Source organism: Lactuca sativa, chromosome 9, assembly GCF_002870075.4.
Source record: "Lactuca sativa cultivar Salinas chromosome 9, Lsat_Salinas_v11, whole genome shotgun sequence".
NCBI classification, from domain to species: Eukaryota; Viridiplantae; Streptophyta; class Magnoliopsida; order Asterales; family Asteraceae; genus Lactuca; species Lactuca sativa.
Window position 1 is genome coordinate 216,445,161 of NC_056631.2, and position 72,089 is coordinate 216,517,249.

General features: G+C 38.4%; 4 protein-coding genes and 1 pseudogene across 4 annotated transcripts; 3 read left to right on the top strand and 2 right to left on the bottom strand.

Annotated features, from left to right (window-relative positions):
• Positions 1 to 7,454: 7,454 nt before the first annotated feature.
• On the top strand, positions 7,455 to 9,216 carry LOC111919258 (kinetochore protein NDC80 homolog; annotated as a pseudogene).
• A 13,719-nt stretch (positions 9,217 to 22,935) lies between these two features.
• On the top strand, positions 22,936 to 23,874 carry LOC111919257 (protein SHORT HYPOCOTYL IN WHITE LIGHT 1). The gene is made up of 2 exons (XM_042898504.1): positions 22,936 to 23,428; positions 23,812 to 23,874. Exons 1-2 carry the CDS (start codon positions 23,189 to 23,191, stop codon positions 23,872 to 23,874), a joined length of 303 nt encoding a protein of 100 aa, XP_042754438.1. The 5' UTR covers positions 22,936 to 23,188.
• Positions 23,875 to 25,115: 1,241 nt separating this feature from the next.
• Positions 25,116 to 27,552, bottom strand: LOC111919248 (GPI mannosyltransferase 1). Its single transcript, XM_023914860.3, has 6 exons — positions 27,370 to 27,552; positions 27,064 to 27,274; positions 26,681 to 26,963; positions 26,392 to 26,574; positions 25,790 to 26,307; positions 25,116 to 25,706 (listed from the first exon to the last, which is right to left on the bottom strand). The coding sequence occupies exons 2-6, from the start codon at positions 27,064 to 27,066 to the stop codon at positions 25,416 to 25,418; spliced, it is 1,278 nt and encodes a 425-aa protein (XP_023770628.1). The 5' UTR covers positions 27,067 to 27,274; positions 27,370 to 27,552; the 3' UTR covers positions 25,116 to 25,415.
• A 115-nt stretch (positions 27,553 to 27,667) lies between these two features.
• Positions 27,668 to 29,333, top strand: LOC111919249 (probable plastid-lipid-associated protein 4, chloroplastic). Its single transcript, XM_023914861.3, has 6 exons — positions 27,668 to 28,049; positions 28,222 to 28,335; positions 28,441 to 28,539; positions 28,608 to 28,682; positions 28,824 to 28,891; positions 29,046 to 29,333. Exons 1-6 carry the CDS (start codon positions 27,714 to 27,716, stop codon positions 29,116 to 29,118), a joined length of 765 nt encoding a protein of 254 aa, XP_023770629.1. The 5' UTR covers positions 27,668 to 27,713; the 3' UTR covers positions 29,119 to 29,333.
• Positions 29,334 to 29,485: 152 nt separating this feature from the next.
• On the bottom strand, positions 29,486 to 31,651 carry LOC111919251 (probable plastid-lipid-associated protein 4, chloroplastic). The gene is made up of 6 exons (XM_023914862.2): positions 31,229 to 31,651; positions 30,540 to 30,653; positions 30,241 to 30,336; positions 30,056 to 30,130; positions 29,866 to 29,933; positions 29,486 to 29,759 (listed from the first exon to the last, which is right to left on the bottom strand). The coding sequence occupies exons 1-6, from the start codon at positions 31,520 to 31,522 to the stop codon at positions 29,687 to 29,689; spliced, it is 720 nt and encodes a 239-aa protein (XP_023770630.1). The 5' UTR covers positions 31,523 to 31,651; the 3' UTR covers positions 29,486 to 29,686.
• Positions 31,652 to 72,089: the final 40,438 nt, after the last annotated feature.

Below are 72,089 nucleotides of genomic sequence, written 5' to 3' on the forward strand. Positions count from 1 at the left end.
CTCAGGACTTGCTTCGGGGCTCGGGAATGATACCGGGGTTTCGGGATAATTCTTGCACGAAAAACGATGCAAAAACGCGAGAGAAAGGGAAGAAATGAGCAAAGAACTCGGCTGCCCTCGACATCCTTTTATAGGGGGCTGGAACTTCGATTTACGATGGGCGTAATATGAAATTACGTTGGGCGTAATGAGGATAGGATCGCTGACTCCCCCCCTTCGGATAATATCGGTTATTTTATATTTAAGTTAAATATCGAAAATATTTAATAAACTTCAAAAATTCATATCTTTCTCATACGAACTCCGTTTTCAACGTTATTTATATCCCCGCGTAGGTGAGACTACGCTCTACAACTTTCGTTTAGACTCCATCGGCTAATTTTGACTTTATTTTTATTATTTATTTTTAGTAGGCCGGGACAGGAAAACTCCGTTATAAATTCATAACTTCTTCATCCGACGTCCGTTTTCGCCTATCTTTTTATCGTTTTACTACTATTAACGAGATCTTCGATTCTCGTTTAGATTGTTTCGGCTAAAAACCGCTCGGTCTCAAATCGAGTAATCGGGCTGCATACTGCTAAGTCAAAACTTAGAAAAATCATAACTTCCTCATACGAAGTCAGATTTGGGCGTTCTTTTTATGCACACTCTCAGTTTAACGAACTCTACGACTTTCGTTTAGATCACTAAGGCTAAATATCGCTCTAACGTAAATTTCACTTTTTACGTCATTCAGCGTTGCCGGTTCTATTGTGAAACTTCGACAAGCCATAACTTCTTCGTTATAACTCGGATTTCGGCATTCTTTATATCTTCAGAATCCTTGTTTCGACCACTACATCTTTATGCAAAGATATCGGGTTTATCTCACACTTTAAATTTGACGCTTATTTTTTTCTTAATTCATTAAAGCATAATAATTAAGAAAATAAACATATAATTCACATAATACTCAAATATTTCATCATTAATACTTCACAAAGAGTTACAAGGGTTAACCTAGACTATTACATCAATGATAATGTCTAGCCTGGAAACGCGGTCGTTACAATTCTCTCCCCCTTATGATGATTCCGTCCCCGGAATCACACATCAACAAACAAATGCGGATAGCGACTCAACATGAAACTAAATCCGATAACGTTAACAATGAGTCCTAATACCCCAAAAAGAATAATTATGCATTTTATTTTTCTGTATTTTATTCATTACACAAACAAAGATCATCAATAGCCTCAAATACCTCATCACATATCAAATTATTTCAATTGTTTAAAACCAAAGAAAATATTAAGCTAATATTGGGAATGGAATTTGGTGAGGAGAGATTTCAAATTATAACCAAAAAATATGCAAGAAGATCAAAGAAGATTGGCGTGCTAAAGATTGTAAATGAAGTATCAAAGCAACAAAAAGATAAAATTGAATAACTTTTTCAAGTTTGTAAGTTTGTGGACGAGCATGCTTAACTAGAGTTGTAAACTAACTGAACATTTGGTAAACCATTCATGAACGGTTCGGCAGAAAGTTCGTTTGTGTTCGTTTATTTGATAAATGAACGAACATGAACACAAGTTTTTATACATTTAATTAAACGAACGAAAATGAACAATGGTCTCGTACTCTCGTTCGCTCATTTATGTTCGTTGATGTTTATTTATGTTTATATATGTTCAATTGTTTTTTATTACATTACTATATTATATGTGCGTTTATGTTCATATATGTTCAATTGTCTTTTGTTTATCTTCGTTCATTTATGTTCGTTAAGCATGCTCACAAAAATAAACGAACGAACATAAATAATGTAATTTGTTAAACGAACGAACATGAACAAGAAAAATCGTTCATTTATTTGTTCATGTTCATTCATTTGTTCGGCTAACTTAAACGAACGAACATGAACAATCCCTTATTTTTGTTCTTTCGAGTCGTTTACTACCCTACACTTAACGCACAATTGTGTCCCATCATCCACATGCCAACAAAAAAGTTTTATGCCACTTCATAAATGATATATTGGTTGATAGTACAAAAAAATATTGCATATAAAGCAAGTCACCCGAACTTTGAATGACCACTACAATGTTTATATTCTTGGGGAAACGGATGAAAAAAAATTCAGTCATAAAAAAGTATGCAAAAACTAACCTAAAAGTTGAATCAAATGATTTCTATTTCTAGATTACATATTCATGTGGAGTCACTATTAAAAGGGATCAAAACCATCTAAGGATAAATTCTATAAAAATGTTTAAGTTGATGGAAGAAAAACCTAATGGTAATCTCATCATGCCCCAAACATTGTCATGTTGTTTCGTGTCCTTGTAGGGTTAAAACTTAAATGTGTTGAGATAGTTTGACCATAACCCAACTCATTTAATTATCATATCATGTCGTGTGAACCCATTTATTTTCGTGTAGGGTTGGCAAGTGTAGGGTTTAAACCTTGTAAATATGTTGTGTCGTGCTAGATAGAAATACTAAATAGGTTGAAAGAGTAAGGTGGTGTCTGTTTTTTTACAAAAGAAACATCTTCAAAACTCTTACTGTTGCATGGCGCAGCACATGCACAACACTTTTTGTCCCGCAACAGTTTGTTTTTCGGAAGTCTTCGGGGCGTAAAACCTCTGTCCGTGTGCTTCTTGGGGAAGCACTTGTTATCAATGTTCTAAAAGGCGCGTCATGGCGTGAGGTGTGGCTTCGCCGTTACGAAAAACTTCATAACGTTGCTGTTAGGCGTGGCGCATGGCAAGACGTGATATGGCGCACCATGGCGTGTTATGGCGCGTATTTTTTCGTTTGAGACACAGTTTTTTGCTCTTTGTTATGTCTTTTCAAATCGGAGATATAGGTATTGTGGTTTTTGTTAACTTTTTATTATTAGTTATTGATCTAACACTTCTAAAAAGTAGTTATATTTAATATAAATTTATATTTATGTGGTAATATAATTTTAAATTAATACAAAGTCGCCGTCTTACATCACGCCTTGAAAAACGTCATGGCTCGTCATGGCTCGTTAAGCTTGAGGCTTGACCTTGCCGTCACGCCACGCCTCACGCCATTTAGAACCTTGCTTGTTATACCTCTTCCCACCTAAACCTAAAAAGAACCCAACCCCCCAAAAAAAATGGCCGCATGGAGCACAAAAATATAATTCATAAACAAAAAACTACCTCAAAATATAACCTACCCGTCTTATCTAATTTAAACAAAAATATGCATTGTCTTGTATAAAAATCATTTTTTTTTTAATTATTGTCAATTGTCAAACATGCGCTTAAGGTTTAAGATAAAAAAAAACATAACTTCTTATTATATTAATAATATTAAATTAGGCATTACACATTTTTTGGTTTTTATAATGTAAATATTATAATTCATAGCGTCCATTAGTTACAGTTTATCATAACTAGAGTTATTCAAAATCGAATATACATAAAAAAAAAATGCAAAATGGAAACCCGATATTTTGGCAGGATATTATATACCAAAATTTATATATTATATTAACTTTTATATAAGCCAAAATATTGGCAAGATATCATATTTAAATCAATTTTTCGCTTGTTTCCTCATCTCAATAAAATTAATTAATATTTAATTGTCACTCTAAAAAAGTAAAAAAATAAAAATTAATATTTAATTAAATCGAACATAAAATGGATTTGCGAAATATATTGAGTTTGAAAATATATATATATATATATATATATATATATATATATATATATATATATATATATATATATATATATATATATATATATATATATAAGTCATTTAATATTATTGAGAAAATCTACTCATTACAAACAAATAAAACTTCTGAATTGGAATATTTTTAGTAACCCTAACAATATGTTTTTTCTAAAAACTATTTTCGGTTTATTAAATTGGTTTATTTTAAATCTTTAATGTGTAACATCCCGAAATTCAGGTTCAACCATTTAACCCTTCTTCTTTTCCAAGTAGTCATGTTAGGTCCCTTTATGAAAATGCTAAGCTTGTGAGTACGCTGGGCGTACTAAGGAGTACGTTGCGCGTACTCACGCGCTTATTTTATACGCGGATTCATCTGGGTACGCTGGGCGTACCTAAGGTTACGTCAGGCGTAACCGGCCCAGATGCAAAACCCTAATATGACTTGAGGGCTATAAAAGGAATGAGATGACCATGTCTCTCAACCACCACCTCACAGAAAGAAACCCTAAGAGAGTACTCTCTTCGTCCTTAGCTTGTGTGTGAGTGTTCTAAGCTTCAAAGTGCCATTTCAAGGTGGTGAAAGAGAAGAGGAGGCCATTGTAGGAGCTAGAAGTTGGTGGACAAGAGTAGATCTAAGGTCTACAAAGGTTGGAGCTTCTTCCTGAGGTATAAAGTTCAGAACTTGCCTTGTTATTTGTGTTGTGTGCTTCTTGGACCAAATTCTAGGGTTTTTGGTCCCAAGATGGAGACTTTATGAGCAAATAGTCTCTATTGGCCTAGATCTATCATATTTTAGGACTATATGAGTTTTATGTTCATAAAAATGCAATCTTGGACATATATGTTGAGCCATGCATGAGATCTAGACTTTTGGAGGAGAAAGGAAAGGTGTTAGAAGGTGTGGGAACCTTTATAGCCATGCAAAGGCTTAAAGGTTTCGACTTTATGGATTAAGAGGTATTAGAATGGCCAGATCTGGAATGTGAGATTATGTCTTAACTGTTTAAGACCTAAAATGAAGAAAGTAGGAAACTGGGATTTACGTTGGGCGTAATCCCAGTACGCGCCACGTAAGGGGTCACGTTCGCCGATTCTGGAGTGCAAGGGTATGCCCCGCGTACTGCTTGCTGTTGACTTTTGTTGACTTTTAGGGTTTTGGTCAACATGTGGACTTTTGAGTTAGGGAGGGGTAAAATGGTCTTTTACCCTTCTGTGGGATTGTGGAAAGGGATGTAGTATAGCCTTGAGAGCCGTTAATGATTTGAAATGATTACTTGTTGTGATTAGGCGAGGCTAGGTTGTTGTTTCGGGATTCAGAGATATAGCCTTGTGTGCTTCTTGGACCAAATTCTAGGGTTTTTGGTCGCAAGATGGAGACTTTATGAGCAACTAGTCTCCATTGGCCTAGATCTATCATATTTCAGGACTATATGAGTTGTATGTTCATAAAAATGCAATCTTGGACGTATATGTTGGGCCATGCATGGGATCTAGACTTTTGGAGGAGAAAGGAAAGGTGTTAGAAGGTGTGGGAACCTTTATAGCCATGCAAAGGCTTAAAGGTTTCGACTTTATGGATTAAGAGGTATTAGAATGGCCAGATCTGGAATGTGAGATTATGTCTTAACTGGTTAAGACCTAAAATGAAGAAAGTAGGAAACTGGGATTTACGTTGGGCGTAATCCCAGTACGCGCCACGTAGGGGGTCGCGTTCCCCGATTCTGGAGTGCAAGGGTACGCCCCGCGTACTGCTTGCTTTTGACTTTTAGGGTTTTGGTCAACATGTGGACTTTTGAGTCAGGGAGGGGTAAAATGGTCTTTTACCCTTCTGTGGAATTGTGGAAAGGGATGTAGTATAGCCTTGAGAGCCGTTAATGATTTGAAATTATTACTTGTTGTGATTAGGCGAGGCTAGGTCGTTGTTTTGGGATTCAGAGATATCGAGCACATGAGATACTAGACATCATACGAGGTGAGTCTTCTCACTATACTGTACCTGGAAGGGTACCTATGTGTGACCGGAAGGTCTGGTATGCTATGAGATATATGCATTATATGCTATGAGTTGCCTGTTTTGTATGCGCTATGTATGTGATATGTATGATATGCTTGATATGGGCCGCAAGGCATTATGATATGGGCCGAAAGGCATTATGATGTGGACCGGAAGGTCAGGGAGTTATGGACTGGAAGGTCAACACGGGTAGGACCGGAAGGTTTACCGGGTTGGGACGGAAGTCCCCTGAGACACATGGACCGGAAGGTCGTGTGGAGTATGGCCTGGAAAGGCGTATGTGTGTAAGTGGTATATTGGGGAACTCACTAAGCTTCTTGCTTACAGTGTTTATGTGTAATGTGTTTCAGGTACTAGTGAGGACCGTGGGAAGGCGCCGGCATGACTCGTATACACACACACACAGGCGGATTGGATATGTTTGATCTTGGGATTTGATATGTTTTGTATTATGACCATGTTACATTGGATTTTATGGTTTGTCTTAAGTGAAATTATGTTTTAAAGAAATGAAAATTTGTTTTGAAAATTTACGTTGTTACATAATGTCTGCAACAGCCTGCAGATGTTAACAAAAACAAACACGCTTCTAATTACAGTCTGCAGCCGTTTGGTCCACCTCTTCTACTGCAGAGGGTTGCAGAGGTGATCCGCAAACTTTATGAATTTTTGCTTCAAAATAACAAACAACACCTAAGATTAGGTAACAGTGGAAAAGGAAAAGTGAAAAACATGAAGAAGTAGTAGTTTGGGAGGAGAAGGGGGGAATGAGAGTGTGAAGTATAGAATATTAACAAAAAGGTGAAAACTAAAAATAAATATCAAGTGGGGCGGCTAATTAGCGGCTTCCACATTACAAAATGACTAAACTCAAAGTTTTCTTTTATTTTTTGTTTTGGGCATGTTTAGTTACCTAAAATATTAAAAGAATTTGAATATAAATATACATATCATTTTCATGTTGAAAGTTTGGACCCTAACATTACTCATTCAATTAAATTAATCGAGTTGCAATCTCCAACCCATACCTGTTCATTTGCGTGTCGAGTTCGTGTTATCTTTCGTGTCGTGTCGAGAATTGTTACCCCTACCCAAATGTTTCCATTTAGACATGTCGCATACTACCGTGGCTTCAAAAGCCTAGAAAACCTATTACTACCAGTTATAATGATCACTTAAAAAACTATTACCTTTTAACACTCCTCATTTAGTTCAATGTTCTTTTTCAAGTTCTTAAGATCAATATCTTATTTAAAATTGTTTTTCATTTTGCAAGATCATGATTAGAAGATCCTACAAAACTAGTTTCCAAATTTGCTCACAAGGTATTGTTTGTGTGGTACCCATGATAACTTATGCATTTTGATTAAGACATCGGTGGTGGAATTAACTTTAACTTTTGATGCATTAACCATAAATATTGTTGTTGCAAACGGGAAAAAAACATCTTTTGTAGAAATGGTGATGCTAAAGCATTAGATCACAATGAAATTACATGATTGTAACGATACGCTACTTAATTTGAAATAAGTATAATGAAATGATGATGTTGTATAAAGACTTCTTGCAATGTGCGATGTTGGATTTCAAGTTCAATGGATGAATTTTTGAGGTCCGGATATATAATAAAGACCAAACATGTGAGATCCAAATCGGGTTAAGATTTTAAAATCCTAATCAAGGTTACTAGCTTTTTTTTTTTTTTTTCTCTCATATCTACATCATTTTTACTAAGAACAATACAATATCTTAACAACCAATATACCTTTTAAAAAAAAACTTTATATGGTTTGTTACCATATATATGTTATTATCTTAATGATATTTACACAGAATCGTGGCAATTTATACCTTGCCGGTATCAACCTCAGCTACGGGTTACTAATTCAAAAATCTCTAGGGCGGGAAAAAAAACAATTAGTTATCAAATGAGAGGCCCCACCGGACGCCACCCTTCAACGGAGGGCTTTGTACCCGACCACCGCCTCTCGACTCCAACACCTGTAGATCCGTTGAAGTTCAATGTCGGCGGCGGAGGAACCCGCCGAGATTCTGAGGGTGTTTTCTCTGGTAGCCGTCCCTCTTCTTGCTACTCTGGCGTTAATCACCGCCGTTCAGCCTCCGCCGTCGTCATTAAAACCCGATCCAACCAAAGCCACGCTATCTCCGCCATCAATTCCTACCTCTCCGAACATTCCTTCCCGATCTCCTTCAAACTTAAATCCCTCCCAACCAGCAAAGACATCAACGACACCCTAAAATTCGTTCTCACGCGTCTCGATTATCTGCCTAGTAATAAGATGGAGGATGATTTGCTTATGGTTTTGAAATACTTGAATTGCCCGATTAAGATTAGCAAGTCGGCCTTAAAATCCCCTGGAACTGATCACGTGTTTCCTACTGTTTTAGCGATTCTTCATTGGCTTTTACAGATTGCAATGTACAACGAGCACCTTGTAAATTCCACTCAATCACAGTCAATTTCTGGAGACAGTCTGTTCTATTATACTCTGAATACTTACATGGATTGCTTAAGGGGATACGATGATGAAAATATCATGGAGAAGTGACAACAGGTAATAATGTCACTTTTCTTCGTTTAATCAAATACCTAAAAGTTCGTTACTTATGCTAATTTGGGTTCCTAAAACGTTGATAACAGGAGAAAAGCTTTCTGGAGGAGAATATAAAGATGAAATTAGAAGATGTGAAGGATTTGGAGGCAAAGCTAGAGTCAATAAAGTCTGGGCCATCACTGAGGGAATCAAAGGAGGAGGAACAGAGGATGCTGGAAAAGGATATTAAGAAGTTCAATGAATTAATCCAACAGTTGCAGACACATGTTGTGGCTATGGAGAAGCTAATGGAAGAAAAAGAGAAGGAATTGGGAATTAAAACAGAGGATAGGATTAGGATGTGTGAGGAGAATGAAGAGTTGAAGAAGAAAGTGGAAGAACAGGGTATGAATATGAGAGAAGCAGAGAGGTTGAAGAGAGAGTTACAATCAGTGGAAAGAGATATTGGAAAGGCTGAGATTGAAAGGAACAAATGGGAGGAAAAGTATTGGGATCTTGATGCTGCCATGGGGACAAACCTAAAGGAGCTCGAAGCACTTCAGATTGAATGCAACCAGACTATACAGAGGTACACTTTTTTTGACATACGAATGATCTTTATCAATTATCACAACCTTATTGATATTTTTGGTTTCTTTTAGGTTGAAACTAGGAAATGACTTCCAGTATGATCTGAATGCAAAAGGGTTAACACCTGTTGAGGTTCTTGGGATGGATTATAAGTCAACACTGAAACCTGCACTAAAGTCTGCTAGTGATGATGTAAAGAAAAGTTCAATGGAAAATCTTGAAAGTTTGATATCTCTTCAGCAATTATCCCGTGACATTAATGCAAAGATTGATGCAAAAAGAAATCGTATTCTTGTACTTAAATCACAAATTGAGGAAGTAAGTCCCAACTATTGTTTTTTATAAGTCTTTTTGCAAACATTTAGGAATGTTTGATTGTGGAGAATAACAATGGACTTTACTCTTGCTACCAATATGGGCAATGTACTTTACTTGTTACATATTGCTATCATTAAGGAAATGTAAGTACATTGCTATTATGAGTGTAGAGTTATAAGTACATTGCTATTATTGATCAGGTGGAAACTCGAATAAGTTTGATAAAGAAAGAAACACAAGATTACACCTCACAATGTGCTATGGAAGCTCGGAAATTGGTAGAGAAGTTTAAAGCCAAGTCTTATAAAGTGGATGTTGTTGAAAAAGAAGCTCGTGAACTTGTTGAGGTAGTTTCTCAATTTATTTTTTATTTTTTATGTTAGTTATTTGAAACAATGATGAGGAATGGATATTAACAATAATGTGTGTTATGCATTTGTGAAGAGTTCAAAAGTGAAGTTAAAGGAAACAATGATGCGAAATGAAGAAGAAGTTGAAATGTGTGGTGATGAGTTATTGGCATTGGTTGATTCAGTGTCCAAGTGTAAAGAATTTATGGTTTCAAAAATATCAAAAATGAAAAATGAGGTTACAGAAACAGGTGTTGATGTAGCACAAGTTCACAAGGCATCATTGAAAACTTGTTTATGATGTTGAAATGTTTTGTTTTTTGGTTTGGTAGTTGTTGATTGAAATCCTACCTTTCGTTTATATTAACTTTAACATATGATCCGGTTAGAGTTTATTTATTGTAAATTGAGAATATTAAACATAATTTTTAGAAATAATTTAACATATGATTCGGTTAGGGATTTTTTATATACAGTTATTATGGTTATTGCATTTGTATGTAATTATTAGAGTAAACTACAGTTTACTGTGGTTTGCCCAAATCATGAGTTTTGGTCCTAGTATTGTGATTTGGTCATGGATGGTCCTTACTTGCATTGTTCGGTAACAACATTGGTCCTTGGACTTAACAAGCTAACCGAATGGTTGTTAAATCTCTTAAAAATAAAAATATTGCCTTATACCACATAAGCAAAAAAATGTTATACATCGACTATTTTTGTAAAAATTGTAATTATACATAAGACACTTTGGCCTAAAAATCTCCACAACAACGCAAAAACAGCCAGCGTAGCTTGATCCTTCCTCGATGAAAGTTGGCTTTGTTGTACGCCCAACATAAGGATTGGTACGCTCAGCGTACTCGTTGAGAGTTGACTTTTGTTGACTTTGACCCTTAGTCAAGATTTAGGGTTTTAGACCATGAGAATGGTAAAATGGTCCTTTTGCCCTTAGAAGGTTTATCCGTAGGATTTGGACTCGCGAGTGAGTTTTGGACCTTAACTATTAATTAGCGTAATTATTTTGTTGACTAGGTAGAGTCTAGATCCGGCAGTTCGGGTGTTAGATTTATGTGTCGTCAGTATCAAGTGAGTCTCTTCACTTATTCTTACTTGTGTGGTAGAATAGTTGTATTTATGATGACCAGTTGAGTCTAGTTGTTATGCTAGTTATATGAGATTAAGGATGCTGATAGCCAACTAGAGTTGCTGATAACCCACAGGACGTGCTGTTAGCTCATTGGGACTGCTGATAGTCCCTAGGGTTGCTGATAAGCCATAGTTGTTTATTTTATGTTGTGTTGTATGTGGTATCTTAGAGAACTCACTAAGCTTCGTACTTACAATTGTTGATTTATATGCGGCGGGTACTTCCGAGGGCCACGGGAAGGCGAAGGTTTGATTGTACACACACGATGGGAGATTTACTACTGGGAAATGTTTATGAAATCTGATATTTGTGATACCGGTTGTTTTGGGATAATTATGTAATTGATAACTTGGTTGTGAAACTTTGATTTTGGTAAGTTAGAAATGAAAATTTTGGTCTAAAATTTGAGGTGTTACATTTGGCCTTCTGAAGAGTACGTTGGGCGTACAGGTGTACGCGCGGCATAATGAGGGTGGCGTGCTTTAGCAATTTGTAATTTGTGCTTCGAGGGTGAGTGCACGGTACGTACCATTCTGGTACGCAGGGTGTACTCCCCAGAATGTCATTTTGGGCCTTTTAAGGTTTAGGCATTGTTGGGCCATTGGACTTCTGACTTTGGGTCATGGATAGTTTGTGGGCTTTCTTGGTATTGGTCTCATGATGGTTTTTGGGCCCAATTAAGAAGTTGGGCCATTTTGGGCTTTAGGTTGCCATTTAGGGATTTGGGCTTTTTTGTAAATGTGTTGGATCTTGGTTTTGGGCCAAGTAAGAAAAGGGTCAAATGGTCTTTTACCCTTTAGGAAATTAGATTATGGAACGGGCCTCAGATTTTGGGTTATCGGGTTAATTATTAATTAAGGTGGTATTTTTTGTCGGTTGGTGTGAGGTTATCCGGTTTAACAACCGAGTGGTTATTTGATTATCAGCAGATTGAGGTGAGTCTCCTCACCGTACTCGTGGTTGAAGGTACCAATGTCGGCCCACTATAATATGTTATGCTAGTTGTCTTTGTGACTATTGCATGGTATATTGGGCTAGGCCCATGGATCAGGAAGGGCTAGGCCCATTGTATGTTATGTATGGTGTTAACTATCTTTGTGACTTTTGCATTTGTATGATCGGGCAAGGCCCATTATGGTGGATTGGGCCTAATGTGAGGGCTAGACCCAATGGTATGTATGGTATGTGGTATTTTAGGAAACTCACTAAACTTTGTAGTTACAGTTTTTATGGTTATGGTTTCAGGTACTTCCGGTTTGAAAGAGAAGGGAACGACATGATCGCAACGCATCCACCCATGTTTTCGCATTGTAATGATTTTGAGATTGTACTTTGATGACTATTTTATTATGAAATACTTTTAAATATATGAATAAAAGATAATTCGTGTTTTGATTGTATTAAAAATGAAATTTTTACCTCTTAATTTTTGGGACGTTATAACATGTGTACAATCCTGTTGAAATCTTCTGACAAACAACCTGCAAAACATTTTATCCATAACTATAAGCATAAAGTTCAGTGAGTTCCCCAGTATACCACATATTCCACCATACATACAATACATACAAAGCAAGGTCCTTGACTCTAGCGCCGAACAACCAAATATCCTATCCACACACATATATATATATATATATATATATATATATATATATATATATATATATATATATATATATATCATATATGCCAATACATATCATGTGAATATTGTAGCCCTACCACAGTCTTATAATCACTTTCATTGTTATAGCCTCCATTGTAGTCTTTCTTGACATGGTTCCTGCCATGGTCTTTCATACGGTTTCCATAGTTCCCTCCATGGTCTTTCCCTGCAATGCCAAGGGCCAAATCTTGGTCTTACATACAAGTTTCATGGGCCAGATTCTGGTATTCCATACAATACATAAAGTCATAAGTAGCCAAGGATCAGATAGAAAGTCAAATAGATGGTCCACCCGAAAGCAATAAATCAAACAAGAACCGTGCAATAAAGCTTTAGATGAAGAGTTCTCGGGTTATCTAACTTAACCATCTACAACCAATACTAACATTACCAACCACCACCATCTCCGCCACCACCCCACCACCATGTACATATATAAATACCCAGTTCCGCTATACTTATTCATATATGAATATATGTATTCATATATGAATATGACTTGCTCTGTCGGCCCGGTATGCTGGAACGCTTAAGCGGCATATTCGAAATGAGTGGCCCCGATTCATTCTTTCATTCTTAACTTTTTTTTTACTGAATTGAACCCTCAGATATATATATATATATATATATATATATATATATATATATATATATATATATATATATGATTCTAGTATTTGATTCTTTTTTTTTTAAGTTTTTGTAAATGATAAAAACCAATAAGGAAAAAACAGTCTTTTTGAGAAAACATATTCCATATGCTAGACCTGATATCATTTCCTCATTATTCTCCAAAAACAAAACATGTATCCACTCATCTCCTTTGACCATCTATGATGAACATCACCACATCCACCACCGTCGGTGGCGGCCTCCGACCATCGACGATTAAAACTTTTCCCGTCGCCAGAATTTTAGATCTGGAACTACTGATGCGATGACTTTTCCGCTATTTTGGTGAACCACCACCGTTGTTTCTTCTTCTACTATCAAAAATCGAAATCAGACACCACTAAATTACCTTCCTTGTTTCATGTTTCAGATATGCTCCAACAAGCACTAACATAACCGCTAGATTCACTTAGATTTGTTCAGATGTGGTTTGGATCTATTTAAATATGGCTTATCTCTTCAGATGTGGTCCAGATCTAGTCTACCACCAACCTCCGACGACTTTCCACCAGCTCCATCACCAACCTCTAATGCATCAGATCTGTTCAGATGTGGTTTGGATCTATTTAAATTTACCTATTCATAAGCAATTTTAAGTAAAAATGATTTTTGTACTTGTTTAGAATCGTTTTCATAGTGCATTCAAAAATCCGATATTTTCTAATAAGAAATGGTTTGAAATATTTGTGTCCGATCTTATATGAATGCATGTGTGTTAATGTTTACAAAAAAATAGAAGGAGAATGATTTCCAGACAACCCGATGTTGTCTGCGTTAGATGATGCTGGAATCTCAACCCCCATGGTTGGGTACCAGTGCGTATAGATTTCCGTTTCATCAAAAAGAAGGTTTCCCGTTTTATCCAAAAAGAATATAGGATGGTTTTCCGTTTTATCCAAAAAGAACATAGGATGGTTTCCCGTAAATCTTATAACGTTAATTCCTCTAAGCGAGTCGTCATAACCATACTAAATAATGACAATTTCGACTGTCTTTGCGTCTTTAGGACGCCTACGGAATAGGATAAGGTTTTTGTCACCCTAGACTGGCCTAGTCTAACTGTAGCGAACAACTCAGGTGTGGGGTTTCACCCCCGTATAGATCTGTACACAAACTCCCGCTTTCCCTCCAGGAAACTATGGTTATAACTACAGGCTACGATTGTACACTCAAAGATGCCAACCGACAAGTCTCACTAGATCCATAATCGAAAATTTACACGGAAAAGAAAGAAGAACACATATAAAACTCATTCTCAGGCCCAATAAACATGTAAGTGGACCACTAAGGCCCACTATACGTATCTATTATTTCCAGGCACAAAAGGAATATGAATGTCTACCCTGAGCCCAATATACATGTAAAAGGACACTAAGACCCACTAAACATGTATATTATTTCCAGGCCCAATAAGGATAAGAATATCGTTTTTAACCCGTTTGTTATTGTTTTGTTTATTTAGCTCGATTATTTACAAAAATTGATATAAAAAGCCCACTTTTTGTAAAAATGACGTTCTTGGCCCAATAAGCCACAAAGTTTTCAATTAAGGCCCAATTATAATAAAAATAACATTTTAGCCCCCATTTTCTTTAAAACTTGTGTTTTTGACTAGTTTGTGATAAAAATAACATTTTAAACCCATTTTTGTTCAAATTATCATTTTTTTTGCTTGATTTTTGTGAAATACACATTTTTCTTGTTTTTGGCTTTTCTGACCTAGTTGTTGGAAAATTTGTAGAAAAATCATCGTAAGTCGAAATTTGGATCCGTAAATTCTGGAAGTTTGGAAATTTTGTTTACTTTGTTCAAAAAATTTCGCATAATTTTTATTGGCCTCTAACAAGTGTGAAATTGCTCTCCTTTACAGGTTGGTCCGAAATTATTTCAAATCTGATAGGCAGTTTTGTAAAATTCGCCAAAAATAGTAGAAAAATTGTATGAAAACGTGAGAGTAGTCATTTTAAAGGTAATAACCTGAATTGTTTACATGTAAAACAGTTTTTAAAAATATTACCATTAAGGAGGTCAAAACAGTTCGAGATTGGACTAAAACTTTTCTGTCAAGGGCTGATTTTTGAGTTTAAGTTATCTAAGTTTGTTCACAACACTTGTTTTTGCTATTTTAAGTGGATAAATCCCAGATCTACAAGTTTACAAGTATTATATGTGAGGATACATACTTTTCTCAAGGTTTATATGAAGATCCAAGTGATAAACTTCATTTTCAAGTAAAGATCTAAAAGTTAAACACATAAACATGCATATATACATAGATCTAACGCAAAAGCACTTGTATTCTCCCCAAAAAAACATTATAAAACCGAAAACAAGGGGGTATGAAGCTCACCTTGGGGGTTTTTGAGATGTAGAAGAAGATGATGATGAAATTTTGAACCTAGCTTGATTTTTTGGTGAGATCTTGAGATGGAGGTGGTTCTAAGGTCCAAAATCACGAAAATGAAGTTGTAAGAGGAAGGATCTTAGCATAGATTTGAAATATATAACATCTAGAGATGAATATGGACTTACCAAGTTATGATACTTGAACAAAATCTTGAGGATTGCACCACCACCCACGAATTTTGAAGAAAATGATGAGAGAGTTTTTGGTTGTTGAGAGAAAATATGTTGGAGATGAAGTTTGGGAATGGAGTGGAGAGGGGGGGAGGGGCCGAGAAAATGAAGAGAGGAGAGAAAGAGAGAGAGAGAGAGAGAGAGAGAGAGAGAGATTCAACCTAGATGTATGGTGGTTAATTCAACTTGCATGGATGTAAGTTGGACAAACAATCAAGCCTAAATACATGCAAGGTAATGAGCATTGTTATATGTGGTGCCAAAGTGAGGTGTCACTTGTTTTAACCATCACTTTTCATTTATTATTATTTTTTTATAATAACCGAGAATGGGAAAGAAAAGGTGAAAGAAAGAGTGTTTTGGGCTTATATTGATTGTTCTTGAAATTTTAAGGCCCAATATAAAGGTTTTCGGCCCATTGGACCCTCTTTATTGGGTTTACGGTCCAAATTGATAAGGGAATTGGGTTTACGACCCAATAAGGTCTAGAAGATTGTTTATGGCCCAATAAGGTCCACTAAGAGAGTCTTATGGCCCAAAAGAACTAAGTTGAGGGGTTATTGGCCCACTAGGGCCCAATAAGAAGGGTTCAGTCCGTTAGGAGTGTTTTTGCCCAAAAAAAATGCTAAGATGGAGTATTGGGTCCACTATGACCTAATAAAGGTGTTCACATCTTAATCTAATTTTTGTCGGTTGTGACATCATCCCCCCGTTAGAGGGAATTTCGTCTCGAAATTCGTTCTAAAGCAGTATCTCGAGTTCTAAGGATAAGGTGTAGGTGTCTTGGTTTGGTCTACTCTCTTCGTTCCTAGGAGAATTTAAGTCCTTGCTTAGTGATCTTGTGTACCTTTACTACCGGCCTTTGACTTTGTACCTTTGGTTAGTTGGGTATTGGTTATCTCAGCCTAACACAGAGGTATTCCGCCTTTGAGTCTTATATGGCAAGGTGAATGGGTGGTTATGACTATTTTGGATTTGTGTATTTGATGTTCCCTAAGTAGCGTCTCCTAAACTTTAATGTGAACACTTATTGTCACCAAGTTAAGGTTGTGTGCGGTATAGTTGGACTCATACTTCTTAGGTTGCCATGGGAGTCTCTTACTATGAGGTTTTGAACTAGTGGAAGGTTGATCTTTGCTTGTTTCTCCCAGTAGGTCGAGTAAATCCTTGAATTGGGATAGGAGATATCGATCCTTGAGGATGGGTTCATTTGATCCTTAGTAGTCAGTGGTCCTATGTACACTTAGCCTTTCCTATTTATGAGTTGGATAGGCGTTCTCCAAGGCTCAATTCTTGGTTTGATAACCTCATACTTACTGAGTTGTTCCATCTACCGGATACCTTCGGTGTTTATGTTGGTGCTAAGTGGTCTTGGTGGTCTGGCTACGAGAATGGCTCCATGAGTTGAGTCGATCTCCGAACTCAACTTGGCATGTAGGTGATGTTTCCGAAAGGGATTTGGAAACATATTAGGGGGGTTTATAAATCTCTAGGTTATCCTTGGTGTCCCTTGCTCCTTGTTTCTTATTCCTACTATGGGCTTGGAGAGAGCGTGGTATTTCTTGCACGGGTACCTAAGGGTCTAGATGCTCGAGATAATTCGAGTATTGTCTTTACAAGTTGTAGGGGTCGCGTTAATTGATTGGTTAAGGTGAAGAGTCTTGTTGGTACATGAATTTCGTATGGCGAGGATCAAGTCATCTCATCTCAATTGACATCGTTGGGCTCCTTATTGTAATAGGTGTTGGATTGATCTGAAATGGATAATTGTTTGAAATGATAGTGTGTTCTATGTACACATTTGTAAAGTCACCCATTTCGTTCTTGGTATTACTACTGTGGTTGTCTCGGTCTAAATTTTTGGGTGCCCTAGAAATATGAGTGCCTTGGTATAAACGATGTGATTTCATAGTCTGATTTCTATTAGACCTCTCTATGATGGTTCGATGTAGCTTAGTCGTACGTAATTCAAGATTGAAAAGGTTGTAGACTGAGTGGTTATATCGTAAATCCACAGTCAACCAAGGAATAAGAATTTAGGCGGGTCTAGGCACTCGAAGTTTGTAGAATCTTAATTACACACGACCTTACGTTTACACTAAGTTATCATAACTTTCGCAAGGCTCTTTAGTTTTCCTACGAAGGGTATGATTAGTTCGGATGAGGGAGTACTTTATGATTATGATTTTTAATTGGCAAAAATTTTGTGAAAATGCGATGCTTAATTTTTGTTGTTTTGAAATGTACCGGTAACCCCAGTAGGGTTCCTTGTTGCTTCATCATGTCCCATTGTTAAACTCCTCCCGGTCCTCCGTCATTCTTCTCTGTTGGACAATTCCTCTTGAAGTGTCCCGTCTCACCGCATGCGTAGCATACTGGACTTACTTCTGGGTTGAGGGTTGGAGTGACGCATGGGGCCGAGCTCCTACAGTAGCAGGAGATGTGCCCCTTCTTGTTGCACCTATTGCAGTGCAATTCCCGACAGACTCCATGATGATGGTAGCGACTGTAACGTCCCAAAAACACAGTCTGAAAATTTCGTTTAATTTAATAATAAAAACCATAGTCAATAAACCTCATATAAAAATCATAAGCAATGTATCTCAAAATATTATAACAACTGTCAAGTATATCAGAGTATAAACATCACAGGTTGAACAAATGGTGTGTGCACTACAATCTTCCCGAGCTCCTCTTTTGAAAATTGAGTACCTGAAACCAAAACTGAAAATGTAAGCATGAAGCTTAGTGAGCTCCCCCAAACTACCACATACCATACAATAACATATAAAGCACATACTGGGCCTTGCCCACCGCATCGGACCGAAATCCGGACTAACTGGGGCCTTGCCCCCTGCATCGGACTGAAGTCCGGAAACTGCATCGGACCGAAGCCCGGACTAACTGGGGCCTTTCCCCCTGCATCGGACCGAAGTCCGGCTAAATGCATCGGACCGAAGTCCGGACTAACTGGCTGAACATAGCATATCATAATCATCACTACTAGCATAAACACATATACTGCATACTGCATCGAACAAAAGTCCGGAACACATAACACAAAAACATGCTTGAATCACAAAGACATCAAGCACCCTGAACTACTGCATCGGACCGAAGTCCAAAAACTACTGCTAGCTAGACGGGTCGGCATTGTGGCCGTAGACCCGTTCCTACTGGAAGGAAACTCACCTCACACTGCTGAAGTCCCGTAGACACAATCCTACACTGCTGAAATCCCACAGACTCAACCCTAGCTGTTGGATGACAGATTCCCGTACTGTCAACACCAAAATAACACCCAATTAATAATTGGGTTCCAACTCATAACCATAAGTCCATACTTGGGTAAAAGACTACTTAACCCCTATCTTAGTTTGACTCCAGCCCAAGGCCCAAACCAAAGGCCCAAAAGTCTAATAATGGACCAAGGCCCAACTATGGCCCAATTTTCCCAATTGGGCCCAAGTCTCTACATGGTCTTGATCAAAGGCCCAATCATTCATTCTTGGTCCAACACTTAACATTCTTATAGTCCAACATCTCATGATCATCAAGGCCCAGACTATGGCCCAATTTTCCAAATTGGGCCTAAACTCCTTACATGGGCCTTACGCTAAGTCCATTAGATTATTCTAGTCCATTTGCTTGCTTTTGGATGGTCCATTCTTATCCCAATCACCAAGGCCCAATAGGAACACCCAACTCAAGGTCCAAGTGAAATTAGGGTTTCACATAAAATGACATTTAGGTGTAAGTGTTTCTCACTTAACCCATTAAGGACTTAATCCATTAAGTCCTTTACTCTACTAGATAAGTGATATGGAGTGATTGGGCTTAACACACAATCCAATCTTAATGGCCCAAAAGTGGGTCCAATAAGTCCAAGGCCCAAATACTTGAAATTAGGGTTTTTCACTCAAACATGGCCCAAATAAGTCTTTAAGCCCATTTAGGTATTGCCAGGTCCATTAGGGTTTTGCTTGTGGGGCACCACCCACTACCACCTCGGGTAGTGGTGGTTAACGGCGGCTCGCGGCGGCGGCCACCACCTTACGGTGGTGGTTTGAGTTTCTTTTCATTAATCTTTTGGAAATTACAATCACAATGATTTATTCAAGGATAAACACACACTAACTAACTAACTAACACACACACAACCACACTGTGGTGGCCAGCGGTGGCTCGTAGCGGCAGCCACCACCTCACGGTGGTGGTGGCCCTTCTTCTCACTTTTCCGACCAAGCATGGCACACAAACAACACACACTAAGAAAAATACTCTTCTATGATCGAGAAATGGATCCAAAACTCCCACCTACGGTGGTTGGAGGCGGCAGTGGCACAACAACTGGCAATAGCGGCGGAGATCGTTGAACGATGGTCTCTAGCAACGGCGGAGTGGCGACTGATAACGACAGTACCCCACCACGACTATGGTGGTGGCGCAAAAGTAGCTAATGGTGGCAGGAGGTGCACACAGCATCGATTCCTGACCCACACAGGGCTTGCTTCTCCGATCCGGTGACTCTGATTGCACACAACGACTCCAGCAACATGTCGCGGTGGCGGAACTTTGATGGCAAGGTGGCCGAGAGGCGACTTGGCCTGATCGGAACAACAACATGGATGGCAGCGATTGGGATGCTCACAAGAGACGGGGTTTTCTTCCTCAACCACGGCGGTAGCAGCGGCAACCGGGCTTGTCGGTCAAAGCGACTCTTCTCGGCTACAGTGGAGATGGTGGCGACTGGACGTCCTCCGGAGATGGCGGCTATCGGAGGTGAAGGAGGAGGGTGGGGAAAAATGGCAACCGATGCTTAAGGAAGGTTTGGCGGCTGCATACCTTCCCTAGGGTTAGGGTTTCACGAGATATATACCTCTAAAATTCTTTACAAGTTAAATCTGAATATTACCAACAGCCCCTTACTCCATAAAATCTCTTCAAATTAAGCCCCAAAAATTACCATTTAGTCCCTGTCTTATATAATACTTACCAATTAAATTCGGATTTTACACTTTTAACCCCCGACTTCTAGAATTCTTCACAAATTAGTTCAGGACTTATATTTATTAATTTATTTAAATAACTGGGGCGTTACAGCGGCACTTGCTGCAGAGTGGGAGGTCTCCAAGATACAGTTTTCTCGGTGCTGGGGTAGGGGGTTAGTGGGATTAGGGGCTGCTACAACTTGTTGCCTTTTGGTAGGCCCTTGAGTCGATCTGCTTCCTTTCTTGTTCCCCTGCTTTCGATTCATGACCTTAGGTTTGGAGTTTGGGGTGTCTGGGTAGGTTGTCCCTCGTTGGTTTCCTTGGTTGATACTACGGTTGGAGTTATCGACATCACTAGGGCCCAATAAGAAGGGTTTGGTCCGTTAGGAGTGTTTTTGCCCAAAAAAATACTAAGATGGAGTATTGGGTCCACTATGACCTAATAAAGGTGTTCACATCTTAATCTAATTTTTGTCAGTTGTTACAGCTAATTAATATGTTTTTAAGCTGTGAATACTATAAATGAGAGTCCAAAACTGTTATATTAAACTGTGAATGAGAGTCTTGAAATGTTCCATTAAACTATGAATTTATGTGGTGCACACAATGTGTTTGATGAAATGCTTCCACAAAATCATGTATGTTTTTTAGTTGTAAATATTGTGAATGAGAGTCTTAAATTGATTTATTAAATTGTGAATTCAAGTCTTGAAACGTAAGTTTTAAGTTATATGGTCATGAATGTATAATTTTTTGTATTAAACTTTAAATTTATTATATTAAGTTATGAATTTTGTGTATTAAACTGCAAATTGATTGTATTAAGATGTGAATTAACTATATTAATCTGTGAATTAACTGTATTAATCTGTGAATTGACTATATTAATCTGTGAATTTAATATGATTTTTTTTTGTTTCTAAAATATAAGATGAAAGTTTCATTATACACATATCTTATTTTATAATTTTGAATATGTAAAGATTAAATTGTGAATATTTGTGTAAATAAACTTTTAAATAAGTACTAACCTATAGATCTAAAGATATAAATGTAAGTTTGAAATTGATAATTGGTTATCAATGTATAATTTGCGTGTACTAAACAATGAATTTATTATATTAATCTCTAAATTTTGCATATTAACTATGAATTGATTGTGCTAAGTTGTGAATTGACTCTATTAAACTGTGAACTTTTAGTTAATTTTGTGTTAAAATCTAAAAGATTTATTTATTAATGTTTGTATTAATTTTGTTGTGAATATATTTATTTTTTTATGTAGTATAAATATATAAGAATGTATTAGTTTTTATAACTATTTTGCATTAAACTCCAAATTAGTGAATTGATTAGTTAATTAAGTTGTGAATATAATATTTAAGTTATGAATCCGTGATTTTACTTACAGATCTGATTTGAAAAGATGGATTGTTACGACGGTGGCATAAGTGGTTGGTGGCGGCATATGGTAGTTGGTGGTGGTGGTGGTAGTAGATTTTTATTTTGACTTCTATGAATATGTGAATTAGTGTATAATGAAATGTATTAAGTTATGAATTTTATGTATTAAACTAATAATGGACCATATAAGTTATGTGTTTTATTTAAATTTTGTGTTAAAATATGATTAAATGCATGAATGAAAATAACAGAATGTGAAGTAGTGAAATAATATTTTATTAAACTTTGAATGTGTCTTATAAATAATATATTTTAAAGAGATTTAAAATTCAGAAGAGGAAAAAACGAATTTATCAAGGTATAATAACAATTTTAATTAAATTTTATATATTTGACTGTAAAAATAAAAATATATGTGTTAAAAGTTATTACTGGAGAAATATAAGTTATAATGTTTGTTCTATTAAGCTATGAATACGACTAAAAAATTGTCACTGAATTTGTTACTCTGGTGGTGGTCCGATAATGGTCTGCTGGCAGTCCGGTGGTGGTCCTATGACAAGTGGCAACTAGTTGCAAGTTACGGAGTGAAAAAGTCTGTTTAATATGATATTAATGTTTGATTTGTCCAAAATGTTTTTGATGAAAACATTTAAAAATGGTTCTTAGGGTTCTTAACCTTTTTTTTGTTCTCATTTAAACCACTCCATATATATATAGAAAAAGAGAGAGCTAGGTTCAGGTATTTAAAATAATTATTGTGTTATTGTATGCATAAATATGTGTCAATCAAAATTAAATAAATAATTAAATAATTAAATAAATAAATAAGGGTAATTTAGTAATTTGATTAGTAACTTTCAAAAATAATCCCTATAATCATGGTATTGACTTTTAACCTAATTTCTCAGGTTTATATTAAACTCGTTTTTTTTTCTTTAGTCGCTCAATCTCCACCGATTACAAGCCCTAGCCAAGATACAAAGTCGTCGCCACCATGGTCTGCCCCAAATTTCTCTAAAAGTCATCTTCCAGTACCTTCATCCGCCCATTTCTACTTCGAACTCATGGTTTACGTCTCCAAGCTACCCGTCGTCCTCCTAGTTATCCTCAGGTTATTTCCAGATGTCAGATTATTTAGCTACATTTACTATGTATTGTTGGGAACTCTTCAATTGATTACTTGATGGACCAGGAAGGTGAGAATCCGGCGGCGGATCCTAGGATATGGAATCGGAACCGTAATGATATGACTTTCTTCGGAGATTACGATGAAGACGATGACGAAGATGATGATGAGGAGGAGGAAGATGACAGGAGCATGGATCTTCTTATTAGGTTTGTTAAGAACGTGTTTAAGAAGATATCTAAGCGAGCTCGCAAAGTCGTTCGATCCGTTCTTCCTATCAGTATCCCCACAAAATTGGTACTGATTTGCATTTCTCAAGTTATCAATTTGATCAAATTCGTAGGTTTTAGCTGGTTTTTACTACAATTAAGTTCAGATTACTAAAATTGGGGAAAACTCGATTCAAATTCCATTCTGATTTATTCGTTTATACACAAAATAAACGAACTACAAAGATTTTTCTTTCCCGATTTGATCCTTTTTATATATGTAAAGTTAGCAACTTTCCATTATGTTCTTGATATGTATTCAATTTCAACCTTTCATTAACCTACTTACATCTTTTTCTGAAATTGGCTATAAAAACTTTCATCTAATACCTTGTATCTTGCATTCTTACTTTGACATTGTTCATTCTTTATTACCATACGAACTTACTATATGCTCAATGCCTTATATAGGTGGGATTCTCTGTTAATGGAGTTATAATCACGAATTTCAATTTTGTTGGAATGGAATCATGAATTCTAATTCTGTTGGAATGGAGTCATGAATTCCAATTCTGTTGGAATGGAATCATGAATTCTAATTCTGTTGGAATGGAGTATGGATTTTTTTCTCACTGATTTATGCATGTTCTACAATTATTGGTTATTGGTTTTGGTGCAATTCACAAGTCCACATATTTTTCCAAAGGAATTTAGTTTTTTATTTTTCATTTGCTAATGCATTATTGTAATCTAAACTACAATTTGGTTTTGTTTTCACAGAAGTTGATGCTTGAAGAACGGACCACAAAATTGAAAGTGATTCTAAGCAACATTATTCTTTTACAATGTATTAGTGTTGTTAGATTTTGATGTTTTCTTTCCCGTTTTGAAAGTTTTTTTAGTTTTATTCTTTAACAATTGTTTCTCGTATTCTATAAGAAATTATGTATTTATTGTTTTTATTCTTCAATTGATGGTTCGAGAATTTATTATTCTACAACAAGTTTTTAAAGTCATAATCATGAAATAGGTTCAAAAATATTTTTATTATTTATGGTTCAAAAATATTTTTATTTTTGAATATATCAAACATATTCTGTCAGAATGTCCGAATTAAAAGAATTATAATTCGTAAAATCGGATTTTTAAAATTAATAGAATCTATGATCCCTTAAAATATGCAATTTTCCTTTATTAAATCTATATTAATTGACTAAAATACCCTTGTAATTAAATTAGATGATATTTTTCAATTATATTTAATTCAATAATATATATTAATCACTTTCTTAAAATAAGTAAAATTGATTGACCCACATTTATGCATACAATAACACAATAATTACTTTGAATAGAATAACCTAAGCATATATATATATATATATATATATATATATATATATATATATATATATATATATATATATATATATATATATATATATATATATATATATATATATATATTCTCTTTTTCTAACTTATTTACATATTAAAAAAATACCCCTTCCATTTATTAGCTTTTTATAAAGTTGTCTAACATCTTTTTTGTTACAAAAACTTTATAAATTATATAAGTAAATAAATAATCCATATATAATACATCATTACAATGGAATTAATCGTTAGATTATTGAAACAAACATTTTATTAAATAAAAAAAAATTACATTCATAACACATTAACAAATTTTTACAAAGTATTCAAGTGCTTAAATATATTTAAAGCATTTATTAAATTAAAATGTAACCATATAATTAAATTAATATAAAAAATATATAAACTTAATCATCGAATAACAGAAAATAAACTAGCAATGTATATAAAGTATAAACATCAAACTTGTAGAACTAAAATTGACATGTGAAACTTTCCATTTTTAGTGTTAGGAAATGGAGTTGGATTGGAGTATTTCGACTGAAATCCCCTAAATCTCAACAAATTCAATGTGTACTATTGAATGCTCATCAATAATACAAGTACAACATGTTCTCTCTTGTTGTAATCATTAGCAAACCATGCAAGTAAAAATGACGATTTTACCCCTTCCATGATAAATCTTAGGTTTGCTTCACTCACTTTGTTTTCTGTGAGAGGTTAAAAACAGGAGAATACGTGTGTCGGAGGATGATAGTGATCATGACATAAGTGTTGGCAGCAAAGAACAATAAGCTTGCTGCCCAAAGCTGTAAAAAGACTTGTTTGCCCTTGAACTCAAGCATATAACCCCAAAACAGCCAATGAAGTTGAGCTCCAATCCAAAAGGATACACAGAAAACACCTTCCCATTTGAGCTTCATTTTTGTCCATGGCAGTATCAATGGCAACAGACAGAAGAACCACACAAAATACTGAGCTGTTATCACCTGTAAATAACAACAATATCACATATTTATATCATCATATCAAAAAAAAAATTACTTTCATTTCTTTCTATTAATTTCTTTACCTTATTAAATGCAACAAAGGCAACAGTCTGAACAAAGAAACAGAAGGAAAAATCATGCGCAAAGCGGAACACCAGAAGAAGCTGCACCATCAACTGAGGCAAAAAGGAGACGAGTTTTTCCAAAACCGAAAATTGGCGTTCATAATTCAAATAAATATGATAAAAATAAATGGAAAAATTATGTCTAGGATCCGTTCGTGTTAAATGGTACAACAAGGCCTCATGTAGGAACTCCCATTCGTATAAATAAAAGAATATTCCCGTGAAAAGGAAGAATACGGATGCTGACGTCAGCGAAAACAAGATTCTTGATCTTGAAAAGGGATTGAAAGATTTGGTGGGGCCCAAAGTGAGATGTGTTTTGGGGTGTTTTGAATTCCAATTTGTGATAATGGGCTTTTTATTGGGCTTGAAATGGGAAGGATCAAGAATTATGACAATTGGAAGGGCATAAATTATCGGGTAGATTCTCATGTGTACAACAACCCCATACCAAATTGCACCTTGAAAAAGATTACCTACAAAATAAAATATTGATTTTTCAAAGTAGAATATTGTAATAGGAAGAACTAAAATCAAGAATTTGATTATAGTGATTGTACCTTTCATAAGACAAATAATGACCCATAAGATAATGGCACAAACAATAGGCTCACAGTTGCCACGTGTTCCAATTGTGAAAGTGAAAGGGTTGAAAAGCCAAACAATTACAGAGTAAATGCATAAATTTTCAGGCACTCCACGAAGCTTTAGAATCTTACGTATAAAGCACCCCACAAGTAAATCTGCATTTTCAAGATGGGTATACTTTCATTTTATTTGTTTATAAAAGGATAGATTTTTCAAAGTAAAATGTTGTTGAAGTGAAAATAATCATTTTTTTTTATTTACCTGAAGCAGAAAAGAGAAACTTTCCCCATGATTGATGAATAAAGGAATTTGGTGTGAGAAGAAATGCGATCAAAGGAGAGTAACGATATGTGGATCTTTTGTAAGGGGATTTTCCAGAAACTATTAAAGCAGCAGCATCTGAGAAAACAAGGTAATCAACATCTGTATACCTAACTTCCATATGAGTATCTTGCCATTCTCCATAGACAATTAAGAAGACACGTAGAAAGGCTGAGAAAATTATAAGGGAACGAAAATTCAAAGCTTTCATTGATCCTTCAAGCTGCAAGAAAAGATCATATAAGATTAGCATCCATTGATCGATATTGTATTTGAAAATTGCTAGGTTTAATGTCAAGATTACAAATGTTCCATTTGTTTACCATGTTTGGAACTTAGGGAAAACTAGTTTGAGTCTTATGTGATTACTGAAGAGCCTTGCATATACAATGACACTTCAATTTGTACTTGATTTCTTTCTAGTCCAACACCAATGTAGTATTGCACTGCTCACTTCTTCTATGAGGCATTATTTCAAACAGATGGTATGCATGTTGTCCAATTCTTTTATGCATCACAGAAATCACACAAGATCTATCGCAAGCCCACAAATATAAGATGAAAATCATAACCAATACATAACGAACAAGTTGAAGAAAAGGTCAGGAAGAATGATTTCATCAAATCACCTGGGTGTACAAATTAATGACGAATCTGACCCACTTCAAAGAGTCGTGCAAAGTTGTGACGTTGATTTCTTTATCATAGCATCTGGAGGACCATTAATCGTAATTAATCAAAGAAATCTGAAGAAGTTGGTAGCTATGGACTTCAGTCGAGCTGAATTTGTAGAATATGAAACCCCTGATCTTGTAATTCTGAGAAATCTAAGAATTTAAGAGCGGAAGAGCGCATAAAAGACGATAAATGTTACCCTTTGGCCCCTATACTTTGAAAATAATACAAAAATGGCGGAAACTGAAACCCAATAATAAGGTTTACAAATTTGCCGCGACTTCAACCACATATCAAAATGGGTCACCAGATTTCACCTCCACTGCCATTAACAGCAAACTTCCCCCTTCTTCAACGTTCTTCTTGTTTCATTGACAATCTCGTTTTCCTTTCATCACCCATCAAACACAGATCAACTTACTCATCACCCAGAAGATCGTCGTTATCCTACCACAAACCCTCATGCCATCGAATTGAGAAGAACGCGAGATTACAGAGAGCCAGGGTTTCTTTCTTTCAGTCGACGAAAAGTGATGGGTTTGAGAACAACCTTAAACAGGAGCTTCTTGAGACTATAGCCCCACTCGATCGTGGCGCCGATGCTACTCTTGAACAACAGGAGCGCGTTGATCAGGTTTGGATTTCGTAATCCTGTCGTAATTGAATGGTTGATTTAGTGTTATTTCTTTGCAAATGTTTTAACTGGAATTCGAATTCACTGTTTCACATATACCATAGCATAAACATTTTGAAGATCATACTTTAATAATTGTGGAAATTACTTTATCCTCCTTGATATTGCTCAGATTGCACGTAAACTTGAAGCAGTGAATAAGGTGAATGAGCCACTTAAATCTGAATTGGTAAATGGAAAATGGGAGCTTCTATACACAACATCTCAATCAATCTTGCAAACAAAGGTGACATTTTATTCAAACACAAGATTTCCATTTCACTGAAGGGTATTTTGGTCTTTTCATTAGAAGTCAAATACTTCTATTTTACCCATCATTTTTTTTTTGTAGAGACCTAAAATCTTAAGAGCAAATGGAAAGATTTACCAGGCAATCAATGTGGACACTCTCAGAGCACAAAATATGGAAACTTGGCCATTCTTTAACCAGGTGTTTATAAATAAATATTAATATCCTTTAATTACAACAACTAAAATCATCTAATACATTTTTTTCAGGCTACTGCTAATTTAGTTCCTCTTAATGCAAGAAGGGTTGCAGTCAAGTTTGATGCTTTTAAAGTGTTGGGATTGGTAGGTTTAAATATGTTAAATGCAAGAAATAACAATTTACTTTCATTGATTTGTTTATTAAAATATTATAATTGGGTAATTTTTCAAAGTACAATGCCTTGATAAGAAAAAAGAGTGAAAGTAAAATGTATTGATTTGTAGATACCTATAAGAGCTCGTGGAAGTGGTCGTGGTCAATTGGAAATAACATATTTGGATGAAGAATTAAGGTACAAAAAAATAAAAAAAAGGTTAAAAGTACAATGTTGTAAATTGTAACAGAAAGAAATGAAAAAAGAATTTTGTAATACACAAATATATGAAAGTATGTTGTTGTTTCTTGCATTTAGCCCTTTCTTCAATGATTTGATATTGTTCTTGTAGAATATCAAGAGGCAATGAAGGAAATTTGTTCATATTGAGGATGGTGGATCGAACCTATAAAGTCCCTCTTTAAAAAAAAAAGTGTCAAATTTACCATAGTTTGAGTATGTTTGTAGAAGGTCAAATATGTAATTACACTTTGACCATGGATGGTCAAATGTTTAGTCAAGTAAGATGTTGATTCTTTTGTAAATTGTACACAAAAATATATAAAAATAGAGGACTATGGTGAATCTTGTAACTGTTACTTTGTTATTGTTGTATAAAAACAATATATTATTCGTTCAATTTAATTAAATATAATGAGTTTAGAGATTTAAAGAATGTTTTTGTTGAAGTCCAACATCAACTAGACATGATCACCTCCACCTTTATCTGTTTTGGAGTCTCCTCTCTCTTCTCAAGGGGTCTTGTGGAAAAAAACTCTACATATCTAACGATTTTATAAAAGTATTGTATATTGCATTATAACATACAATTTCTCAAATACATTTATATCATATCCCTTTAGGGAAAAGTTATTAAAAATCGACATCAATATCCAATTATTCATGCTATGACTTCAAAGAGATTATTATTTAATTCGTATATATTTACGAAAAATCATCTCCAATTCTCCATGCTATGATTTCACACTTGCATCATGTGGGGATTCGATAAGAAGGATCAATCATCTTTAAAACAAACAAGTTTCCCTTATCGCCCCTTGAGACCCTATAAAACATAGTAACAATATATAATGTTCCATAGTTTTATAACCATTAAAACCAAAATAAAGTTTCAAAAGATTTGAAATCTATGTAAATATAGAAAATTTCACCTCAATTCTTCATCCAAATATGTTATCTCAAGTGAACCTCGAGCTGAATCGGGCGCTTTAACCGGTATCTATATGAAAGATTTTATCGGTTTATTTTTTATATATAAATCTTGCATGGATTTTCATTTTAGACAAAATAAATAAAAAAAATGAAATAAACATATTGATATAATTTATTAAAAAATCTTACCAATCCCACAATCTTGAAGTAATCAAATTTCACTGCCACCTTTTTGGAGTTCACTGGCGTTAGATCCGCTGTTACCTAGAGATAGATGAAAACAAGTTAACGTAATAAATTTGTTGCATGTTATTTTTTTAGTTTCAATATTAATGGAAGACACTAGATATTAAAAAAAGATTAGTAAAAAATACCTGGTTAAAGGTAGGAAACGATTCCATATTTTGAGCTCTGAGTGTGTCTACATTGATCGCTTGATAGTTTACACGTGACCTAAGGAACTTGGGTCTCTGTAAAAAAAAAAAAAAAAAAAAGGATACTTGGTGCGTAAAAAAAACAGTTGATTTTTTGTAAATCAGGTACACAACAGTCTGCTAAATAAATAACTTGACAAAACATAAGTGTCCAATACCCATAAGGAGCCCAATCCATAACAAATAAACATGAATCTTTGTAAGTAAGAGAAAAGATGAAGAAAAGAATAAAGGTAAACCTTAGTTTGTAGAATGGATTGTGAAGTGGTGTATATGAGTTCCCATTTTCCATCTAGTAAGGGAGACTTGAGAGGCTCTTTTGTTGGATTTGCTGCTTCAAGTTTTTGAACTATCTAAATCAAACAATTTAGGTCCAAGCTAACAAAATACACAATAATAGATCATGAACTTTCATGAATTTTTTTTGGGTGAGATACAGAAAAATATAACCTACATTTCATTATTTTATGGATTTAGCTACTTTAAGTGTCCTTTTTAGTGATTAAGCAATTATATTTTTTGACGTTAGGTTTTTTAAGCTATAAAATATTGTATCTATATTGTATCTATAAAATATGCTACTACTAGACAGATGGAAATTGGACTCAGATAGTTACAATTTGGCATAAATGTTTGTATCTTTTCATAGTGTTTCTTTTGTGATGTTCCATAAAGCTCAATGCAATTTTGGTATTGAAAAATAGTCCTTTCGAGTTTTGACTTTGACCCTGTATACCTTTGGGGCAATGAAGATCAAGAATCCAGACAGAGGATAATTCAATCCCAATTGTAAGACGAGAAACCAAATCATTGAAAGAGTTGATAATTACAAAAAAAAAATAATAATAATAATAAAATAAAATTGTTTGCTATTATCAGATAAAAGAAAAAAAAAACTTTGCAATTTTGATTAGAATGGAAGGCTGACCTCCTCGATTGTCTGTTGGTCTTCAGCGGAAGCTTCAGCGCCACGTTCAAGGGGAGCAATGGCGTCAAGAAGCTCTTCTTTGATGGGTTTGGCATCTTTGGGTTTGTTCAAGAAAGAGGTTAGAAAAGAAACATTGGTCCTCCATTTTGAGATGGGTGTAGCTGAAAAGAGGTGGTGGGTGGTGGTGAGTTTGGCCGGAAAAGTTATGGTGGAGACGGAGGAATGAGAGTGGAAGAGTTTAGGGAGTTGGTGTGTGGTGGTGTTGACGGCGGTTGAGGGAGTGGATAAGGCCATAGAAACGGGAAGAATTGGTGGTTGTCGACGGTGGTAGTCTTTTTTTGTTGATGTGGGTGAGATTTTGTCAGCCAAATGGTTCGACTTGATTGGGAGAGTGGTTGGTTGTATAAATCATGATTTACTTACCAAAATTCATATTCACGTGATATAAGAATTTATATTTTCCTATGTTTTCACAATGTTATATTTAATAATTATTACTTAATTAGGACTTTAAATGATAGTAATGAATTTAAGTTGATTTTTGACGAATATATCGATAAAAGTTAGGTACCGTTAGTAAATAAATCTACAAGATGGGTATCACAGATTAACTCCAATTTAGGTTGTCGAATGAAAATGTATTATATAACCAAACTCATATGTAAAAAATAAGAATGAAAATGTACATAAGACTTACGTCGAAATGTTAAAAAAAAAAAAAAAAAAAAAGTTGAATTACTATCAACACGTACATAAAAATAAGCAAGTAAGATTATTTTGTTGTAAGTTAACAAATAGAAGTTTAGATAATCAAAAATCTATTATATGTATCCAAATCATACATAGGAAGGGTATATAAAAATAAACATGAAACATAAAAAATTATATTGAAACGTAAACAAATTAGAATTTATACTGATACATACAAAAAACAATTTTTTTAAAACAAATTGATAAACTAAGCAGTTATCGCGGTCCAAATTTCAATAGCGATCACATGCCGCTATTTGAAATCGCGGTTATGCAGTGGTATAGCGGTTTTTTAATATTGTGTATAATTTATATTATATATTTATATAAAATTTATATATTAGATTATTAATACTATATGGAATTAATATAAAAAAAAATCATATAAAAACATAACATAATCTATATATAATATTCTAATATAATCATATGGAAACTAAAAAGTGTCAAAATGTCATTACACCTCAAGTCGTTCGTGGTTTCAAAGTACTGAAACAGACGATAAAGGGAAGTTGTCATTTGTTGATTTGTAGTTTGTAATTAACTATTATTAGTGGATCACATGTTACATTGTATTATTCCTTTATATTTCTAGTTAGCCCATTGTGTAAGCCTTGTATGTATTGGCCCAAGTTGCTTTGTATGGTTTTGTATTTATACGTGTGTTAATGTATAATTGTTGATATGGGAAAATCACGGCTTAGCATGGTATCAGAGCCTCCCTCCTACCACCCACCTTTTGTGTTAATGTATAATTGTTGATATGGGAAAATCACGGCTTAGCATCATTCTGAACGAATGATTCGCACCATCAATAATATGATGCGAACTCTCATGTTTCACTCCCACCTACCACCCACCTTTTGGCCTGAAGCCCTTCATATGACCATCTCCATGTGTTTGGTCTGCCCTACCTTCTCAATATATTACTATCCACTTACATCTCAAACGATACCCCACATTATCGTCTCTTTCATTGCCACCCTACATATGACCATCTCCGTGTGTTTGGTTGTCTTTGCTTTCCTCACCTTCTTCCCAATAATAAGCTTCAGCCCCGCTCCACCCCATGCATCTTCCTCGATACCCAACACACCACCGTGGGTTCCGATGCTATGATATGTCCTCTCAAAAGATCATCATCTCTCGTCATGTTACATTCAATGAGTCGATTTTCCCCTATGGTTCGGTTACTCCCATCGAGCCTCCCTCTTATGATTTCTTATCTGACTCTGATATTTCTCCCACCCTTCGCCATATATTACATCCTAGCCCTCCTACTCCTGACCCTATAGATCATACCAGTCCTTCTCCTACCCCTCCCACTTCTGTTCGCGAGGAGTCTCCCTCCAGTCCCTCTCCACCTGAGGCCCATACAACGTCACCTCCTCCTCCTCATCCCATGCATACTCGTTCCAGAAGTGGTATTGTCAAACCTGTCACCCGCCTCAATCTTCACACTGCTTCCATTTCCTCTGTCCCAAGGTCACATCTCCAGGCTTTGAAAGATCCAAACTGGCATAAATCCATGCACGAGGAATATAATGCTCTTATTACAAATGGTACTTGGGTCCATGTACCACGACAGCCAGGCGTCAATGTCGTTCGCTCTATGTGGCTTTTTAAACATAAATTTAATGCTGAAGGATCTCTATCTCGATATAAAGCTCGCCTAGTGGCAAATGGGCGTAGTCAGCAGCAAGGGATCGATTGTGATGAAACGTTTAGCCCGGTTGTCAAACCGGCCACTATACGCACGGTACTCAGTTTGGCTATTTCATGGGACTGGCCCATTCATCAGCTAGATGTGAAAAATGCTTTTCTTCATGGTCATCTTCAGGAGACCGTTTACATGCATCAACCACCCAGTTTTCGTGATCCTCGATACCCGGACCATGTTTGTCATCTTCAGAGATCTCTATATGGTCTCAAGCAAGCCCCTCAGGCCTGGTACCATAGGTTTGCTCAGCATGCTTTTCGCATGCGATTTCATCACAGCCTCACCGATTCGTCTCTTTTCATATATCATCATGGAGGTGGCACTGCCTACTTGTTACTCTATGTGGATGATATTGTATTGACGGCCTCTTCCACTTCTCTCCTCCAGTCTATCGTTACTCAACTTAGTAGAGAGTTCGCCATGACAGATCTTGGAGCCCTTAAGTACTTTCTCGGCATCTCTGCCACTCGCTCTCCTCAAGGTCTCTTTCTATCTTAGCGGAAATATGCTTATGAGATCCTTGGGCAAGCCAATATGCTTCAGTGTAATCCAGCTCATACTCCTGCAGAGACTATTCATAAGCTGGACAACACTGGTACTCCTATTACGGATCCATCATTATATCGCAGTCTTGTCAATGCCCTCCAGTATCTCATGTTTACTCGTCCAGACATTGCATTTGCAGTTCAACAAATATGTTTATTCGTGTATGATCCCCTGGAACCTCATATGAATGCACTCAAGCGTATTCTACGCTATGTTTGAGGAACTCTGGACCACGGCCTGCAGCTTCATGTGTCCTCGTCTTCTGATCTTCGTGCATATTCAGACGCCGACTAGGGAGGATGCCCTGTCTCTCGTCGTTCGACCTCCGGTTATTGTGTTTTTCTCGGTGATAATCTTATTTCCTGGTCTTCTAAACGACAAAGGGTCATTTCTCGCTCCAGCGCAGAGGCGGAGTATCACGGTGTTGCTAATGCTGTCGCCGAGACTTGTTGGATTCGTAATTTACTTCGTGAGCTTCACAGTTCTCTTACCAAAGCCACTATTGTTTATTGTGACAATATTAGCTTGGTTTACATGACATCGAACCCTGTTCAACACCAACGCACAAAGCACATCGAGATTGATATTCATTTTGTTCGCGACCTGGTTGCCCGGGGTGATGTTCGTGTCTTTCACATTCCATCTTCCGCTCAGTATGAAGACATCTTCACCAAAGGCCTTCCTACTCAACTATTCAACGATTTTAAGGGGGGGGGGGGGCTGTTAGTGGATCACATGTTACATTGTATTATTCCTTTATATTTCTAGTTAGCCCATTATGTAAGCCTTGTATGTATTGGCCCAAGTGGCTTTGAATGGTTTTGTATTTATACATGTGTTAATGTATAATTGTTGATATGGGAAAATCACAGCTTAGTAGTTATATTTATTATTTGGACTTATTAAGACAAAAAGTGTAGCGGACTAGTTAAAAAAATAAAGATTTAATATTGAAATAACACACAATCGTTTTTTCTTTGTCAAAGTAGCTCAATATGTACGATATTGTAAAAGTGAGTGTAGCGTCATTATAGCGCTGATGAGTTTCGCGGTAAATAGCAGTCAATAGCGTCGCCGCTATTTGTAAACGCTATTTCAAAATAACGGTTCAGTAACACCGCATAACACTATAGCGCGCTATTGATAGCATAGTTGACGAACGAAAGTTCTAAATTCATGTCAAAACATTGACTACATTAAATTTATACGGACACATATACAAAAATAAGAACGTAAAATTAGTTTTTTTTAAGTTGACGAACGAAAGTTATTAAGGAAAATCAGAATATATATATATATATATATATATATATATATATATATATATATATATATATATATATATATATATATATATATATATATACACTATACATGTAAACATGACAATTTAGAAAGTCAAGAGTCAACGTGACATTTTACAAAGTTTGAGGGTGGCAGCTGTAGAAAAAATCAGATTATATATACTACGAATAATAAACACAATCTTTTAAAAAATATGGAAGTTTAGATAATCTATTGTAACGTCCACGTTTCCAGGCTAGGCATTATCATTGATGTAATAGTCTAGGTTAACCCTTGTAACTCTTTTTGAAGTATTAATGATGAAATATTTGAATATTATGTGAATTATGTGAATTATGTGTTTATTTTCTTAATTATTATAATTTAATGAATTAAGAATAAAATAAGCGTCAAATTTAAAGTATGAGATAAGCTCGATATCTTTGCATAAAGATGTAGTGGTTGAAACAATGATTACGAAGATATAAAGAATGCCAAAATCTGAGTTATAACGAAGAAGTTATGACCTGTCGAAGTTTCGCGACAGAACCGGCAACGCTGAATGACGTAAAAAGTGAAATTTACGTTAGAGCGACATTTAGCCTTAGTGATCTAAACGAAAGTCGTAGAGTTCGTTAAACCGAGAGTGTGCATAAAAAGAACGCCCAAATCTGACTTCGTATGAGGAAGTTATGATTTTTCGAAGTTTCGACTTAGCAGTATGCAGCCCGAATACTCGATTTGAGATCGAGCGGTTCTTAGCCGAAACAATCAAAACAAGAATTGAAGATCTCGTTAATTGTAGTGAAACGATGAAAAGATAGGCGAAAACGGACGTCGGATGAAGAAGTTATGAATTTATAACGGAGTTTTCCTGTCCCGGCCTACTAAAAATAAATAATAAAAATAAAGTCAAAATTAGCCGACGGAGTCTAAACGAAAGCTGTAGATCGTAGTCTCATCTACGCGTGGATATAAAGAACGTTGAAAACGGAGTTCGTATGAAGAAGATATGAATTTTTGAAGTTTATTAAATATTTTCGATATTTAATTTAAATATATATGAACCAATATTATCCATGGGGGGAGTCAGCGACCTTATCCTCATTACGCCCAGCTTAATTTCATATTACGCCCAGCGTAATTCGAAGTTCCAGCCCCTATAAAAGGATGTCGAGGGCAGCCGAGTTCTTTGCTCATTTCTTCCCTTTTTCTCGCGTTTTTGCATCGTTTTTCGTGCAAGAATTATCCTGAAGCCCCTGTATCATTCCCGAGCCCCGAAGCAAGTCCCGAAGCCCCGAAGATCCCGAGAAGTGCGATTCCCGAGCCGAAGCTCTGCCCGCGAGGAGTCCGGTTTTTGTGAAGATCTTCCAGATCTGCCGAAGAATACTACTTCTACAAGTCGTAGTGTTGTCCGATCATCTTCTGATCAAGTGAGTGTGTAGTTACTTTCTTCTAACGCATAATTATGAAGTATTTTATACGAAATAAGTGTTATGTGTATATTTTGTGTTATATGTGTGAATGTATATTCACTTTCTTTTATCTCATAGATATGATTTATTCTCTATGAAATACGTGTTATGTGTATGTGTCTCATCTGTTGTTTTGGAATATGTATTGAATGAGAATGCTATACAGGTTTTAAACTATGTATAAAAATATATATTTTTATCTACTAATATGTCGGGTAAAACATGGGTAGATAGTTGTGTGATAAACAGATGAGAGGCCTCGATGTTGTTTTTGATTCAGTCATCTAGCGTAGTTTAGATGACGACCACAGACTTTTCTAGACAGTCCTGTGGAACGCTAGCAGGTTCGCCACCTGTAGGTGTTAATGAACTCGGGTGTTCATTCGCTGTACTCCATCCCCCTCATGGTTGCCTTATTTGACTTATATTGCTGAGGAACCCTCGAAGCATGTGTTGTCGCCCCGATGAAATATTCTTAGACTAGGTCCCTTATGTTAGTTGTCTTAGGGATGTAAAGTGAGAATAACGGGAATGAGTAATTGGGTTATTGTTGGTTGGTGGAATTAAATATAATTATTTATTGTGGGTTGAAACCCTATATGTTCACCAGGCTCCCAAGCCTGACCCACTCAGTTTTATTTGTATTACAGGAAGTGGCACAAGGGCATAAGATGGATGAATCGTCAAGTTGTTTTGTTTACAAGTCTGTATATGTATATATTTGTTGAACGAATTGTAATGTTATCGTTTATGCTTTATGGTCTGTATCGGAACATGACATCCCGAGTTTTGATTATATAATGAAAATACATTTCTTGATGAAATGATTTGGTAAATATTATTTTATCATACTTTGTTTTTGGGAACAAATTCCGCAACTCTTTTAAATCAAAAGGATTTACTCTGAAATTATTTTAAAAGCATAAATGAAAATCGGTCTTTTCTGGCCGTGATTTTGGGGATGTCACAGTTGGTATCAGAGCATTAATTTAAGCGAACTAGGAATTTGTAGGATTTCTAGACTTAAACTTAGAATGTTGAGTGAAGTTTTGAGACATGTGTCTGTTATGTTTTAGACACGAGCACTAGTTTATTTTAGGAAAGTTACCTAAAATGCTTTTATGTGCTAAATGTTATATGTTGTCATATATGATATTATTTGTTCGGATCTATGGTCTGTTGCCGACCGGATATGGAAACCTTATGTGTGTAGGATTCTAAGCGTACGTCTACGATATTAGAACTAGCATGTAAACGTTTCGGAGAGATAAGGATGATTTGAATATCTATCGTGATTGAGGATCTAATTTCACCTTATTCGGTGTGTAGATCAAAATGGTGAGAACAAGAAGTGGAGCTGGAAATGCTGATGAAAACAAGAATCAACCACCAGTGATTGAACAAATACCTGTCGTAGCAGCAGCACCTGAGCCAATAACCATGACTGGTGTGCAAATGATGATTCAAACAATGTTGGATCGTCAAATGGAGGAGACTAGGCGGTTGCTTCAACACAATCGTGAAGAACTGTCAATTCGTGTGGAAGAGCCCGAATTAAATGAAGGCCACTCGGAAGGTGGAAACTTCAGTGGGTCTGTTGGTCAAGCCAACCCACCGATAGTTAGGCAAAACAACCATGATGGAAGGAATGATAGAATGGGATGCAAGTACAAGGACTTTCTAACTTGCAAACCATCGACCTTCAATGGAAAGGAGGATCCGATTGGAGTTATGGATTGGATCTCAGAAATGGAGTTAGCCTTCATGACTTGTGGCTGCAGAGGCAAGTTGCAGACTATCTATCCAGTGTGTCAGTTCCGAGGTGGAGCCGTTCGTTGGTGGAACACTCTAGGGAAGACTTTAAGCCCTAATGAGCCACTGCAATTGTCACGGGCAAAGTTCTTGGCACAGTTCAAGCGCAAGTTCTACTCGGCTCAAAATCTGTTGGAATTAGAGAACAAGTTTCTGACATTGACGAAAGGCAGCATGTCAGTTGATGAATACACTAATAACTTTACAGACAAGATGGAGTTTGCTTTGTGCATCATTCCAGATGAGCTGACAAAGGTTGACCGGTAAGCAAAAGGACTCCCATGGGAGTACGCAGTGCCAGTTCGTCAGGCACCTACTCTAGAGGCGGCTATTTGGGCTGCCAAGTCTGTTGAGAACATGATTAAAGGGAGAACCACCGACAAGGTTGAGGTTGGTGAGAAGAGAAAGTTTGAGGTAACATCTGGTTCCGGTAAGAAAAGCAAATTTTTGAAGTCTGATTCGAAAAAGTTTGGAGGAAAAGGAGGCGAAGCGAAATGGTGTGATAAGTATAAGAAAAAGCACTTTGGGAAATGTAGTGAGGATGTAACCTGCTACAAGTGTGGAAAGGTTGGGCATTTTGCCAATGAGTTTCCAAACAACAAAAGGATGTGTTTTGGCTGTAATGAAGAGGGGCACATTTTGAAAGACTGTCCGAAGAAGAAGGAGGCAGCTAGGCCCAACATTCCACTAAAGCCGAAGGCGAGAGCCTTCCAGATGACACTTGAGGCTGCGAAAGATGAAGCTGATGTCGCTTCAGGTACCTTTCTCGTAAAAGAATTACCTGCTCAAATTTTGTTTGATTCTGGAGCCAACTACTCCTTTATTTCGCATGAGTTTGGTAGAAAACTAGCTTTGCCTGTTGATAGACTAGATAATGCTTTATTAGTCGAAGTTGCTAGTGACAAGTTTGTACCTGTTAGCCATCGTATGAAAAACATCTTAATCGACCTTAATGGGAATAAGTTTCACGAGGAATTATTACCTATCGAACTTAATGGTTTTGACATCGTTTTGGGAATGGATTGGCTTAGCGCCAATGACACCGAGATATTGTGCAAGAAGAAGATAGTTAAAGTAAACCCGCCTGGGAAAGATTTGTTTATGGTATATGGGGATAAACGCAGAGTGAATTCTGGAATCATTTCTCTAATGAAAGCCAGAAAGTGTTTGACCAATGGATGTGCGTCATACTTAGCATTCGTGATCGATGCTAAGAAGGAAAAGAAGGTGATGCAGAGTATTCCAGTGGTGTATGATTGTCCGGAAGTATTTCCCGAAGATCTTCCTGGATTACCACCTGATAGACAAGTGGAGTTCAGAATAGACTTGTTAATAGCAAAAGCACCGTATCGATTAGCACCGACGGAGATGAAGGAGCTAATGATGCAACTTCAGGAGTTATTGGACAAAGGTTTTATTAGACCTAGTTCATCACCATGGGGAGCTCCGGTGTTATTCGTGAAGAAGAAAGATGGAAGTATGAGAATGTGCATTGATTACAGAGAGCTGAATAAGGCAACAACAAAGAATAGATACCCGTTGCCAAGGATTGATGACATGTTTGATCAATTGCAATGTTCGAGCTATTTCTCGAAGATCGATCTAAGGTCAGGATATCATTAGCTAAAAGTTAGAGAGCAAGATATCGAGAAGACTGCATTCAGAACACGATATGGACACTATGAGTTCTTGGTTATGTCGTTTGGACTAACCAATGCTCCAGCAACATTCATAGATTTAATGAATAGTGTTCATAGACGACATTTTGATTTATTCGAAAAGCCAAGAGGAGCATGGCAGACACTTGCAAGAAGTGTTAGAAGTTTTGAAGAAGGAGAAATTGTATGCAAAGCTCTCCAAATGTGATTTTTGGATTCGTGAAGTCCAATTCTTGGGTCACGTGATCAACCAAGAAGGGATAATGGTTGATCCAGCAAAGATTGAAGCTGTGATGAAGTGGGAACAACCGAAAAGTCCCACAGAGATCTGAAGCTTTTTAGGATTAGCCGGATATTACCGAAGGTTTATCCAAGGCTTTTCTTCGATCGCTAGTCCATTAACAGCTTTGACCCACAAAGGAGCTACTTATGCTTGGAGTGATAAGCACAAAGAAGCATTCGAGAAGCTAAAGAAGAAGCTATGCGAGGCACCGATACTTTCTCTACTTGATGGAGTTGAAGACTTCGTTGTCTATAGCGATGCGGCTGGGGTTGGATTGGGTTGTGTTTTGACCCAAAGAGAAAAGGTGATAGCATATGCGTCTCGACAGTTGAAAGAGCATGAAAAGAGCTACCCGACTCATGATTTGGAGTTGGCAGCAGTAGTTTTCGCTCTGAAAATATAGAGGCATTACCTCTATGGCACAAAGTGCAAACTTTTCACTGATCATAAGAGTCTCCAATATCTCTTTAATCAGAAAGAATTGAATATGAGGCAACGACGCTGGCTAGAGTTACTCAAGGACTACGACTGTGAGATACTTTACCATCCCGGTAAAGCTAATGTTGTTGCTGATGCTCTCAGTCGGAAAGTCAATCTTGAAAGGAAGAGGCCAAGAGCGTTGAGAATAGAAGTTGTCTCGACAATTGTGGAAAGTATAAAGAAAGATCAAGAGGAAGCTTCTGAGAAAAATGACCGAAAGGAGGAACGTTTGGGCAAAACGTTGGTGTTTGGTACAAACGGTCATGGACTGAAGGTATTCCAAGATCGTATTTGGGTACCTAAGTCAGGAGGAATTAGAGATCTTCTGATGGAAGAAGCTCACAAAACCATGTACTCGATTCATCTTGGTAGCACTAAAATGTATAGGGACCTGAAACCTTACTACTGGTGGCCGACGATGAAGCTTGATGTTGCAAAGTATGTGGCCGAGTGTGTGACTTATGCCAGAGTCAAGACACAACATCAGAAACCATATGGGAGTTTAGAGCCTTTACCTGTGCCTATGGGCAAATGGGAACACATTGCAATGGATTTTGTCACTAAACTACCCAGAACGAAAAGTGGTCACCACATGATTTGGGTGGTCGTTGATCGATTCACTAAGAGTGCGCATTTCATAGCAGCCAATGAGAAATGGTCTATGGATAAGCTTGCGAATTCTTATGTGAAGGAAATTGTGAAGCTTCACGGTGTTCCGTTAACAATTGTATCGGATCGAGATAGCCGTTTCACCTCAAGATTTTGGAAAAGTCTACAAGAGGAAATGGGTACCAAGTTATGTTTAAGTACAGCTTACCATCCGCAGACTGATGGTCAGAGTGAAAGAACAATACAAACACTTGAAGATATGCTGAAAGCATGTACCCTGGAATTCCTAGGTAATTGGGATGAACACTTACCTTTAGTAGAATTTTCCTACAATAATAGTTTCCACTCGAGCATAAAGATGGCACCTTATCAAGCTTTGTACGGACAGAAGTGTCGTACGCCGTCTTGTTGGCTTGAGGCTGGAGAAAAGCAGTTTATGGGTCCCGAGATGGTCCATCAAACTGCTGAGAAGTTGAAAGTGGTCAGGGAAAGAATGTTAGCATCTCAAGATCGTCAAAAGAGCTATGCTGACAAGAAGCGAAGACCGATGACTTTTGAGGTTGGAGATTCGGTTTTGCTTAAAGTCTCGCCGTGGAAGGGACTTATATGATTTGGTAAAAGGGGAAAGTTGAGTCCAAGGTTTATTGGACCATTTAAAGTTCTTCAGAGGATTGGGAACCAAGCTTACAAGCTCGAATTACCCGAAGAACTGAATGGAATTCACAACACTTTTCATGTGTGTTATTTGAGGAAGTTCACGGGAGAAGTTCCTAATATAATTCCAATTTCTGAATTGAGAATTGATGAAAACAAGAGGTTAATTGAAGAACCAGAGGCAATTGTTGACCGAAAGACTAAGAAGCTTCGACGCAAGATGGTAGAATTAGTGCTTGTCCGTTGGAAATATTCGAATGGGCCGAATCTCACTTGGGAAACGGAGAGTGACATGTTGAGTCGCTATCCGCATTTGTTTGTTGATGTGTGATTCCGGGGACGGAATCATCCTAAGGGGGAGAGAATTGTAACGCCTGCATTTCCAGGCTAGGCATTATCATTGATGTAATAGTCTAGGTTAACCCTTGTAACTCTTTTTGAAGTATTAATGATGAAATATTTGAGTATTATGTGAATTATGTGAGTTATGTGTTTATTTTCTTAATTATTATAATTTAATGAATTAAGAATAAAATAAGCGTCAAATTTAAAGTATGATATAAGCCCGATATCTTTGCATAAAGATGTAGTGGTTGAAACAATGATTACGAAGATATAAAGAATACCAAAATCCGAGTTATAACGAAGAAGTTATGACCTGTCGAAGTTTCGCGACAGAACTGGCAACGCTGAATGATGTAAAAAGTGAAATTTACGTTAGAGCGACATTTAGCCTTAGTGATCTAAACGAAATTTGTAGATTTCGTTAAACCGAGAGCGTGCATAAAAAGAACGCCCAAATCTGACTTCGTATGAAGAAGTTATGATTTTTCGAAGTTTCGACTTAGCAGTATGCAACCCGAATACTCGATTTGAGATCGAGCGGTTCTTAGCCGAAACAATCTAAACAAGAATTGAAGATCTCATTAATTGTTGTGAAACGATGAAAAGATAGGCGAAAACGGATGTCGGATGAAGAAGTTATGAATTTATAACGGAGTTTTCCTGTCCCGGCGTACTAAAAATAAATAATAAAAATAAAGTCAAAATTAGCCGACGGAGTCTAAATGAAAGTTGTAGATCGTAGTCTCACCTACGCGTGGATATAAAGAACATCGAAAACGGAGTTCGTATGAAGAAGATATGAATTTTTGAAGTTTATTAAATATTTTTGATATTTAATTTAAATATATATTAACCGATATTATCCATGGGGGGAGTCAGCGACCCTATCCTCATTATGCCCAGCGTAATTTCATATTACTCCCAGCGTAATTCGAAGTTCCAGCCCCTATAAAAGGATGTCGAGGTTAGCCTTTGCTCATTTCTTCCCTTTTTCTCGCGTTTTTGCATCGTTTTTCGTGCAAGAATTATCCCGAAGCCTCGGTATCATTCCTGAGCCCCGAAGCAAGTCCCGAAGCCCCGAAGATCCCGAGAAGTGCGATTCCAGAGCCAAAGCTCTGCCCGCGAGGAGTCCGGTTTTTGTGAAGATCTTCTAGATCTGCCGAAGAATACTACTTCTACAAGTCGTAGTGTTGTCCGATCATCTTCTGATCAAGTGAGTGTGTAGTTACTTTCTTCTAACGCATAATTATGAAGTATTTTATACGAAATAAGTGTTATGTGTATATTTTGTGTTATATGTGTGAATGTATATTCACTTTCTTTTATCTCATAGATATGATTTATTCTCTATGAAATACGTGTTATGTGTATATGTCTCATCTGTTGTTTTGGAATATGTATTGAATGAGAATGCTATACAGGTTTTAAACTATGTATAAAAATATATATTTTTATCTACTAACATGTCGGGTAAAACATGGGTAGATAGTTGTGTGATAAACAGATGAGAGGCCTCGATGTTGTTTTTGATTCAGTCATCTAGCGGAGTTTAGATGACGACCACAGACTTTTTTAGACAATCCTGTGGAACGCTAGCAGGTTCGCCACCTGTAGGTGTTAATGAACTCGGGTGTTCATTCGTTGTACTCCATCCCCCTCATGGTTGCCTTATTTGACTTATAATGCTGAGGAACCCCCGAAGCATGTGTTGTCGCCCCGATGAAATATTCTTAGACTCGGTCTCTTATGTTAGTTGTCTTAGGGATGTAAAGTGAGAATAACGGGAATGAGTAATTGGGTTATTGTTGGTTGGTGGAATTAAATATAATTATTTATTGTGGGTTGATGTCACACCCCCCAAACCGGAACGGCGGAAATGTTCGGGGGTGGATGACTTCATGTTAGGGAAACAACAACCATCGCAGCAACAACAACACCAATGCCGGCGGCAATAATGCAGGGCCTAGCCACACCTGCTTCGGGTGTGGAAGGACGGGGCATTTCCGCCGAGACTGCCCTAACAACAACAATCCCGGGAACAGAGGAACAGGAAGGATGCTGACTATGGGTCAGGGTGAGGCGGTTCAGGACCCCGCAGTTGTGACCGGTACGTTTCTCCTAAACCACACTTATGCATGCATCTTATTTGACACCGGAGCGGAGCGGAGTTTCGTAAGCGAGAAGTTTAAACATTTATTAAAACAACAACCCCAGAAGCTAAATGAAACCTATACGGTGGAAATAGCCAATGGGAAAACCGAATCCACTGGGGAAATCTACATCGGATGTACCCTAACCCTTAACCAACACGTCTTTCGAATAGACCTAATGCCAGTGTCAATTAGGAGTTTCGATGTGATTATCGGCATGGATTGGTTAAGCCCCCACCATGCTGAGATTATGTGCCATGAGAAGGCCGTTCGCCTTCGTCTCCCAAATCACGAAACCCTAGTAATTTACAGAGACAAACCCAGCATGAATCTTCGCCTCGTCTCGTGCATCAAGGCACAAAAACATCTACGAAAGAACAACTTGGCGTTCTTGGCTCACATAGTGGATAAGACCAAGGAAGAAACTAACATCCAAGATATTCCGGTAGCGTGTGAATTTCCAGACGTATTTCCTGAAGATCTTCCGGGAGTACCCCCAGAGAGACAGGTTGAGTTCCGAATCGACCTCGTTCCAGGAGCAACTCCTCTCGCTAAATCACCCTATCGGTTGGCTCCTGCTGAAATGCAGGAATTGTCCAGCCAACTCAGTGAGCTTCTGGACAAGGGATTTATCCGACCTAGGTACTCGCCATGGGGAGCTCCAGTGCTCTTTGTCAAAAAGAAGGACGGATCTTTCAGAATGTGCATCGATTATAGAGAGTTAAATAAACTCACTGTTAAAAACCGCTACCCACTCCCACGAATCGATGATCTATTCGACCAGCTCCAAGGAGCTAGTTATTTTTCTAAAATAGATCTACGGTCCGGATACCACCAACTCAAAGTCCGGGAAGAGGATATTCCTAAAACCGCTTTCCGAACCCGCTACGGACATTATGAATTTGTTGTAATGCCCTTCGGTCTAACAAATGCACCTGCCGCATTTATGGACCTAATGAATCGAATCTGTCGACCGTTCCTTGACAACTTCGTCATTGTGTTTATCGATGACATCCTCGTCTATTTTCGAAGCAAAGAGGAGCATGGCCAACATCTCCGACAAGTCCTAGAAACTCTGCGATCGGAAAAGCTTTACGCCAAACTCTCCAAGTGTGAGTTCTGGCTCCGGAATGTGAACTTCTTAGGACACGTAGTTAGCCAAGATGGAATTCATGTGGATCCCTCTAAGGTCAAAGCTGTGGAAGGATGGGCAACCCCGACGACGCCCATATAAATTCGTCAGTTCTTAGGCCTAGCGGGCTACTATAGGAGATTCATTCAAAACTTCTCTAAGATCACCTAGCCGCTTACCTCGCTTACGCAAAAGGGCGTACCATTCAAATGGACAGACAAACAAGAGATTGCGTTTCAAACCTTGAAGCAAGCTCTCTGTAGCGCTCATGTACTATCTCTACCTGAAGGAACGGAAGATTTTGTAGTCTACTGTGACGCGTCAGGGCTTAGGTTGCATTCTCATGCAACGTGGAAGAGTGATAGCATACGCGTCCTGCCAACTAAAGACGCACGAAGTAAATTATACGACCCATGACCTAGAATTGGGAGCCGTGGTCTTCGCTCTGAAAATTTGGAGGCACTACCTGTACGGTACGAAGTGCACCATCTTCACAGACCACAAGAGTCTTCAGCACATCTTGAATTAGAAGGAGCTGAACATGAGACAACGAAGATGGGTTGAATTGCTAAACGACTACGAGTGCGAAATCAAGTACCACCCAGGCAAGGCCAACATGGAAGCTGACGCGTTAAGTCGGAAGGAGTACTCTAATCGTCGTGCGAAAACTCTCTCGATAACCATTCAATCTCATCTGGCCACTCAAATTGCATCAGTCCAGTCGGAGGCCATGAAAACGGAAAATAGAGCTAGCGAGGCATTACGCGGGATGGAGAAGAATCTTGAGGCAAGGGAGAATGGAGTATACTACTTCATGAACCGTATTTGGGTCCCAAAAATCGGAGGATTTAGGGAGGTCGTTATGAAGGAAGCCCATAAGACACGATACTCCATTCATCCCGGTTCGGACAAGATGTATTTGGACATTAAACAACACTATTGGTGGCCTAACATGAAGGCGGAAATTGCGACCTACGTTAGTAAGTGCCTTACGTGCGCCAAGGTAAAGGTGGAGTACCAGAAACCCTCAGGATTGTTACAGCAACCGGTAATCCCTGAGTGGAAATGGGAGGGGATTTCTATGGATTTCGTGACCAAGCTACCCAAGACGTCGGACAGACTGGACACCATATGGGTAATTGTCGACCGACTGACGAAGTCTGCCCATTTCCTGCCTATAAAAGAATCCTACAAGATGGAAAGACTGACACGTTTGTACATTCGGGAGATCGTGAGACTCCACGGAGTACCAGTGTCTATTATCTCGGATAGAGACAGTAGATTCACTTCGCGCTTTTGGCAATCACTCCACAAGGCAATGGGAACTCATCTCGACATGAGCACCGCGTATCACCCACAAACAGACGGTCAAAGCGAACGAACCATTCAAACGCTTGAAGACATGCTTCATGCATGTGTGATAGACTTTGGGAAGTTTTGGGATACCCACCTACCTTTGATCGAATTCTCATATAACAATAGTTATCATTCGAGCATCAAGGTGGCTCCTTTCGAAGCACTGTACGGACGTAAATGTAGATCACCGTTATGTTGGGCTGAAGTAGGTGACACCCAGCTAGCAAGAACACATACGTCGGACAAGGCACTAACGGGACCGGAGATCATTCGCGAAACCACGGAAAAGATCGTTCAAATCAGAGCTCGATTGCAAGCATCGCGTGACCGAAAAAAGAGCTACGCCGACAAACGGCGAAAGCCCCTAGAATTTCTAGTCGGTGATCGAGTATTGTTGAAAGTCTCACCCTGGAAAGGGGTTATACGTTTCGGAAAACGGGGAAAGCTGAACCCACGATACATTGGACCCTTCGAAATCGTCGCCCGAATAGGTCCGGTAGCATACAGACTGCAACTACCCGCAGAGCTAAACGGTGTACACCCCGTGTTTCATGTCTCTAATCTGAAGAAGTGCCTATCAGATGAAACCCTTGTCATTCCTCTTGACGAAATCGAAATCAATGAGAATCTCCTGTTCATTGAAGAACCAATCGAAATTATGGACAGGGAGGTGAAGCGTACTAAGCAAAGTCGCATCCTGATCGTGAAAGTACGGTGGAACGCAAAGCGTGGGCCAGAATTCACGTGGGAACGCGAAGACCAAATGAAGCAAAAGTACCCTCACCTATTCTAGCATTCTCAAATCTAGCTTTCAAACAGAATTTCGGGACGAAATTCCCTCTAACGGGGGGATGATGTCACAACTAGGAATTTTGTGTCTTGTAATCACTATACTCAAGTTAATGTGAATCAAAAACTTAAGAGCATCTGTGATACCTATTAATATGACATCAAAAACTTCAATCAAATACATCATACAAGTACTACAAATAGCCATCAAACAATTGGAAACCCTAGAAGTTCTTGTTTAGGTCCACTTTGGACTAGGACTTCCTTATTGGACCCAAATGGACCAATAAGTTTCCAATTTGACTATCATGGGCTTAGAACCCTAATTGGGCTCTAATTGGACCCACAATCATTTATTTCAACATTTTGGGCCATTTTGGGCCTAGAATGAAATGAATTAAAAGCTTTGATCCATGATTAACCTAATCTAGCTTAATGAAGCATAAAAATCACAATTTTATTTTATAAGGCCAATGATCACCCAAACTAACTCTAATATTGGGCTTAGGGGCAAAAAGCCCAAAAATCTTTTCTTCCCTCTCCATTCTCGGTTCAAGCCCAAGGAAAAAGGGGGAGTTGACTTTGGATGCCACCTCACTTTTATTTATTGGGTATCCATGCATGCAACTCATACTTCCAAGCACCTATCTCATCAAAGTCGCTCTCTTCTTTCCTCTCCCTCACTCTCGGCCGAAACACACACACATACACAAATATCTCTCAAACTCTCTCAAGAACACTCAAGAACACATCCTCCCTCTCCACTCAAAAATCTCGAAATTTAGGAAGCTTTCAAGAGGATATTTCCACAAACTCTTCATCTAAGGTAAGATTATGCTTGGATCTATGACTTAGATTCTTTTTGTTATCAAAATCTTTTCCTAATCCATGCAAAAATCGTGATCTTACATCCTAGAAGCATCAAACTCGAGATCTTCAAGAAAAGGGTGCTAAAGCCAAAAATCACCAAGTTTTCTTCCATCTTTTCTTCAAAAACCGAAACCACACCCTAAGGTGAGCTTCATACCCCCTATTTTCTGTTTTTATGAGTTTTGTGGGGGGGGGGAATACAAGTGAAAGTGTAGATCTATATGTGTTTGTATGCCTTGTATGATTTCTATGCTTATATGGGTGTTTTTGTGTGTTTATGATGTTGGATCTAGCCATAAACCCCTAAAAATCGTGATATACATTATGTTAAAGGATACTAGCATCAAATATATTTCTACATACAAAGTGTTCCAAGAAAAATAGCTAAATGGCTTAATAACATTTCCTTTGGGTTAAAAACTCAATTTTTGGACATAAAATGTTAAAAATATAAAGTTAAAGGGCCCAAATTGAAATATTTCGAAATCTGATGGGTGAGAAGAGTCAAAACAGTTTTCATAATGTATTTTCTGAAAATATACTTTTTGGAGGATTAAAAACATAAATTTCAAGCTTAATGGGCTAAAAATGGCATTTTCGGCCCAATAGGGCCCAATATGCGAAATTTTCTGTTTTGAGGGGCCAAAACTGTGTTTTTCTGTAAAACAGTGGACTACTAGTGTTCCAAGTCCTTTTCTAGGGTTTAAAATGCTTTCCAAATTTAAAAAGGACCAAGGTTGCAAAAATTTTCCAATTTGGGCCAAAATTGTAAAAACTGCGAAAAAGAGGGGTTATAACCGAGAAAACTGTATTTTCAGGGACTTAAACTGTTTTCAATGAAAAATATGCTAAAAAATATCAATTTCCATAATTTTTGGTGTTAAAATGTCAAGAAAAATGATTTAAGGACCAAACCGGAAAGTTATTTAATTAGAGGGTTGAAAAAGTAAATTTACAAACAATGAGGGGCTGAAAACAGAAAATTTTCAAGGCTAATTCAATACACTCAACTTGATCAAATATTGGCACCACGACTACCGACGAAATACAATACACAACAATACCAAAAATCGTTGTTAAACGAATTGGTTCGGTCTCGAACCAATAAAAATCCGAAACTACTAACGCGACGATACCTCGATTCACACAAGTAACATTTGGGAATTTAATACACACGTGAGAGTGCACAGACGTCTACGCACCATCTTTGGGCCCCAAAGTGTAAAATCTTGTTTGTTGGGCCTAGCTAGCCCAATGACCTGATCTTAAGGCCCGAAGACTTTTACCTTACGAGTTGTTGGGTCTTACATGATCTAACACAGCGTAAAAGGACTTTCAATGGCTTTTATACTATTGGTCCCCAAGGGTCCTTTGGTATTGCTAGTAAAGTCGGTATTTTAATGCGAGGCGGGTCAAGGGCCCCTCGTACTCTGTTTTTTATCCCCAACCGCCTAATGGAGTTATCGAGGTCTTCGTGCCCTTTTTCTCTTCGGATGTGGGATTACCTGAAGTCAGGGCGGTTGGATAACGTGATTAGTACGGACGACGCCTACGGGATCGTTAGTATAGTTATAAACTGGTCGTTTGTGTAACGCGTGTTTATAGCAATTAATCATGCGCCAAAATAATCCGACGTCGCCTGGAATTAATGACTTCACACGCTGCAATGGTTTTATTTTCAACTTCATGGAATTCAAAGAATTAGGAAAACATCGAGTTTTCCTAGGGTTTTTCAATACATACATTTTCGAAATGTACACAGGTTTAATGAACATTTTTTTACAACTATAGAAACAAACAAGCATACTTATGGATCTTCACAAACGTTTTCAAAAACTCTTTTCAGAAAATATCGGATTTTCTGGTGGTTTTCAAAATAATACAACACGTTGTTTTTTTCAAATACCGCTTATGAACTCACCAACATTTCACATGTTGACGTTTTTCAAAATACTTGTAGTCTCAGGTAACAAGTGAACCAAAGGAAAATGTACTCAGTGAGGGCTTGCAGTTTATTTATTTATGAATCGAACTATTTCTTTTTGGGAATGTAATGTTTAAACAATGTACTTCATGTAAACTTTATCGGTTGTACTATATTAATGCATGGTGACGAATGTTGTTACGTATCATATATATCCAATGTTATGGTATTCAATTAAGTCACAACAGCCCTCGGACGTTTCCGCCGTCTGGTTCGGGGGTGTGACAGGTTGGTGATCACTGGAGGGGTGATCACTCTGAAGCGATGGATTGAAAAGGTGGAGTCGGTATTCGAGATATGCGATTGCCCCGAGCAGATGAAGGTGAAGTTCGCGGCCTGCACTTTTGTGGACCAAGCACTCACTTGGTGGAACGGACACGTGGAAGCCATGACGCTCCCTGTAGCCAACTCTATGCCATGGGCAGAAATGAAAGAAATGTTAATGGCTGAGTACTGCCCACGAGGTGAAATACAGAAGATGGAGCAAGAGCTATGGAACCTCACTGTGCAGAATGCGAATATCGATGCCTACATATCGAGATTTAGTGAACTATCTCTGCTGTGCCCGGGTATGATCACATCGGAAGGAAAGAAGATTGAGCGATTCATCTGGGGACTAACATCACCCATTCAAGGGAATGTGATAGCTGCGAACCCTGAAACATTTGACAGTGCGAAGAGATTGGCGAAGAGGCTGTATGATCATAACAACAAGAAGGGCGAGAAGCCAGTGGAGGCTGAGAAGAAAAAGGAAGGTGATGACAAGAAAGGGAAGAACAACAAGAGGAAGGGACGTCAGGGCCCCGAGACCTCTAAAAAGTAGCAGACAGTGGCAGTTAACGCTGTCACCGCACCGGTTCCAGCCACACCACATGCTCCAGCCTCAGCTGCTTCAAATGCTTCATGACCCTATTCCGGTAATCTTCCCAAATGCAATAAGTGTGGTCTCCATCATAATGGAGAATGCAGGGAATTTCATTGCACCAGTTGCAACCGAAAGGGACACACTGCAAGATACTGCAGGACTTACCCTCCCCAGAACCAAAATTAGGGAAACAACAACCATCGCAGCAACAACAACACCAATGCCGGCGGCAATAATGCAGGGCCTAGCCACACCTGCTTCGGGTGTGGAAGGACGGGGCATTTCCGCCGAGACTGCCCTAACAACAACAATCCCGGGAACAGAGGAACAGGAAGGATGCTGACTATGGGTCAGGGTGAGGCGGTTCAGGACCCCGCAGTTGTGACCGGTACGTTTCTCCTAAACCACACTTATGCATGCATCTTATTTGACACCGGAGCGGAGCGGAGTTTCGTAAGCGAGAAGTTTAAACATTTATTAAAACAACAACCCCAGAAGCTAAATGAAACCTATACGGTGGAAATAGCCAATGGGAAAACCGAATCCACTGGGGAAATCTACATCGGATGTACCCTAACCCTTAACCAACACGTCTTTCGAATAGACCTAATGCCAGTGTCAATTAGGAGTTTCGATGTGATTATCGGCATGGATTGGTTAAGCCCCCACCATGCTGAGATTATGTGCCATGAGAAGGCCGTTCGCCTTCGTCTCCCAAATCACGAAACCCTAGTAATTTACAGAGACAAACCCAGCATGAATCTTCGCCTCGTCTCGTGCATCAAGGCACAAAAACATCTACGAAAGAACAACTTGGCGTTCTTGGCTCACATAGTGGATAAGACCAAGGAAGAAACTAACATCCAAGATATTCCGGTAGCGTGTGAATTTCCAGACGTATTTCCTGAAGATCTTCCGGGAGTACCCCCAGAGAGACAGGTTGAGTTCCGAATCGACCTCGTTCCAGGAGCAACTCCTCTCGCTAAATCACCCTATCGGTTGGCTCCTGCTGAAATGCAGGAATTGTCCAGCCAACTCAGTGAGCTTCTGGACAAGGGATTTATCCGACCTAGGTACTCGCCATGGGGAGCTCCAGTGCTCTTTGTCAAAAAGAAGGACGGATCTTTCAGAATGTGCATCGATTATAGAGAGTTAAATAAACTCACTGTTAAAAACCGCTACCCACTCCCACGAATCGATGATCTATTCGACCAGCTCCAAGGAGCTAGTTATTTTTCTAAAATAGATCTACGGTCCGGATACCACCAACTCAAAGTCCGGGAAGAGGATATTCCTAAAACCGCTTTCCGAACCCGCTACGGACATTATGAATTTGTTGTAATGCCCTTCGGTCTAACAAATGCACCTGCCGCATTTATGGACCTAATGAATCGAATCTGTCGACCGTTCCTTGACAACTTCGTCATTGTGTTTATCGATGACATCCTCGTCTATTTTCGAAGCAAAGAGGAGCATGGCCAACATCTCCGACAAGTCCTAGAAACTCTGCGATCGGAAAAGCTTTACGCCAAACTCTCCAAGTGTGAGTTCTGGCTCCGGAATGTGAACTTCTTAGGACACGTAGTTAGCCAAGATGGAATTCATGTGGATCCCTCTAAGGTCAAAGCTGTGGAAGGATGGGCAACCCCGACGACGCCCATATAAATTCGTCAGTTCTTAGGCCTAGCGGGCTACTATAGGAGATTCATTCAAAACTTCTCTAAGATCACCTAGCCGCTTACCTCGCTTACGCAAAAGGGCGTACCATTCAAATGGACAGACAAACAAGAGATTGCGTTTCAAACCTTGAAGCAAGCTCTCTGTAGCGCTCATGTACTATCTCTACCTGAAGGAACGGAAGATTTTGTAGTCTACTGTGACGCGTCAGGGCTTAGGTTGCATTCTCATGCAACGTGGAAGAGTGATAGCATACGCGTCCTGCCAACTAAAGACGCACGAAGTAAATTATACGACCCATGACCTAGAATTGGGAGCCGTGGTCTTCGCTCTGAAAATTTGGAGGCACTACCTGTACGGTACGAAGTGCACCATCTTCACAGACCACAAGAGTCTTCAGCACATCTTGAATTAGAAGGAGCTGAACATGAGACAACGAAGATGGGTTGAATTGCTAAACGACTACGAGTGCGAAATCAAGTACCACCCAGGCAAGGCCAACATGGAAGCTGACGCGTTAAGTCGGAAGGAGTACTCTAATCGTCGTGCGAAAACTCTCTCGATAACCATTCAATCTCATCTGGCCACTCAAATTGCATCAGTCCAGTCGGAGGCCATGAAAACGGAAAATAGAGCTAGCGAGGCATTACGCGGGATGGAGAAGAATCTTGAGGCAAGGGAGAATGGAGTATACTACTTCATGAACCGTATTTGGGTCCCAAAAATCGGAGGATTTAGGGAGGTCGTTATGAAGGAAGCCCATAAGACACGATACTCCATTCATCCCGGTTCGGACAAGATGTATTTGGACATTAAACAACACTATTGGTGGCCTAACATGAAGGCGGAAATTGCGACCTACGTTAGTAAGTGCCTTACGTGCGCCAAGGTAAAGGTGGAGTACCAGAAACCCTCAGGATTGTTACAGCAACCGGTAATCCCTGAGTGGAAATGGGAGGGGATTTCTATGGATTTCGTGACCAAGCTACCCAAGACGTCGGACAGACTGGACACCATATGGGTAATTGTCGACCGACTGACGAAGTCTGCCCATTTCCTGCCTATAAAAGAATCCTACAAGATGGAAAGACTGACACGTTTGTACATTCGGGAGATCGTGAGACTCCACGGAGTACCAGTGTCTATTATCTCGGATAGAGACAGTAGATTCACTTCGCGCTTTTGGCAATCACTCCACAAGGCAATGGGAACTCATCTCGACATGAGCACCGCGTATCACCCACAAACAGACGGTCAAAGCGAACGAACCATTCAAACGCTTGAAGACATGCTTCATGCATGTGTGATAGACTTTGGGAAGTTTTGGGATACCCACCTACCTTTGATCGAATTCTCATATAACAATAGTTATCATTCGAGCATCAAGGTGGCTCCTTTCGAAGCACTGTACGGACGTAAATGTAGATCACCGTTATGTTGGGCTGAAGTAGGTGACACCCAGCTAGCAAGAACACATACGTCGGACAAGGCACTAACGGGACCGGAGATCATTCGCGAAACCACGGAAAAGATCGTTCAAATCAGAGCTCGATTGCAAGCATCGCGTGACCGAAAAAAGAGCTACGCCGACAAACGGCGAAAGCCCCTAGAATTTCTAGTCGGTGATCGAGTATTGTTGAAAGTCTCACCCTGGAAAGGGGTTATACGTTTCGGAAAACGGGGAAAGCTGAACCCACGATACATTGGACCCTTCGAAATCGTCGCCCGAATAGGTCCGGTAGCATACAGACTGCAACTACCCGCAGAGCTAAACGGTGTACACCCCGTGTTTCATGTCTCTAATCTGAAGAAGTGCCTATCAGATGAAACCCTTGTCATTCCTCTTGACGAAATCGAAATCAATGAGAATCTCCTGTTCATTGAAGAACCAATCGAAATTATGGACAGGGAGGTGAAGCGTACTAAGCAAAGTCGCATCCTGATCGTGAAAGTACGGTGGAACGCAAAGCGTGGGCCAGAATTCACGTGGGAACGCGAAGACCAAATGAAGCAAAAGTACCCTCACCTATTCTAGCATTCTCAAATCTAGCTTTCAAACAGAATTTCGGGACGAAATTCCCTCTAACGGGGGGATGATGTCACAACTAGGAATTTTGTGTCTTGTAATCACTATACTCAAGTTAATGTGAATCAAAAACTTAAGAGCATCTGTGATACCTATTAATATGACATCAAAAACTTCAATCAAATACATCATACAAGTACTACAAATAGCCATCAAACAATTGGAAACCCTAGAAGTTCTTGTTTAGGTCCACTTTGGACTAGGACTTCCTTATTGGACCCAAATGGACCAATAAGTTTCCAATTTGACTATCATGGGCTTAGAACCCTAATTGGGCTCTAATTGGACCCACAATCATTTATTTCAACATTTTGGGCCATTTTGGGCCTAGAATGAAATGAATTAAAAGCTTTGATCCATGATTAACCTAATCTAGCTTAATGAAGCATAAAAATCACAATTTTATTTTATAAGGCCAATGATCACCCAAACTAACTCTAATATTGGGCTTAGGGGCAAAAAGCCCAAAAATCTTTTCTTCCCTCTCCATTCTCGGTTCAAGCCCAAGGAAAAAGGGGGAGTTGACTTTGGATGCCACCTCACTTTTATTTATTGGGTATCCATGCATGCAACTCATACTTCCAAGCACCTATCTCATCAAAGTCGCTCTCTTCTTTCCTCTCCCTCACTCTCGGCCGAAACACACACACATACACAAATATCTCTCAAACTCTCTCAAGAACACTCAAGAACACATCCTCCCTCTCCACTCAAAAATCTCGAAATTTAGGAAGCTTTCAAGAGGATATTTCCACAAACTCTTCATCTAAGGTAAGATTATGCTTGGATCTATGACTTAGATTCTTTTTGTTATCAAAATCTTTTCCTAATCCATGCAAAAATCGTGATCTTACATCCTAGAAGCATCAAACTCGAGATCTTCAAGAAAAGGGTGCTAAAGCCAAAAATCACCAAGTTTTCTTCCATCTTTTCTTCAAAAACCGAAACCACACCCTAAGGTGAGCTTCATACCCCCTATTTTCTGTTTTTATGAGTTTTGTGGGGGGGGGGGGGGGGAATACAAGTGAAAGTGTAGATCTATATGTGTGTGTATGCCTTGTATGATTTCTATGCTTATATGGGTGTTTTTGTGTGTTTATGATGTTGGATCTAGCCATAAACCCCTAAAAATCGTGATATACATTATGTTAAAGGATACTAGCATCAAATATATTTCTACATACAAAGTGTTCCAAGAAAAATAGCTAAATGGCTTAATAACATTTCCTTTGGGTTAAAAACTCAATTTTTGGACATAAAATGTTAAAAATATAAAGTTAAAGGGCCCAAATTGAAATATTTCGAAATCTGATGGGTGAGAAGAGTCAAAACAGTTTTCATAATGTATTTTCTGAAAATATACTTTTTGGAGGATTAAAAACATAAATTTCAAGCTTAATGGGCTAAAAATGGCATTTTCGGCCCAATAGGGCCCAATATGCGAAATTTTCTGTTTTGAGGGGCCAAAACTGTGTTTTTCTGTAAAACAGTGGACTACTAGTGTTCCAAGTCCTTTTCTAGGGTTTAAAATGCTTTCCAAATTTAAAAAGGACCAAGGTTGCAAAAATTTTCCAATTTGGGCCAAAATTGTAAAAACTGCGAAAAAGAGGGGTTATAACCGAGAAAACTGTATTTTCAGGGACTTAAACTGTTTTCAATGAAAAATATGCTAAAAAATATCAATTTCCATAATTTTTGGTGTTAAAATGTCAAGAAAAATGATTTAAGGACCAAACCGGAAAGTTATTTAATTAGAGGGTTGAAAAAGTAAATTTACAAACAATGAGGGGCTGAAAACAGAAAATTTTCAAGGCTAATTCAATACACTCAACTTGATCAAATATTGGCACCACGACTACCGACGAAATACAATACACAACAATACCAAAAATCGTTGTTAAACGAATTGGTTCGGTCTCGAACCAATAAAAATCCGAAACTACTAACGCGACGATACCTCGATTCACACAAGTAACATTTGGGAATTTAATACACACGTGAGAGTGCACAGACGTCTACGCACCATCTTTGGGCCCCAAAGTGTAAAATCTTGTTTGTTGGGCCTAGCTAGCCCAATGACCTGATCTTAAGGCCCGAAGACTTTTACCTTACGAGTTGTTGGGTCTTACATGATCTAACACAGCGTAAAAGGACTTTCAATGGCTTTTATACTATTGGTCCCCAAGGGTCCTTTGGTATTGCTAGTAAAGTCGGTATTTTAATGCGAGGCGGGTCAAGGGCCCCTCGTACTCTGTTTTTTATCCCCAACCGCCTAATGGAGTTATCGAGGTCTTCGTGCCCTTTTTCTCTTCGGATGTGGGATTACCTGAAGTCAGGGCGGTTGGATAACGTGATTAGTACGGACGACGCCTACGGGATCGTTAGTATAGTTATAAACTGGTCGTTTGTGTAACGCGTGTTTATAGCAATTAATCATGCGCCAAAATAATCCGACGTCGCCTGGAATTAATGACTTCACACGCTGCAATGGTTTTATTTTCAACTTCATGGAATTCAAAGAATTAGGAAAACATCGAGTTTTCCTAGGGTTTTTCAATACATACGTTTTCGAAATGTACACAGGTTTAATGAACATTTTTTTACAACTATAGAAACAAACAAGCATACTTATGGATCTTCACAAACGTTTTCAAAAACTCTTTTCAGAAAATATCGGATTTTCTGGTGGTTTTCAAAATAATACAACACGTTGTTTTTTTCAAATACCGCTTATGAACTCACCAACATTTCACATGTTGACGTTTTTCAAAATACTTGTATTCTCAGGTAACAAGTGAACCAAAGGAAAATGTACTCAGTGAGGGCTTGCAGTTTATTTATTTATGAATCGAACAATTTCTTTTTGGGAATGTAATATTTAAACAATGTACTTCATGTAAACTTTATCGGTTGTACTATATTAATGCATGGTGACGAATGTTGTTACGTTTCATATATATTCAATCTTATGGTATTCAATTAAGTCACAACAGCCCTCGGACGTTTCCGCCGTTTGGTTCGGGGGTGTGACACTGGCTGACCGTACACACTGCTCCGCTCTGGTTGTCTCAAAATCTCTTGCTTTTTAGAAAAAATTTAGTTTTTATCGTTTGAATTTTTTCCCAAATCCTCAGTTTGAGTTCAGTTACGCCCGAAGGTGCATCCGAATCCCTCAAACCAAGGCTCTGATACCAACTTGTAACAACGTAAATTTTCAAAACAATTTTTCATTTCTTTAAAACATAATTTCATTCAAGACAAACCATAGAATCCAATGTAACATGGTCATAATACAAAACATCTCAATCCCAAGATCAAACATATCCAAATCCGCCTGTGTGTGTGTACGAGTCATGCCGGCGCCTTCCCGCGGTCCTCACTAGTACCTAAAACACATTACACATAAACACTGTAAGCAAGAAGCTTAGTGAGTTCCCCAATATACCACTTACACACATACGCCTTTCCACGCCATACTCCACACGACCTTCCGGTCTATGTGTCTCAGGGGACTTCCGTCCCAACTTGGTAAACCTTCCGGTCCTACCCATGTCGACCTTCCGGTCCATAACTCCCTGACCCTCCGGTCCACATCATAATGCCTTCTGGACCATATCATACATATCAAGCATAGCATACATATCACATACATAGCGCATACAAAACAGGCAACTCATAACATACAATGCATATATCTCATAGCATACCAGACCTTCCGGTCACACATAGGTACCCTTCCAGGTACAGTATAGTGAGAAGACTCACCTCGGGTATCTCGGATGATCTCACACACGAATCTGTTGGTCTAGCCCCCGCCAAATCACATGCAAAATATCCTCAATAAATAATGGCTCTCAAAGGCTAGATTAAACCCCCTCCTATGTGATGGGTTTTGAGCATTCTAACGCTTCCTAAGTGTACACGCAACCCTAATAACCTTGGATCTATGTTTGTCTAATTATCATGCAAAGTTGAATTTCAAGGTTATATTCCTATCTAGCATACATGGGGAACAATTTCTAACTTGAATGAAAGATAGAATAACTTACCTTGTTGTTGCTTATGTTCCTTGAAACCTTGTGAGCCTAGCACCCCAAGTGTGACGCCTCAAATGCTTCACACAACACCAAATGCTCTTGGAAAGACTTTTGAGAGAATACATACTTCTTGAAATCGGCCTAGCCCTCTAGTTTCTTATGTGTAACCGATTTTGGTGGAGAATGGGATCCTTATATAGTGTTGACACATCTAGGGTTACACCATGTAAACCCTAATGTGTCATGACTCTTCATTTCCATGACCCATGGGTTTGTAACTCCCATGGAGCATCCTATGTGTGGAACCCAACTTGATAATCCATGGAGCCTCTTAGCCCACTATACAAGACATGAAGGATTTACATAATCAACCCATATATTTAATTAGTTATCTTTTGATCACTTAATTAATTCTAAATTAATTCTTGATCAAACTAATCAAATAATATTATTAATATATTAGAACTTATAATATATTAATAATCTCCAAGTGTTATTCCTCTCATTTAGTCTATCCAATTGCATGGTGCCATGCAACCCAAATGGACCATGCCGGGTCGGGTCAAGTACTGACCAGAAATAGTTATGGACTTAGACACCTTATCCAACAATCTCCCACTTGGATAAGTCTAATAACTATAACTCCAGTACTTCAGGAACCGACCGACAATCGTAGCTCTTTCAAGGTCTCTCGGAACTGAGAAGATGTTGATACGCCATTTAAGATAAGTGATCATATAATCCTCTGTTCTAGATATCAGCCAGACAAATACATGGAACATTGTCTTACTTATTGTCCAGCAGTTTGTTTCCCGATTTCCGATTTGTTTGACAAAGAACTTAATTGAACACATCAACTTAGTTCTGACCGGGCCCGGTACATAGGTCAAAACAAAATCATCGAGGGGCCCAGATATCAGCTTCTAATCCAAGAAGGAACAGATAAACTTCGACTCATATGTTTGTTCTACCACTCATTGAATTATACACAAAAGCACGTTTTATAACATCGAGTTACCAATGCGTTTTCGTACAATCAATGCATAACCAACTTGTAAGTAACAAATCATATCTTTAGGTTTGAAGACTTATATGATATTACCGTCTCACGATCACTCGAGATAGAATTCCATGAAGTGATTCCAGTGAGCGTGGGTTGTGTCCAATGCTCAGAACTTATGAGAACTCATGATTGTTGTAGCCTTGTCCAACACCTTAGACCTCTGCAACCAATCATGACAGTCTTGATTCATACCAACTTCCGACATATGACCGACTGTGGAGGTTTGAATAATATGTTATACCAAACAAAATTATTCTGGAAGTCAAACATGCAAAAGAAGTATAGTAAACGATCGACAAGAGATAGCAACACTTTACTCATAAATAAAACACATTTTATTCATCATCTAATGTCAATTACACTTTACAAATTTCGAGGTTATCTAACTACTAAATCTAATATCATCCTTCAGCCCTATGCTCCAAGCATGCTAAAGATGCTTAACCCGAGTCAGTCCCTTCGTGAGGGGATCTGTTGGGTTCTCATCCGATGATACCCTCTTTGCCACGAGGAGTCCTTCTTCTATTCGATGTCTAATAAAATGGTATTTTCTGTCGATGTGTCTGGATCTCCCGTGATCCCTTGGTTCCTTGGCTAAGGCAACAGCACTTTCACTATCACAGAAAATTTCCATTGGCTCTTTAATAGCTGGTACAACTCCAAGGTCTCCAATGAAGTTCTTCAGCCATATCGCCTCCCTGATTCACAAGTTGAATCAGCCACTGTCTCTTGCTTGGAACTCTTCCAAGAAATTGCTCCTCCATTTAGGGTAAAGACCCAGCCTGACTGAGAGCGGAAATTATCCATATCAGTCTGGAAGCTAGCATCACTATACCCTACAACTCTCAAGTCATCACTCCCACCGAGGGTAAGGACCCAGTCCTTAGTCCTCCGTAGGTACTTGAGGATATTCTTTACCGCAGTCCAGTGTGCCTTGCCAGGGTTTCACTGATACCTGCTAACCATGCTCAGTGCAAAGGCTACATCAGATCGAGTACACGTCATTGCATACATGATCGATCCTACAGCCGAAGCATAAGGTATTTGACTCATTTCTGCAATCTCAGCCTTAGTGCTAGGGCTTTGTGTCTTACTCAATCTGGCGTTACTCTGGATGGGTAACTCTCCTTTCTTGGAGTCCTGCATGCTGAATCTCTTCAGCACCTTATCCAAGTAGGTACTCTGACTATGTCCAATTAGTCTTTTACTCCGATCTCTCAAGATCCTTATCCCTAGAATATAGGCAGCTTCTCCTAGGTTCTTCATAGAGAAACACTTCCCAAGCCAGGACTTAACTTCCTGTAGAGTCGGGATGTCATTTCCTATGAGTAGTATGTCATCCACATACAATACCAAAAAGCTAAATATACTCCCACTAGCCTTGACATACACGCAAGACTCGTCTTCACTCCTAGAAAAGCCAAATTCCTTGACCTTTTCATCAAAGCAAAGATTCCATCTACGAGGTGCTTGCTTCAATCCATAAATGGATTTCTCAAGCTTACACACTCTATTAGGGTACTCGTTGCTGACAAAACCCTCTGGCTAACTCATGTAAACATCTTCAGCCAACTTTCCATTAAGGAAAGCGGTTTTGACATCCATTTGCCACATATTATAGTCATGAAATGCAGCTATGGCCAACAGAACCCGAATAGACTTAATCTTGGCTACTGGAGAAAAGGTCTCATCATAGTCCACTCCAGGAATTTAAGAGAAGCCCTTTGCAACCAGTCTAGCCTTATAAGTGTGTACTTTACCATCCATGCCGGTCTTCTTCTTGAAGACCCATTTGCACCCTACTGTCTTACGACCTAGTACATTCTCAACCAAGTTCCAAACTTGATTGTCATACATGGACTGTATTTCGCTGTCCATTGCCTCTTTCCACTTGGCTGACTCAGGGCCTGCCATGGCTTCCGCGTAACTGTTAGGTTCATCCAGACCTATCAGTGTCTCATCATTGATAAGTGTATCTCCTTCTGCAATAATATGGAATCCATAGTAATGCTCAGGAGCATTCCTAACCCTTGTGGAACGCCTCAGAGGTACAGACTTGTCAATTGGCTCAACAGGAGTTTCCTCCTCAAGTTGAGTGCTAGGGTTTGAAGTTCCTTCACCGCTTGACTCTTGAATTTCTTCAAGATCAACTTGCCTCCCACTGTTTCCTTGGCTTATGAACTCTCTCTCTCTCTAAAGAAAGCCCTCCTAGCTACAAAGACCACATTTTCACTAGGTCTGTAGAAGAGGTAACCAAAGGATTGCTGTGGGTAGCCGATGAAAATACACCTCTCGCTTCGGGGTTCGAGCTTATCATGAGTCTCGTGTCTCACGAAAGCCTCGCAACCCCAAATCTTGATGTGGTCTAGTTTGGGTACTTTACCAGTCCACATCTCGTGAGGAGTTTTGGCAACTTTCTTTGTAGGGACTAGATTAAGGATATGGGCGGCAGTCTCTAAGGCATACCCCCAGAATGAGATTGGTAGCGAAGCTCGACTCATCATGGAATGAACCATATCCAACAAGGTTCGATTACGCCTCTCAGCCACACCATTCAACTGTGGTGTCCTGGGAGGTGTCAATTGTGAGACTATCCCACATTCCCTTAGATAGTCAAGGAACTCTGAACAAAGATACTCACCACCACGATCGGATCGAAGCATCTTAATGTTCCTGCCCAATTGATTCTCGACTTCCTGTTTAAATTCCTTAAACCTTTCGAAAGTCTATGACTTATGCTTGATCAAGTAGACATATCCATATCTACTGTAATCATCAGTAAAAGTCAAATAATAATGATTAGCATCCCTTGTGGCATGTTTGAATGGTCCACACACATCCGTGTGTACAAGGTCCAACAAACCTTCACCCCTCTTACAAGAACCTGTGAAGGGTGACTTTGTCATTTTTCCAAGTAAGCATGATTCACAACTATCATCTGACTTTAGGTCAAATGACTCCAAGACTCCATCCTTTTGGAGTTGGCCTATGCGTTTCTTGCTTATATGTCCAAGACGACAATGCCATAATGATGCTTTATCCAAGTTATTATTATTAACAGAATCAATACACAATACATTATTTCCTAAGTTATCAACCACAGATACTGTTTCATACACGCCATCACAAGGTAATGCTTTCAAATAAAGAACATTATTAAAGAAAGCATTAATCGAACCAACTTCATTATCAAACAAAAAGGTGAAACCTTGTTTATACAATGCATGAAAGGAAATAATATTTCTTGCCATTTCTGGCGAATAACAACACTTATTCAAATCTAAACTAAACCCACTACTTAGCGATAAAGTATAAACTCCAATCTTGGTGACAGGTAAAGCTTTCCTATTCCCCATAATTAAGTTTATTCTTCCTTGCTCCACATTCTCACTTCTTCTTAGTCCCTGCAAGTCACAACAAAGATGAATACCACAACCGGTATCAAGGACCCAAGATTTAGAATGGGGTGAGTTATTAGAAATGATAGTGTAAATACCGGCATGGTTGGGTTTAACCTTCCCATCCTTCACATCTTGCTGGTATTTTCGGCAGTTCCGCTTCCAATGTGATTTTTCATGGCAATAGAAGCATTCAGCCTCTTTTGGGTCAGAAGAAGGAGTGACGAAACCTTTCTTGGTTCCACTTGAAGAAGAGCCATCAAGGGTCCGAGCCTTGGTACCCTTAGAAGAGATCTTTCTCTTCTTCCCTCGACTTTTCCTGATTGCCAAAACCGGAGTAGAGTTTGGAGTAGGAATGTTAACAACCGACTTCCCCTTAAGACCTGTTTCTGCGGTCTTGAGAAGTCCCTGAAGTTTGCTGAGTGTGACCTCTTCCTTATTCATGTGATATGTCATGCGGAATTGATCATAGCACGATGGTAAGGAGTGCAAAATGATATCTATTGCAAGCTCCTCAAGGAAGTTCACATTAAGCTTCAGCAATCGATCCACATACCTTTGCATTTTCTGCATGTGGCTCGTGACGGATTCCCCGTCCTTCATCATGGTTGTTATCATGGAGCAGATGATTTCATACCTCTCTTGTCGTGCACTTTGATGGTATCTTTCCATCAGATCTTGGTGCATTTCATAAGGGTAGAAATCCTCATAAGACTTTTGGAGTTCCGCTGTCATCGTGGCCATCATGATGCATGCCACTTTCGTAGCATCCCTTTCATGTGCCTGAAAGTCAGCGATCTCCTGAGGAGTTGCAGTGGTCTCATCAATCTCCTTAAGCTCCTTGTCAAGGACATATTCTTTGTCCTCGTAGCGGGTAATCATCCTGATGTTTTTGATCCATTCATTGAAGTTGGATCCATCAAAAGTGACTTTCCCGCACAAGTTCATAAGGGTAAAGGAGCCATTAGGATTAGAGCCAGAAGCAACATTGTTTGAAGACATCTGAAGGAAAAGGACAAGATTAGTTTAGATATTAAGAGAGTCCTTAATAAAACACCCAAATGTAATATTAAGGCTAGGACCCAATCACAATATATTATAACTTAGAAGAGGTATGTCGTAATCCAAGCTATAACATATTTGAAAGGTAGGTGAATGACGATTCACCAATTTCCACCACAAAAACCGAAATATTAAATATTAGGTTTTTGATTGGTTCTTAGAAATTCCTAGATTCTTTGAGATTCAATGAACTTTTCAAAGGCATGTTTCAATCTCGAGTGTGCCCTCCAAGTTTTGTGATTGGGATACCGAGGATCACAAAACGAGGTGTGAAGTAACCATGCAAATCACTTGGTACCCTTAAAGTTTATCACTCAATCGATGTGCCGGTAAACCACACACGCTCCACCGATACTATAATAAACTTTAAGTCACCCTTTACCTACCTTGTTAAGTCCAAGTTAGTGTGCCGGTTAACCACACACGCTCCACCAACGACTTAAACAAAGTGTAAAGTGTAATTTCATGGATTAGCACCTTATTCACATTTTTCCTAAAGTAACTAAGATTGGGAATTTAATAAAACATTTAGTTACTTTATAATATTCATCATACTTTTAATGAGAATTTATAAGTCCTTGTCTTACCTGTTCGGCTAACGACCCTCCACCGGTCAAGAAAGCGGTGGGTGAGAGTGGACACCCATTAAGTTGCCATTTTATAGGCAACAACCTTATACCCACCTTATAGACCGACTTCGTGAATGAGGCGTACTAGCGGTAAGACGACTTTGTTCTTATACATATATATATATATATATATATATATATATATATATATATATATATATATATATAATTATTAAATCATAATAATATAAGTATAAGGGTTGAATTTTAACTTTTAAAATTCTAAGGGCTGGAACTAAAGTTTTTAACATGACTTTACTTGTTCCAAAACTTGAGGGCAAGTTTTGTAAACTTTCAAAACTTTTCATTTCTTGTAACTTATGAGTTTATTAGAGTAATAAAATGAAGACTCTTCATTTTTCTAACTCTTGTGTTCTTTTAATGGTTTTAACTCAAGTGACTTTTGGTTTTCTATAACTTGAGGACAAGTTATGGACTCCATTAAAACACATTATGATCAAGAATTAAACTACCACATAGGTTACAAATAATTCCTATGATCATCTAAACATCATAAGATCAAGAACATGAATATGAACACTTTCATGTATCAAAATTACACTTAAAACATTGTAATTTTGATAACTAGTTGTTGTAAATGGATTAGCAAGGACATTACACCATCTAAAACAAGTTTTCAAGTACCAAAACATTTTAGGGTAATGTTTCTAGTCCATTTCCAGCAACTAAAGTCGGAAATCTGCACTCTGTGGCTCCTACTCGCCGAGTGCATGAACCTACTCGGCGAGTAGGTTGAAGATACAAGTGAACTCGGCGAGTCTCCCCATGGACTCGGCGAGTTCATCAGGCAGACAACAAGTTTTTCGACTTTTTTCAACTTTTAAGCACAAATAACAAACAAACAAGCCTAGGCTCTGATACCACTGATGGGTTTTGAGCATTCTAACACTTCCTAAGTGTACATGCAACCCTAATAACCTTGGATCTATGTTTGTCTAATTATCATGCAAAGTTGAATTCCAAGGTTATATTCCTATCTAGCATACATGGGGAACAATTTCTAACTTGAATGAAAGATAGAATAACTTACCTTGTTGTTGCTTATGTTCCTTGAAACCTTGTGAGCCTAGCACCCCAAGTGTGATGCCTCAAATGCTTCACACAACACCAAATGCTCTTGGAAAGACTTTTGAGAGAATACACACTTCTTGAAATCGGCCTAGCCCTCTAGTTTCTTATGTGTAACCGATTTTGGTGGAGAATGGGATCCTTATATAGTGTTGACACATCTAGGGTTACACCATGTAAACCCTAATGTGTCATGACTTTTCATTTCCATGACCCATGGGTTTGTAACTCCCATGGAGCATCCTATGGGTGGAACCCAACTTGATAATCCATGGAGCCTCTTAGCCCACTATACAAGATATGAATGATTTACATAATCAATCCATATATTTAATTAGTTATCTTTTGATCACTTAATTAATTCTAAATTAATTCTTGATCAAACTAATCAAATAATATTATTAATATATTAGAACTTATAATATATTAATAATCTCCAAGTGTTATTCCTCTCATTTAGTCTATCCAATTGCATGGTGCCATGCAACCCAAATGGACCATGCCGGGTCAGGTCAAGTACTGACCAGAAATAGTTATGGACTTAGACACCTTATCCAACACTATGATCCTTCAGAAGGGTAAAAGATCATTTTACCCCTCCTTGACTCACAAGTCCAACTGTTGACCGAAATCCTAAAGGTCAACGAAAGTTAACGATCACAGCTGACCCTACTCGCCGAGTGGACTAAGGTGACTCGGCGAGTACACGCATGTCCTCTTCGCCCCTGGTTCTCCCTTGACTCATTGAGTCAACCCTAAATTCCACGAGTCGACACAGATCGCGAGTCGCGGGGCAACCCGACTCAACTCGTCGAGTCCTCCCATGGACTCGGCGAGTACATGCCATGCACTCACTCAAACGACCTTCTAAGGTCAGATCTGTTCCTCTAAACCATAGATCTGGCTTTTCCAAGCACTATAATCACGTAAAGTCTCAATCTTGATGCACATGCAACAACCATATGACCATATATGATGATTTAGCCCCAAATACCCTAACCCAAGGTCATGACCTCCATTGTTCTTCATAAAGCTTGAAGAATAAGGCTCTCTGGACCTCTACGGATCCAGATCCAAAGTCTCATCACCAGATGGGACTATTTGGACCTCCAATTGACTTAGACAAGGGCACAAGAAACCCTAAAACCATCTATCTTTCCCAAAACAGAAGAAGGGTCGAAGTAATACCTCAAATGAAATGGTCTTAGCTTCAAATCCTCAGAATAGCAACCTCCTTTGCTTTCCTTTGGCTAGAACCTCCTTCTTCTTGCTAAACAACACCTCAAAGGTCCAGAATGGCTTCTTATCTCTCTCAAAACGCTCCAGCACTCTAGGGTTTCTCTCACTGGACTGGTGGCCACAAATGACGGCCATAAGGGCCTTTAAATAGGGCGCAAATCCGAGAAATTAGGGTTTCTTTAAACATCGTGGACTCGTCGAGTCCCTCATTAATCAGACCATTCCAATCGCGATCCTACTCGGCGAGTCGGGGCTCCTACTCGCCGAGTTTCTCTCCAAAAATTCAATATAAGAGAATAAAATAATATACCTGGGAATCCGGATGTTACAATGTGGCACACTAAACCTGATACTTCAGGTAATTGGGACTAAAAACGCAGGTTGCTCACCACTTTGTGCCCTTATAAAGCCATGAAATTAATTTAGGGATTTAAAGGGCTAACCCTAAAAAGTTCGTAGGGCATTTGTGTCATTTTCCCTATTAAATAAATATCAAGAAACTATTTTAGACATAAAAGCGAAACTAGTAAAAACAAACCAAGTTGTAAACAAATGGCTTTTTAAAGAATTTAAATGTGTGAATATATAGCAACCATTTAGACATCATTACAAAAAAAAAATAGTGAAAACCGAAAGGACTGACAAATCTGATGGTGAAGAAAGAAAGTATCAACTGTTGTGGAGTAGAAAGTAGAGCCTGACGATTGAAGAGAAGTCGACATTTGAAGAAAGCACAAATTTAGAACAATTTAAGTGAATTATTTAGGTCAAAGTGTCAATTAAAAAGGTAAATTTTATGTTTGATTTATGTGTATAAAAATCACAAAAAATATTACATGTCTTATTTACTTTTTTGGCTTTTTATAATGTGAGAGAGAGGGAGAGAGAGAGATAGATAGATAGATAGATAGATAGATAGATAGAGAGAGAGAGAGAAAGAGAGAGAATTGTGGTCGGTCGTAGTTCCAACCATGACCACGCCACCCTTGGGGTGGTGTTCTCGTTGATGACGCCGATCGCCCCCGAATAACGCCCATACTCCATGCATTCTTTATTTTATACACATAAATATATTTTTACTCATAATCTTTATGTCCATTTCTTTATGAATATATGAACGTTTTTTATAAAATTATAAGTAAATATATATTACTTTTTAATGGGAATAATATTAACGAAAGCTGTAGTAGACTCAAATACTAACGTATTCACATAAATATCGTTAAAATCTGAGATCGTATGAAGAAATTATAACGTTCAAAACAAAAGAGCTAAGCCAAACTAGAAGACCTAAACAACCAAGCAGTCGTGTAGCACCTGGTTCCTGATATGTATTTCATTCTAGTATCTTGCATGTTGGCCTTGGACTCGGCGAGTTGAGGTCCAACTCGTCGAGTCGGAGCATATTAGACACAGAAGTTTAATGACCTACTCGACGAGTCCGCGTCCAGACTCGGCGAGTAGGCGTTGTCCGGACAAAACCCTAGATAAGGGTTTGCACCCTATTTAAACCACTTATTTAGCCTCCCTTTCCCCCCCCCCCCCCCAATGCTTCCAGAACTCCCCATAAGCAAACACTAGCCGTTTTTGAGAAGAACTAAAGCATTTTGGTGGATCTTGCTAGTTGTGACCATAAGGAGGAAGGGAAAGGATTGAGGAAAAAAGTGAAGACTAGGGGAAACCGAGTTTGTGCATCTTCCACAGTTCATTGGAGGTATAAAGCTGTAACCTTGCTCTTTCATTTGATAGATCCCTTTTTGGGGAGATTTAGGGCTTTTATAAGCCATTTTTGGTAACCAACCATGATTGCAAGCATGGTTGGGGGTTGAGGCTTCAAAATCAAGTCATTAAAGGAGTCACAAGGCAGTTAGGGGTTGCTTTTGCACCCTCTAAGGTCCCATACATCATAAGAGCTTATTTTATGTCCTTTTGAGCTCAAAGTCCCATGCATGCACGTAAAGTTTGTAACTTTACGTGCTAGAACGATTGAAGGAGCTTAGAACTACCTTTTGGTCAAGAGTTGTACGCTGGAAATCGAGAAATAAGACTTTGTCATGCCCGACTAGACGAGTTGTTCTTGGGACTCGGCGAGTCCGAGGCGAAACTCCCCTTTTCTGTTAAGGTTTGAAGGAACCCAGTTGAGCGCGAGAAGGGTTTTTGGAGGGTCCAAGGGAGTGACCCAACATGTTGGACTTAGCCTTAGATATGGAGTTCATTGGACTCAACGAGTGCAAGAACGGACTCGGCGAGTCCAAGGCAGTCTCCTTACAGTTGAAGATGAACTCAACGAGTTGTTCATACAACTCGGCGAGTCAAGGACATGACTTGTTTATCAAAGGAAGGTGAACTCAACAAGTTGATCATCCGACCCGGCGAGTCGGATGAACATTCATTCGATGTTCATAAAGAAGGGGGAACTCGTCGAGTCGTTGTTGAACTCGACGAGTAGAGTCGTGGATAAGGACGGGTAATGAGTTAGGGACTCGACAAGTCGGGTCAACTGGAAGTTGACTTTGACTTGGACTTGGTTAGGGGTAAAATAGTCATTTTACCTTAAGAGTAGATATCAGATTCTAACTGAGTGTTTTGTGGGATTATAGCCGTAGGGTTACCGGAGCAACAATCAGTCAGTTGCCGAGCAATTTTTCAGCAATCAACCTTTCGAGGTGAGTTACCTTCCAATAGCGGTGGGTCTACGGCCACAATGTCGGCCCACTAATAGGAGTTGTATATGAGATGATGGTCTTTGTGATATTCATATAGGCTTGCTACTACCTGTTATGTGCTAGCATATTACGATATTATGTGACAATAGAAGGGGATGAAATAGTCCCCGGCCATCGGTCGATAGGACCGCAGGGGTAGTTTAGTACCCAGCCATGCTAGCCAGATTATGATATATGTGATATGATATTATGTGGTAGTAGTAGGGGTGAAATAGTCCCCGGTTACCGGTCGACAGGACCGAAGGGGAGGCCAGCACCTATATATGCTAGGCAGTATCCGATCGACAGGATCGAAGGGGAGGCAAGCACCCAGATATGCTAGGCAGTATCTGGTCGACAGGACCGAAGGGGAGGCCATCACCCAGATATGCTAGGCATTATCCGGTCGAAAGGGCCGAAGGGGTATGTCGGGCACCCATATATGCTTGACAGTATATGCATGATATGTGATTTTATGGTATGTGGTACGATGGGGGAGCTCACTAAGCTTTGTGCTTACAGTTTAATTTCAGTTTTGTTTCAGGTACCTCTTCAGCGAAGGGGAAGGAGCCGGCGCAGTAGCTGCACATCATACACACATCCCAGAATCCGCACTATGAGTTTCCTTGGGATTGTACTCTGACATTATCACTATTTTATGATTTGGATTTTCAAACATTATACATAGTTTTATGAGATGTTATGATTTGTCAATGTTTTTCCTACGAATATTTTAATTAAAGTAATTTATAAAAATGAAATTTTTGGACGTAAAAATTGGGTTGTTACAAGTCGAGGCCACAATGGTATAAACATCAGCAACCTCAAACACCTCATTAATGATTTTTGCACGTAGGATGATGAGACAAAAACCTAAAAAAATTAGTCATAAATACTAAATGTGTACAAAAACAATAATGACTTATTTTGCAACAAAAAAATATTAAAGACTAAATATGCAAAAAATATTATGGACTAAATATGCAAAAAATATTAAGAACTAAATGTGTACAAAGTGAGAAATATATTACCCTTTTAAGTCATTTTTCACAGCTTACCTAAGTAGTTAGTCATAAGGATTGGATGTATACAGATTAACAAGTTGAAGATGTAA

What these genes read in the sequence shown, in the direction of transcription:
- LOC111919248 (XM_023914860.3), bottom strand. An exon ending in GTTTCTCTTTTCTGCTTCAG is followed by an intron (nt 26,575 to 26,680) that starts GTAAATAAAAAA and finishes TTGAAAATGCAG; the next exon opens with ATTTACTTGTGGGGTGCTTT. An exon ending in CCTTTGTTGCATTTAATAAG is followed by an intron (nt 25,707 to 25,789) that starts GTAAAGAAATTA and finishes TGTTATTTACAG; the next exon opens with GTGATAACAGCTCAGTATTT.
- LOC111919251 (XM_023914862.2), bottom strand. Translation starts at nt 31,522, where the DNA reads ATGGCCTTATCCACTCCCTCAACCGCCGTCAACACCACCACACACCAA. An exon ending in AATCCATTCTACAAACTAAG is followed by an intron (nt 30,337 to 30,539) that starts GTTTACCTTTAT and finishes TTTTTTTTACAG; the next exon opens with AGACCCAAGTTCCTTAGGTC. An exon ending in ACTTCAAGATTGTGGGATTG is followed by an intron (nt 29,934 to 30,055) that starts GTAAGATTTTTT and finishes TCTTTCATATAG; the next exon opens with ATACCGGTTAAAGCGCCCGA.
- LOC111919249 (XM_023914861.3), top strand. Translation starts at nt 27,714, where the DNA reads ATGGGTCACCAGATTTCACCTCCACTGCCATTAACAGCAAACTTCCCC. An exon ending in CTTGGCCATTCTTTAACCAG is followed by an intron (nt 28,540 to 28,607) that starts GTGTTTATAAAT and finishes CATTTTTTTCAG; the next exon opens with GCTACTGCTAATTTAGTTCC. An exon ending in CTTTTAAAGTGTTGGGATTG is followed by an intron (nt 28,683 to 28,823) that starts GTAGGTTTAAAT and finishes ATTGATTTGTAG; the next exon opens with ATACCTATAAGAGCTCGTGG.
- LOC111919257 (XM_042898504.1), top strand. Translation starts at nt 23,189, where the DNA reads ATGGACCAGGAAGGTGAGAATCCGGCGGCGGATCCTAGGATATGGAAT. An exon ending in TCAGTATCCCCACAAAATTG is followed by an intron (nt 23,429 to 23,811) that starts GTACTGATTTGC and finishes TGCCTTATATAG; the next exon opens with GTGGGATTCTCTGTTAATGG.